This window comes from Scleropages formosus, chromosome 1 (assembly GCF_900964775.1).
Source record: "Scleropages formosus chromosome 1, fSclFor1.1, whole genome shotgun sequence".
NCBI classification, from domain to species: Eukaryota; Metazoa; Chordata; class Actinopteri; order Osteoglossiformes; family Osteoglossidae; genus Scleropages; species Scleropages formosus.
This window is the reverse complement of record NC_041806.1, coordinates 44,944,571-45,015,096: the sequence shown is the minus strand read 5'-3', so window position 1 is coordinate 45,015,096 and position 70,526 is coordinate 44,944,571. Positions and strand designations below refer to the sequence as shown.

Here is a 70,526-nt window from a genome sequence, read left to right as displayed (position 1 = left end):
TGCCGGGTTAGACTCCGGTTCCCCGTGACCTTGTAAGGGGCAAGCGGGTCAGAAAAGGTGTGTGTGTGTGGAGGGCATGGGCACGGGCATGGGCGGGGGCGTGGCGGGCTTGGTCGGGTCCTGGTCTCTGGTGGGTCTGGGGTTTGAGTCCTGGTTGGGGTGCCTGCGATGGACTGGCATCCCGTCCTGGGTGTGTCCCCTCCTCCTCCAGCCCTGCACCCTGTGTTGCCGGGTTAGGCTTCGACTTGCCGCGGCCCTGCTTGGGATAAGCGGTTTCAGCCAGTGTGTGTGTGTGTGTGTGTGAGAGTACAGTATAGTAAATACATAAATAAATAACAGAGGTGTTTACTGTCATTATCAAGTATTATGTACTTTACATAATGGCATGTGCTATATGTTTATATGACTGGCAGCGCAGTAGGTTTGTTTACAGCATCACCACCACGAACACGTGAAAAAAAAATCCTTATCAACTGGCGACATCGTAGCCATCGTGACGTCGTAGCGCAACGTTTCTCAGCTCCATTATAATCTTATGGGACCACCGTTGTATATGTGTTCATTCGTTAAGTGAAACGTCGTTAAGCGGCGCATGACTGTATAAAAATCTTCCGCAAATCCACTCGAATCCCCTTTAGTTGAACAAACAATGCTTAGTGGAAACGGTAAGCGAAAGGGGCGAAACGGGGGTGACTTTCATTATGCAACGCTAGTGCACAGCTTCCTTTCCACAGTCACGTTAAAGGGAAGGCATGCATTTTACTTTGAATCTCTAGGCCTTAAAGACAAAGGGCCAAAGCTGTAGGATGTATAAGCACAGTTGGAACTGTGAAGAATAAAAAAACTGAATCATGGCTAGAAAACTTAATGGAAAATTACACATTCATACAACCAGATTTTCTCTCACCTGCAGGATATACTGGACCGTTGTGCTTTTTTATTTTTTTTTTCTTTGTGAAACGGCAAAACAAGCGTGAAAGGACCTATGAAATCAGACGAAATGGACTACCGCATAACTTTTTATTTGTGAAATACAGTATTGTTCCTGGCTGCTTACAGGCTGAGCATTAGTCCATGAAAAGCCATTTAAGGCTCCAGTGAAAATAAAAGGAGCAATATAATAGAACAGCTATATTTTTGAGTGTTTCGCTGTTCAAAAAACTCATTGCTGGAAAATGCGATGCCTTTGTCCAAATTATATTAAAAAATAAACCCTTCCTTGTGTGTGGATTTACTTGCAATAATGGAAATCTGATGGATCTTCACAAGAGGGGGTGTAGCATGCAGCACGGGGGGTGGGTGGTGAGTATGACAGGGGAGCATCAGTCCTGATTTCTGCAAGTAACTCAATCCCTGAAATGAGCCCTTTTTGGTTTATATAATGATAAATAATATTCACTCATTCTCCCATCCATTATCAGAAATCACTGTTCCAAAGCTGAGTCACAGCGGTTCCAGAGCCCATCCGGAAGCAGGGTATACACTGGATGGGACACCAGTCCATTGCATGGAAATCACACACTCATTCGCTCACACACACACACACAAATTGAGGGCCGTTCAGAGTCATCGGCTGGCCTGAAACCCCCGCAAACACAGGAAAAACATGAAAATCATCAAGTTTATTGCAAAAAATAAAAAGACAAATGGCCCTGTGCAGAATGGAAGTCGGGTCATTTTCGCATGGTGATACAGTGACATCTAGTGGTCGGTTTGTGTAAGTGACAGAGCGGCTCAACTGCGCACGGGGACCCCGTTGCTGTAACGGTGCTGCACTCTGCTCTTACCCTGTTCTCCAGGTACAGTAGTGTACTTCCACTGTATCTCACACAGTTAGTTAGACAGCCTTACATAAGGCGAATGTTTAAATAAGCGACTTTCACACAATAATGTATGTCCAGACCTGAAAAATTAATGACAGTATGAGCAGCAATCTGAATGAAGATTGATTCCAACTAAATAAAATCACAAAATTGTAAAACATAAAAAATTATATTCTAACTATGAGCACTGTATAAATATGCAATTTTTAGAGCTATTTAGTCAGGTCATACAAGAGATTCCTTGTCTGTCCATAGAACATTCTCCCGAAAGACATGGGAATCATCTAGGTGTTTCTTGGTATTAGAGAACTTTTTCACCAAACAAATAAGTTTTTCAGGTGTTATATATTCACTCAAGTGCCTTTTGTCTAATATGAAATTTTGGCTGAAGACCTGAAAGAAAATGCAATAATAGAGGAAATCAGAAAGAGGCAAATACTTTTTCAAAGATACTTTGTGTACTGAATTTTTTCCCCCTAAACATGTAAAAATGCATCAGTATAAACAAAATCTAAGGCTTTCTGGTAACTGGAGTTCCAAGTTCAAGAGTTACTTATGGTGCTCCGAGCCTTGGCATCAATGACAATAATGACTGACAATTAAACTCATCACACCTCAGCAGGGACACCTCGTTCCAGGGTGTTTTCTGGCACCTGGACAAGCACTCCTGTTTACTGTCTCATCAGCATCCCATAATGACACAGCAGATACCTCTGAAAAAAGGAAGTTTTACACCACTTTGCCTGTACGGAGAGTAGTCTGGACCCTGCAAGGTGGATCTCCTGATAAAGAAGCACTAGGTGAAATGCACTCAACGCAGTAAGAGAGCCAGCAGGTGGGGTAGTGGTTTAGGTTGTGCTCAATCAGTCTGGAGATCCTTTACTAGGATCCCCACTCCTGCTGTTGTACCCTTGGTGCTTACCCTGAATTGATACATACAGTAATTGTAAACGTGATTATCTAACACAGCTGCCCGAAACAGAGAACCAAATCAAAATGAGTTATTATTATTATTATTATTATTATTATTATTATTATTGTATAAGGTAGTGAGAGCAGATTTGGGTTCCGATGGGACAATCGGAGAACTATTTACCCGTGGTCGCTGGAATAATAATAATAAATAAGAAGAAGAAGAAGAATTTACTGCAAAAAACGACTCTAACTGAATTTTTCCAGCACTCCAAAAGGCGCGTGTGTGAATTCAGACGATTCTACCTGGGAAGAGACAATCACTCCGTATAATTCCGTCGCAATTCGCAGCAGGAGCGGTGCGGCACAACCGCTGCGGTGACTGCGCTCCGCACAGCGCGTTGCCACGCCGCACCGGCGCGCGGCACAACCCCTTGCAGCGGCAGCAAGTGCATGTTATTCCACGTGAGGAAACTTACGTAAGTGCGCGAGCAGCCAATCGGCGGCCAGGACTGAGGACCGGAAGTTGTATTCTACGTCGCTGTTTTCACTAGTTCTGTCGTTTCTTAGTCGGCCTGCAACGTTTTCTATCAAAAAGCGCGGAAAAGAAAAAAAAAGAAGTAAAACGCGTCGTGTTTAATATCTGTGGAAAAAATGAAGCAGAACTCCAACGTCCCGGCGTTTCTCACCAAGCTCTGGACTCTGGTGGAAGATTCTGACACGAACGAATTCATCTGCTGGAGTCAGGTAATGTGAAGTGTAGTGAGCCCAGCCTGCTAGGCTAGCGAGCTAGCGGTTAGCATCGCTGTTAGCATTAGGTTAGCATTAGGCTAGCATTAAGCTAGCATGGGCTCCACAGCTAGCATGGCTAGCCCAGCTAGGCGAACAAAGAAAGAAAAGATCCTCTGCAAGTGGCCCAGTGCTTGCTAAATTAGCTCCTCGAGTTAGTTGTCTTTCTTTGTTGATAGCACACAGTCGTGGAACAATAATACATCTTATCTTTATCATGATTTTTTGCTGCTCGTGTCGTGTGACGTGATCGTTCATTTTTCCTTTCTTTCGCGTGAAGGCTTTCACTCCGCGTTGTTGTATAAGGTAGCAATGACTGAGGCTACTTGGCGACTTGTCCGCCCTAGTTCGGACGCGGTAAGAGTGTCCGTGTCCCGCAGCACTTCCGCACTCGTCCCGTGACCCGTCGTCGGGAAACAATGATGATGTTGATGGCCTTCAACAAATGGCTTTGTTGCTGAGCCCACCAACGAGTGAGGACATACCAAGCACGTATGAACTGAATACTTTATGAATTATTACACATGATCATGGAAGATATTGAGGTACTGCAGTGCAGAGTCTTTGCTTGGTCATACTGTGCTTTTTCATCCCATGGTGGACATCACATTGCGCTGCTTGTGCTTTTCTGTAGTGTCAGTCGACACAAGATGAACCAAATGAAATCAACACTACAATATCATTATAATCAGAACCACGTGCACCATTTGTTCATTTTTCCCCCCTACTCCTGTGGTGCCCTTGGTCAGGATACTTTACCTGAATTGATACAATGAAAGCACACACAGACTGAAACCGCTTGCCCCAAGCAGGGGTCGTGGTGAGCCGGAGTCTAACCCGGCAACACAGGGTGTAAGACAGGAGGGGGAGGGGACACACCAAGGACGGGACGCCAATCCGTAGCAAGGCACCCCAAGCGGGACTCGAACCCTAGACCCACCAGAGAGCAGGCATAGGCCAAACCCGCTGCGCCACCGCACCTCCCGCAATGAAAATACCTTTCTGGATTGTTATGGGTAAATCATTATAAAGTTCAGTATCTGGCACTGGAAGTCACATCAGACGAAGGTGTCAGACAAAGATTAGTTGTAATAATGCAGTTGTGATGTAAATATGTGCTCTGACTTGCAACTGGTGTTCATTTTCTTCATCACTAAAGGAGGGGAGCAGTTTTCTTGTACTGGATGAGCAACGTTTTGCCAAGGAGATACTTCCTAAATTCTTCAAGCACAATAACATGGCCAGTTTTGTGAGGCAGCTCAACATGTGTAAGTAGTTTTGTTTCTTAACAAAAGTCTCACACATCTTTTGCAGTGGTTCTCAAGACTCATTTGATGCAAATTTTGAATTCTTGTGCAGATGGGTTTCGCAAAGTCATGCACATCGATACTGGCATAGTGAAACAGGAGCGTGATGGACCCGTAGAATTCCAGCATCCTTTCTTCAAGCATGGACAGGATGAATTACTGGAGAACATCAAGAGGAAGGTATGAACCATGGAGGTGCTTGCTGACAGAGGGCTTCCTGAATTCATGAAAAGTATTTCTTGAACTGCCTTTTTTTTTTTTTTTTTAATGTGTGTGTGTTATGCATTGAAATCAACAAGGCCGATATTGGGGTGCACTTCAGTGTCAGGCAGTACAGTTATGTATGCTGATTGTTAACTTTCACACTCTCAGCATCTGGATCATTACATTTAAATTTGTTTATTTAGCAGACACTTTTCTCCAAAGCGACTTCCAATGAACTCTATGTGGTGTTATCAGCCCACACACCTTATTCACCAAGGTGACTTGCACTGCTAAATACACTACTTACAATGGATCGCTCATCCATACATCAGTGGAACACACACTCTCTCTCTGTAACTCACACATTATGGGTGAACCTGAACAGCCTGTCTTTGGACTGTGGGAGGAAACCGGAGACACGGGGAGAACATGTAAACTCCACACAGACTAAGCAGGGATTGAACCCACGTCCTCGCGTACCACCCAGGTGCTATGAGACAACAGCGCTACTCACTGTGCCGCCATGCCGCCCATTATTCTGTCGTTAGGAGCACAGAAATGGAGAATGAGCTGTTGGTGAAACAAAACTACATTATTTTTTATTTTCTAGGTTTCCTCCACCAGACCTGAGGAGAACAAGATTCGACAAGAGGATCTGTCAAAGATCCTAACCAGTGTTCAGAACATCCATGGAAAACAGGAGACCATAGACTCAAGACTTGCAACTCTGAAAAGGTATAGGACTGAAGTCATATTAATGGAGTTTTTACTGGAGTGGTCATGTTTTTGAATACCTAGTGTATATTTTATTTGTGTCAGTAGTAGATTAAATGCCAGTCCAAAGATGAAACATACATGTTAAGATTGGACAAAGGGTCAGAAACATCCTTAGGTTGCAAGCACATTATCAAACTGAGACAGGATTATGCAAATTAAATTTTTTCTTATAAAAAAAGAAAAATCCAAGAGAACTCTTCATGTGGTATTTTGAAAGAAACGGAGAGCAGATGGCAGGCTGTGACTCCACTGATCGCATGACCTTTACGTTGTTTGCCTAGGGAAAATGAAGCACTTTGGCGGGAGATAGCAGATCTGCGGCAAAAACACGTTCACCAGCAGCAAGTTATAAAGAAGGTTCAGTAAAACTTTCATTTCCTTTCTTTTCCCATTTCTTCAGAAATATTCTTTGGATGATACTTCAGAATTGTTGTGTGTTAACACTTCACTTTTGTACATTTACAGCTCATACAGTTCATTATTACACTGGTTCAGAACAACAGCGTTCTGGGCTTGAAGCGCAAAAGGTATGATCGTATCTCCGACGTCACGTTTTACTGTTCGGTGCAAAGAACTAAGAAATGAGTGCAAATCAAAATTGAAATTAACTCTGCCTTCTTTCTCCACTTCTTCAGACCATTATTGCTTAACAGCAATGGAAAGAAGTCTAAATTCATCCATCCGATTTTTGATGACGCTGTGGACCACAGTAAAGTACGTGTTTAAGTCCCATGTAAATACCAGTTAGATATTGTATTTAGTGCAGTTACCACAATTTCTGCTTTCAGTTCCTGTACTGATGTGGCTTCCTGTTGTACCGACTTGTACTTGACAGTGTCACGTTAGACTTTTCTTCCTTAATGCCCAGTACACTATTTTTTTGTGCTTCCTCCTTCCAAAGGGTGTGGTCAATGGCCTCAATGGGTTAAAAAACAACTCTGACATTTCTGACGATGTCATCATCTGTGATTTGACGGACGAGGATGCTGAAGTCGCAGAGGACACTTCAAAAAATTTTGATCAAAGGTAAACCCAGTCTCCATAAGTATACAAATAGTGTACATACATTGATTTACTTCCAAATTTGCTCAGCCTTTGTAGTTTTGCTCAGAAGTTAAAATTGTAGGCTAACATACCAGAGCTACCTGTGGGCTGTCTGAGTTGAATAACAAAAAACCTCTCAAGTTTGGATTATTGGTGTTATTTTGCACGATGACTCTTTTGCATAAATGCAGTGAAAAATTATATACAGCGTGTCCTGTTTATCCAAAGATCATTCCTGAGACCAAGTCACATAATGTTTGCATCAGATAAGGTGTCCATCCACCTGTAGAGTGCCATCATGCCAGTATCGGTGACCACATGCTTTCCTGAATTCTGCTGCACAGTGTTTGTACTCTGTGTTTGTTCTTCTGCAGTGACTATACTGCATTGTTATTAGTGTATTAGTAACAATAATAGAGTAAATAGCCTCACTTCCAACTGTTCTGTCTTAAAAAAAAAAAAAAAAAAAAAAGTATTGTAACTGAACTTAATAGCCTGATCTAAATTGGTCATTTAAGTGGCCTTCTCATAATTACTACTGCAAAAACTTATATGCGAGAAACACAAGAAAAATCCCAAAGGCAGTCATGTTCGCCGAGAGCATTGAAATGCAGTTGTCGGTGCCTTGGGTGGTCCTGACACTGCCTTGCGTGTTTTGGCTGCACTCGGGATATTTCGTACTGTTCTTTGAAAAAGTGAATGTCTTATTTTATTTTTCATGGGAGGTTTGTTGGATAAAAAGCCATGAGATAGAGAATCCACTGTATCTGAGCGATGAGTTTGTGCAAGTCTCCCTGTTAACATTATGAAAATGTGCTACACTGTACTGGTGATTATTGCAGGGATGTGGAAATAGTGGAGGTTCAAATAGAAGATGACACAGCTGCTCTGGTGGAGGCCAGTGCAGAGAGAGAGATTGCTGATGGCCTTGAAACAGCATGTGAGGACATCGCAGAAACCCCCGCCGACATCCCTCAGACCAGCAGCGCCCTGCAAGTGAACAAGCCATCTGGGTTAAGCCTTGAGGACCCCGTCAAGATGATGGACTCCATCCTCAGCGAGAATGAAGCCATCTCACAGAACATCAGCCTCCTGGGCAAGTGAGTGCCACATCCTGGACCACTGCTTTTTTTTCTCCTTCTCCAGAGGCGTGTTCAGATTTGGTGAACTGGAACCCACATGTTACTTATTGATTTAGCTGTCACTTTTCTCCAAGGCAGTTTAAAATGTTGAAGTACTTGTAATTACTAGGTTATATAAAGCTGTGTGTTTTTACTAAAGCAATTCATGGTAAGTACCTTGATCAAGGACGCGACAATGGGAGCAAGGATTCGAACCAGGATACCAGCACCTGCTGCCTTGTATGCAGAAGGACTTATAACAATTTAAAAACCGGACATCTTCGATTGTAATAAAAGATCGCTGAACTCATTTTTTTATGCTGCAGCATCAAAGTAAAACTGTTTGAAGGTAGTTTTGAGCAATGGACAGTTTGGAAGAACTTTAATGCCGTGAACAACAGTGTGCGCACCGTGTTTGTTTTCCAGGGTTGAGCTGATGGACTACCTGGACAGTATCGACTGCAGCTTGGAGGATTTTCAAGCCATGCTGAGTGGAAAGCAGTTCAGCATTGATGCAGACATTGCAGAGGTATGTCTTTCTGTAATATATTAATAATTTATTAGTTTTTGTACATGAGAAGGAACTTTTTGTTCTTTTCACACATTGTTTCTGCAAGGGGCACATTTTTTACCCAGACTTTTAAGATGTGGCATTGTAATTTTGCTGATTCTTATTGTTATTTGCCTTCATGTTCGCTGCTTAGTTGCATTGTGGTAACTTATTTTACTTGATGGCAGAGTTTAATTTATTTTGAGACATCTTTTATATTTTTTTGTTTGTGTGGTTTCTTTAGAGCAATATTTATTCTTTTACAACATTTACGATGACATTATAGTCCTCACTAGTTTTTAAAAAAAAAAAAAAAAAAGTCACTTTGGAAAAGCAAAGAAGAATTCATTAGTTTTTTCCTCCACTTTTAGTCGACATCCCTCAATTAATAATTGCTCTAACTTTCCCCTCCCCCATAGCTTTTCAGTCCAAATAGCACGGGGAACTCAAATGATATCAGCGGCTACACAGCTAAAGTGAGTCTGGTAACCTGCATTTGCGTATAATGAATTTCAGTGAGAGTTGGATTTCGCTATAGTACGTCAGTGGGTTCCAGCTGCCAGCTTGGAGCTCTCATATTGACATATTTAAATAGCAATAGGAGAAGTACTTCTTTTTTCCTCTCTTTTATTCTCTTTTTCTTATATTTTTTTGCACACTTAAACTTGTAGTTTTCACTCTTTTCATATGAAGTCTATCTTCTTTAACTCATAATAGAAAACAACTTGATTTTGTTTTTTTTATGTTATCTTATGTGTAACTTGCAGGAGACAGGCAAGTCAAAAGAAAATGCAGAGTCTTCATCCAAACAAGGCAAACCGGAGGCTGACAACACAGGTAGGTCTTTTAAAAGGAACATTTAGCTGAAGCTTTTTTCCAAAGCGAATGACAACGTTAAGGTGCTTGCAACTACTTACCCATTTGTACAGCTGGGAAATTTTACTGGAGCAATTTAGGGTAAGTACCTTGCTCAAGGGTACTACACGCGGAGATAGGAATCAAACCTACAACCTTTGGGTCCAAAGGCAGTAGGTCTAACAACTATGCTACCAGCTGTCTTATTTATCGGGCAGTATGGTGATACAGCAGGCATTGCTCATGTCTCAGCTTCTGAAGCTGTGGGTTTGGTTGCAGCTGTGTGGAGGTTACATGTTCTCCTTGTGTTCATGTTTACTCCTACAGTCCAGAGACATGTTTTGGGTGAACTGATGACTAAATTGGTAATCGTGTGAGTGATGGCACTGTGATGGACTGGCATGGCAGTTTGTTCCTTGCTTCCAAGGCTTATGCTTGTGTGTTGCTAAGAGACAAAATTGTTTTTTTGCTGCTGAAATAATACTATGCTGCTTGTTTGCCAGACAAACAGCTCATTCAGTATACCTCCTGCCCCCTGCTGGCCTTCCTGGATGGCTGCAGCTCACTTCCCTCAGAACCAGAGGCACCACCCTGTGACCTGGGCGAGAACTTGCTGGAGCGCACCACTGATGACCCCAGTGATCTTCTGGAGCAGAGCTTGGATACCCAGGAACTCCCACGGAGCACGCTGATCCGCCTGGAACCCCTGACAGAAGCAGAGGCTAGCGAGGCTTCCCTCTTCTACTTGTGTGAACTAAACCCCGACGGGCCTGGCCCAGAAGCCCCCCAGCTGGAGGTGTAAAGGACGGATATGTGGATGTGGGCCAGGAGCAGGAAGGACCTTTGTATATATTCATCAAAATGATGATCTATTTATTTGCCAGTATCTTTTGGTACAGTTCTGTCCAGCGTTCACCATGAAACATTCCTTACATAGCAACTGTGGCACTTTGGCCTTCTCCGTGAATGACGATATTTCAAACCCAGAAAGTCCTGGTTGCTTGTTAGCAGTTCATCCCTCCCCCATTTCTTTAATTTTTAAAAAATTTTTTGAATGGTTAAAGAGGAACAGTTTGGAAGTTTTGTTGTACGAGTACAGCAGAATGATCCTTCAAGATTTAGTTGTCTTTGCAGTTAAGATATATAGAAGTGCCTGTACCTGGTCTCCCGATGTTTGGAAAACTTCGGTGTTTAGGACTCCTGTAGCTCGTATTCTTTATTCACAACTTGTGCTGAGACATTTGTGATTTACCTGTGAGCTTATTGAGTTGGCAGTATCAATAAAAATGCACATTATACAGTTTTCTTAATTATCCAGTGGCTTTAAGGCAATCCCGATAGTGGGGAAAATAACTGGCATTCATTACTGTGCAATCGCAGCATAATGTTTCCTCCCCATGAAGACCTGCAATGTTAGGTCTGTACATACTGATAGAGCTAGCTATACAGTATTGTAAAGCAGGGGCAGGATTTTAAATTGGGTCCTTCACGCTCTAACCAATACATCCCTTGCCATCCTTCCATTTACAGTTGCATCTCTCGTACGACATAGAATCACTAATTGAAGTGTTAGATAATGGAATTCTTTAATGGAATTAATGAAGGTAGGTTACATTGCACTTCCATGTCACAGCCAAAAAAAGCAGAACTACCACATTAGCTCTACTAAATTGAATTACTGTACACATAGCACATCAGTCTAAAACACTGGAGGTACAACTGTGAAAATGCTAAATTAAGTTCCACAGTATAAACAAAGGTGTCAAGACCTATTAAAAACTCAGTGCAAAACATCCAACAATACAGAAAAAAAAAAAAAAAAAAAAAAGTACAATACTAAAGGAACAACTTTTGATGTATACTTTGACACCATTCAACATATTACATCTACTACCAAATTAAGTTTTCTGGCTAAGATCACAGCAAATTAAAAGCAGAGTAGGTACAACTCATGGCATGCATGCACTACAGTTTGGTTTCCTACATAATTTAAACCAATGAAAATAAAAGCACAAATCTGTGCATATACATCAATCTAGCTTCCAGAGTGAGGAAAGTACACCTGGCTGTTCACTGCAGAAAAGAAATGGATTTCAAAGCTGTCAGATTCATAAATGCCAAGCTTTCCACTTAAAGCCAATCAAGCATTTTAGGCCATTCCCTTCTTAATAGTCAGCCTTGTTTCCTCTTCAATACAAAGCACTTTCCTTTTCCTGAACTCTTATCTTTAAAGACGGTCTCAAAGACAACTTAAACCCTGTAATTTTCCACTGATGTCACCCTCCTTAAAGACAACTTTCTTGACATCTTTCTGCAATACTCACTGGAACCTGATCTACAATGAACATGCAGTTAAAACAAAAATATGTGGTCAGCCACAAGGAAAATGGTTATTTACAGCGGTGACAAAGCTTGTCACGAAGTACACTGCTGGGTATTCACAATGACAGGCAAGTAGAGATTCACTGAGCCCTTCCTCAGTCAAAGTCGCGGTTTGTGAGCACAAGCGGAGCCACAAGGGTCCACGCGTAAAGAGCAATGCAGATCCAGCTAGATGACATCTTCACCCACACGGAAGGCCACTTGCTTGTCATCATCTCATAGTTGGCATCAGGGCTGTAGTGGTTAAAAGTAGGGGAGACAAGTAAGACTGGGGCAAAAGAATCCCTAGAAACTGATTTTTCTGATTTATTTTCCACCGTTGCTTTTGTAATAGAGAGACATTGTTTTATCCAGAAGCTTGATGAAGATATCAAACCAATTAATTTATTGTGAATCCATTTTAGTAAATGGAACATGACTAACTTACTAATGACGATCAATATTCTGTGGCGATCAAGTCATACAAAACAAATACAACTTCCTTACTGAGCTGTAGTCCCCCCCGTAACAAGACAAAAATCAATTGTCTGCTGGACCATTAGTTTAAAATGTAATTTAATCTGAACAGGAAGAAAGACCATAGGTGAAGTCCAACGCACCTGTACCAGTTGGTCAATGTCATCATGATATACAAGGAGGCAAGGAAAAGCATAAAGTGGAAGAAGGAGTAGCTATAGGTGACACCATCCCGCTCGTTGTCAATGGCACGGCTCACACCGTCACCTTCCTCAAAGTTCTCTGGGTGACTGGGCCCATCCTCGATGAGCGCTGACTCATCGTTGGTCAGAGTCAGCTTGTTCACCTGCGTATTGGACGAGTTTCGGATGCTGGAAAGAATGCAAAATTTAATCAGTTGCGCAAACAATTCATACTTTAACCAGATCCATCCATTTAGCTTTGATCCTGCAGAGACATTAATACTAAATAATTATTGTGTAAATGCTTACTAACAATCAATTTAGTGATTCCTCCCATCCCCCCAACTCACCTGGAATACAGGACACACATCAAGAACAGGATCAGTCCCACAATGCCCTGAGCATCCCACCACTGAACCACGTGGTCACGGCCAGTCGGGCTGGTGGTGTTGTAGCCAATGATTCCGAGCAGGCTTGGGTTGCACTTCCTGTCTGTAAAATGAAAAGCCATAACAGGTGTCAACACACTACGGCAAAGGAACTCAGACGCCAACAAGCCCAGGGCAAGAACTGATCAAAGTTGATCAAGACTGAATAAATATTTTTTCCAAAATGCATAAAAAACTTCATATACTATATATGAATAAAACCAAAGTTAGCATAGAATTATAGATGTGTACAGCCAATGTCGGGATACATGCCATTTCATGCTGAAACAACCTACCAGGCTCATTGGTCATAGCAGACCAGGTCAGATACATGGTGTAGAGTGTCACAATGGAGGACTGCAACAGGCCAGACCTTGGCTGAGATTCCTGGAAGGGATAACCGGACACAGGCACAACCCTAAACATTCGGCACAGTTCACATTCTGCCAGATTCCACCTAGTATTTGGACTTGATACATAACCAGCATTCATGATTACTACTCATCTTGATTGGGACTCCTGCATCAGGCACTGAAATCATTCATCATTCAGCACTTGCCAGAGTAACTGTTCCACGCGTCATTACCTGGATCTTGGGCAGGATCGACATGACGGAGGCTCCTATGCAGAGCAGCATGTTGATACTTATGAAGACCTTGTTCTCTGTGCAGCCCTCAGTGTGGGTGTAGTAGATGTAGAACATGACCAGGGAAATCAAGGACAAGGTGTAGTTGACTGTTGTTGCTGACAGAAGAGCTTCAAAAAGAAGAGAGCAGCTAATTCAACTTCATTTGTCTAATATTCTGCATAATGTGGGCTCTGACAAATTATGTTTATGCTAATTAGCAGTCTCTTAACGCACCCCCAGATATCCTACTTAATAGTGTAAAGGACAAGCATATGCATTTTATTAATCTTGTTTCGTACCTGCATACCAGCAACGGGAGTTGCCCTCCTCCATCTTCTCCACCCAGGATTCATTCCAGGAATGAGCAAAGTCAATAAGCAGCACCAGCTGGATCAGGATGAAGCAGAATGCTCCCGCCATTCCCACATAGAACCACACTTAAGCAAAGAGAGGGGAGGAGATATTGACATCACGGCAATATACCACCATATTTTATACAGAATACATGGACAGAGGAGCAATGTGGCTGTGTTTGATGAACTTGCTGTGCGTTACCTGTTGTAAACGGTCCTTCTGGAATGAAGAACGCACCAACTGTAATGGCAGTGGCAGCAGCAAACTTGAAGAACCAAAATCTGAAGAAGAAGTTAAAGGTTCAAATTGAGTAGAGGAATATTCACTTGGATGGCAGTGAAAAAATCATATCTAATATGATACTGTACATTTAAAATTAGAAAAGCAAAAATTCAGTTAATTTCTTTTATAGAATCTTATCACCTCCCTGTGTAACTTATTAAAATAACACTTTGTAAGACTACTGATCCTAAACAGAGGTTAAAGTCCATACATTTCTCATATTTTTTAGTAGAAAATAGTTAGTTCTAGATCATTACATAAACCATGAAAAGAGAATCTGAAAAGTCAGAGTTGTCTAAAAAGGCGAGTGAACATGAATTTGAAGCTAAAGGGAGGAGCCAAAATTTGATCTCATTTCCTTAGAGCCCAACAGGCTGTGCCAATTTACCCATTATGTACTGAAGCTCTGGGGTCTTGGCTACTCTTTACTTTGATCATGAGGAGTGAGAAGAGCAGAAAGAACATGGCCATGCCAAAACAGACACGGTACACAGCCTTGTAGCCAACAAGAACATCGCAGTTCACATGACCCTGCACGCCAGGAATGGAAGATCCCATCCCTCCTTCACAAAAGCCAGGAATCTGCAATGACAAGCAGTCCTCATCACTCAGGGAACTTCACCCCCCGGTCAAAGCTGAGCTCACCATGTTACAATTTTACATACTGGTACATGAGAGAGAGAGAAAGAAAGAGAGTGACAGAAAATGAGTTTTATTGGCCAAGTGTGCTGACGCACACAAAAAATTTGCTGTGGTTCTTGATGTTTCCAGTATTTACAGACAAACAGCTGACAAAGGATTACAGAATAAATAACATATTTACAGAGCATACAAACATGAGAGTAAAAATAATATAAATACAAAAAAAAAATGTAAGGAAGTAAATTACAAAAGTGATGGGATAATGTTGAACTGACAGGAGACCTATAAGGGAGGTTAACTGTTCATGAGAGTGATGGCCTGAGGAAACAACTGTACAACTATCTTGCATCTGGTCGTACAGAGCTCTATAACACCTGGCAGAGGAGAGAAGTGTAAAGAGTTTGTGGCCGGGGTGTGTGCGATCAGTGACAATTTTGCCTGCCCGCGTCCTCATTCTGGACTTCTACAGGACCCGAAGGGTAGGCAGGGGTGCGCCAATGATCCTCTCAGCCATCTTGACTGTCCTTTGTATGGGCATTTTGGGTTTTTAAAGGCAACTATACAAAGGCCGGTGGGACTTTAACCAACAGCCCATAGGCCTGTGTTTCAAGATTTAAAACTAAAATTACATCTGGCAGTCTTGTATTCCATTTGAACCTACAAAGGTCTAAACATAAGGACAAAAAGGAGCCAATGAATATGAATGAAAGTGAAATTGCAAGTGAACCTTCTTGAGTTGTGCCTCCATCCCAGGCATGAGCATGATGCAGGCCACACCCACGCCCAGCAGCATGAAGGCGGCGTAGATGAGCCGGGTAACTGTTGAGTTGTTCCCACTGGGGCAGCATCGGCATAACAGGCAGGGGGCACTCCCGCACAAGCAGGGTATCTGAGAGGAGTAGACAAATGGTTAGTGCGTACACCCTCGGAGCAATCCTGAACGGTGAGCTAAAGAGGAGAGCTCTGCCCTCTGCTCTTCACACAAATACATGAGACAAGGGAAACAACCCATCCAGGGAAACTACAATCCACCCAGGCAATTAGTTTTCACAATCCAAAAATCTATGAATCGGGAAAAAGTACAGATATGAGGCATTAGCGTTGCTCAGTGTACTTACTTTCTCTCAAAGAACTATTCTCAGAAACATCAGCGCAATTCAGTCCCACAGAAAGAGAACCTCAGTTCTCCACAACTTTCACATAGCTACATACTTCTGTGAAGTGTTTAGCCTGAGGAGGAAGTGAGATCTGTGCCAATGTGCAGTACAGTGAATACAAAATCAAATCAATAAAGAGCTAACAAGTACACACCAGCACCGAGTAGTTTTATGTTTTCATAACATACAAGCTTGTGTACCTGACCCACATTCTGCGATCAACCACATCCCGTTACATGATACCTTAGGGCACGTGGTACCAGCAGGGAGACCCTCCCCAGCCAGTGTGACATGGAGAGACAACTTTTTTATTTTTTAAATCTAAGACACTCCCATTCTGGCTTCAAGCTAACCACAATGATAGAAGACTAACTCCTCAGCATCTGGACAAGTGATCATGTCATGTTACATGACATGTCATTTTTATTACAGCTTCAGGACCCCTCCAAAAAAACAAAACATGATACACCCTACTAGATACTGCAATATTTGCTCTTGTGCTGTATTTACTGGTATCCATATGCATTTGCTTTTTTTTTTTTTGTGTACCGATTCTGTTTATGCATCATCATGCCCCAGTTCCTATAATAGAAAACAGCTGAAATTCTTGACTTTGTTTTTAATAAGATTTCCTGTGTTTAAAGGATTAGGCAGGAATCTTGCAGGCGAGAATATGAAATGCACCATTTAATCCTCCCCCCCCCAAATTGCATTAAAGGTAAGCAAGAGTTAGTTTTACAAGAATTCACCTTTAGTTTATTATAAGCAGATGTTAAACTGATTTTGGCACCTGCTCGTACAACCAAGGACAGCGGGGCCCTGCTGGACGGCGTAGTACCTGAATCCCTGCACGAAATGAAAGCCTGTTCATATATAAAATAATATATATACCTGCTTTAACTGTAAAATTAATGTGCAAGAGAAGAAAAAAAAGGGTGATCACTGATGACGACGATTATAAAAATCGCAAGATCAGTCTGGCCGCCCTCGGAGCCAGACTCAGACGCCCATGAACACCACCGACTCTGCATGTCATCTGTCCCTTTTCCTTTCTCTCTTACATCTTTGTTTCTGTAAACCACAAGAACTGGATAATAATTCCTGCAACTGCGCACGGCGCGTAAAAAAAATCCCCTCAGACTCACAGTCACCACAATATGATATGCGGCATTCTTATTCTATTCGGCTTCGTCATCCTTCAGAAGTTCTAGAACGTCTCCGCCGAAGCGTCGCTTTTTTCTCAGAAAAAAAGAAGAGCGTGCGCTTCTCGAGCAGCACGGCTTTCCGAAAACAATAAATAATATAACCTCACCCAGCTTGCCATAGAGCACAGTCCGAGCACGGCCCCCATGGCGGCGCGTTGTTTCCGAGCTCACTGACGACGTGAAGATGGCTCTCGCCCTTACGCTTCTTGTTTACAGTTTCACTACCACTTCCGCTTTGGCAGCAGCGACGAGCGTTTTGTTATGACGCATTTCCGGTATTTGCGTAGCTTCGTTTCGTGACGAGACTGTCTAGCGGTACGGGAAATGTGATGATAATACTGCTAATAATGCAGTAAATGGAATAACACACACACAGAGTGTTACTGAATTCTTTACTGATGCTTTTATCTAGTCTGAAAGTGAGTCACACTTCGTGTTTCCGCAGTAATGTGCCGAGCATTGCTGCGCTCTGCTCCCCTGCTGATGTGTGCATGTCTGCAAAAGAGCCAGAACAGAAGCAAGCTGAAGCCTAATTTCATACACACAAAATACATAACACAAAATGCGTAACAAAAGTGGAAATTAGGTTCTCAGAGGACATCAATGAATCCAAAAGTAGAAGCATATTTTTGAAAATTCATGCAAATCTGAGCACCAGTCTAATGTGTTCATGTTTCATGATTCCTCTCTCTATGAATTAAGCTTAAGAAAATTACTACAATATAATTTATATATGATGATATCATAAGCACATACAAATGTGTGTATGGACTGGACCGGACAATCAACCCGAGCACCAGAAGCCATAGTTTTTTTAATTTATTTTTTTTTCCCCCCGCATCATCACTTGATTCCCGCAACTGCTGTTTTTCCAGTTTCCAGCCTTTATACATTTACATTTACATTTATTCAATTACATTGTTCTTATTCGTACACTGTTCATGCTGCTTTATGAGTTCATAAATGACTGACAACCTGTTATCAGTCTAACAGCTTTCTCATCCCTACTGACCTCATCACAAACATACTGACACTTCTCCCTACAACTTAACAAAAGGTGCTAACATTTATAGATGGACAGTATAATATGATTGGCTCCACTAGGGTATAAAAATGTTACAAAAGAAAATTTTGTCATTATATTTGTATGTAATGAAATAAATGTAATGCATAATCACAATGCATTCAATTGTAGACAATTTATATGAAAACACCACCATCTGATATCTTTTGGACAGTGGCGTTTTTTCAATAATTTAAAAAAAAATCACCAAGGGAAACAAAAGGTAACACAACGTAACAAAATTGTTATTATGTTATTTTTTTCTAGCATTTTTCATTCAGTTTTGTTAGATTAATCATACTTTTGGCATTAGTTCATACTCTGTGTCTGTTTAAAAAAAAAATTGCATTTTTTGAAATTAGCAGATTTTCACAAATTGCCTTCCAAGCACCGAATATTCCAGTACCTTTTAGGATCTGATACTTTCTACAATGTTAACGTGTCTTCTAGAATCTTCTAACATGCGTTAAAGTTCTAATTTAAAACTGACACTCTAGAAGAACTAATGGTATTATTGTAATAAGTCAACTTTAATCATAAGCAATGCAAAAATCGACATAACTAAGCACGTTTGAAAAAATATTTAGTTACGTTGTGTAATCTTTCTTAGTACTGATTACTTTTAACTTAACCCAATTAAATCTTTTAATGTGACTATCGGTTAAGTAGGAAGTGATGCATTTTCCAGGCTGGTGCTGGAGGATCAAGTGGAATTGCTTATACATGCTGCCCTCTACAATAAAAAGCATGCGATAGTCTACCGTACCTTTACACACATAAAACACACACACACACACACACACACACACACACACACACCAAAATCTGATTCATGCAAAAGAACACAAATTGGAAAGAGGCCATGTACAGCAGGTTTATAAATACACTCCTTCTTACTCCCAAACATATGTCCCTGTGGTTAGTTAATGCATTTCAGTTTGTAAATTGATATTAACTTGACACTAGAGAGGAAAGCAAGAGCAAACAGGTAATGTTTATGCATACGATATATAAACAGAGGATCTGATTTTTTAAACTTTGTAATTCGTGTACTTTGCAGTACCCCTTATTGTGTACAATTAACCAGTACAAGTGTATAATGTTGATAGGCAGTGATAGTAGATTGAACATGTTTACAAAATTTGAAATGATAATGTAAACTTTTTATTGTGGCTTGATAAAACAACAATTGACATTAAATACCGTGTATCTTTGAAAACTGCAATTTTTTTTCTCATTTTGACTTAGTCTGGAATTAAGTCCGTTAATTGCCCAGAGACTGACAATGATGCAAACTAGATGAGCCAAATAAAACCCTGAAAAGGTCTCCATTTTTAGGTGAGGGACACATGGTATATTTAGTATGTAGCCATCTTGCCCTACAGCGGTCCCATGACCGAAATAACTTCACAGAGTTAAGGTGCTAGCTGAGCCTGACACACAAAAGAAAATGCTGGGACCCAACACTGTCTCATGCTAATCAACATTACGTCCATTCTATATTGGAAATGTCCTGCTGTGCACCTGGATGCTCAGTGGAGGACTGCCCAGAGACTTCCTTTCCATCACAAGGTCATTGCTAGGGATCGATTATTTATAGCTGTTGTCAGGGTGAACAGATTCTTGGAATCCCATTTCTTCCAGCATCGAAGGAGCTTGTTCTGTAATAAGGTGGACAAAAGAAGGAATTTAAGCCCAATAAGACTTACACTGCTAATCTTAGAAGGACTAAAAAGCCTTATGAAAAAAAAAATGTACTCACTCTCTGCTTGTTTGCGTGCTATTATATTTTCATTATTTAATCATTTTACATTGAGCTTTATGATCTTGTCACATTGTATTTTAAAATTTGCACAATGACACACAATGTGCGCCATAGTGAATTAATAATCACATTTGGTATTATGCCGAACCCAGGATCAAGGCCATGGTATTGATTATGCATGCTTTTTTCAAGGGCTTTTGCAGTACAGTCATCTGAAGTAAGCAAAACATGCATTACACACCCATTGTTTTGGAAATTTCATGTATATATCAGAATTTCTTTGGAAAGTTCATTCCAGACTAAATAAAATTCTGCAGAAATCAAAGAAGCAAAAGTATTCTCTCTCACCTTGTCCTAAAACTCAGTGTCTGATTTCACCTAACATTTAAGTTATGAACATTCCAGGTCCAGTGACCTACATTTAATTGAACCAAATTTGGATCATCACGGGCTTTGTGCTATAAATATTAGCACTATGATCTGCCAGAGTACGGTCTTTTAATTTTCACTGATTATGCATTATACTATAAGGCTGCATTGCTGCAGGGTATGTGTAAAGTGGAAATTATCTTTAAGCAATGTGAATAAACTGGGGAGTCACAGTAAAAACAAATGTATCAATGCATGACAACATTGGGGATATGCTATAAGGCGAACCTTTTTGTAAATTGCAAACCACAAGTTCCTTAGCATCCACAACTATCCAGCTGATAATATAAATTTGAATTTGCCACATGACAATACGACCTGGACCAGCATTATGTTTCCTTGATGGAAGCCGAGCACCATAGTAACTGCAAAGGCTGTGGCATCACGAAAAGTTTACTATGGTGAGTTCAGCTGAAAAACTTCAAATGGTTCTAGTTTTTGCAGAGACTGCTGGTTATGCAAACATGACACCAATTTTACTAATGGGTATCAGATCAGATTAGGGACACTGTAGCCTAATTCTTCCAAGGAGCTTCATGTATCATACTTTCTTTAGAAATTCAAGACACGAATATCTTGGCACCCTTCTGAAAGTTATTAGAAAGTGCTAAAAAAAAATAAATTTGAAACACTGCAGAGACATTTATACCATTGCTGCGATTTCACAAATAAATTTGCACCTGTTGATGCTTTACAAGCCAAAAAGTGACAGTGTCACTGTAGAAAAATTAAATGTTGTACTGTACTGATTATACGTAACATTTACCGGTTTGCAAATGGAAGATAAAAGTGATAGCTGTGTGGTTATTTTCCTTGAACAGAAACAGAATTATTTCCCTCTACCCATTATTATCCATAATTCAGGCATGCAAAGCAATTTACAGTGTTAGATAATCAGCTCTACAATAATTTACTTATTTATGCAGCAGAGCCTACTTACTGGAGAAAGTACCTTGCTCGAGGGTATACCACAGCTGGAGCATGGATTTGAAGTGGGGACCTTCGGAGTGCAAAGTGGCCTTGTTAACCATTATGTTACCTGCTACCCGTACCTGAAGTGCACACTTACTGTGAATTCCAAGGATATACAGTATTTTGAAAACCAAGAGTTCACCTTGAAGAGGAAGAAGCTGCAGATCAGTGTAAAGGTACAACCCCTTGGAGAGAAGAACTACAGGCCTCTGCTGACAGCAAAGGTTGCGGGTGCAATATTCTTCCTCCATACTGTTTAACAAACAGGGCTTCTTCAAGGTTCTTCAAGGAATGTGTTAGTTTGAAAAAGTGTGGGATGATAACCAGCACCAACATGGAGACTTGGTAAGCTTTAGTTGGCCTGGACAGATACCGAACTTAACGCAAGTCCCCTCTGTCATCACAATACAATGATATCATGACATTTCGAGGAGACCCTTATTCCCCCGAGGCTCGGCAAAAAAAAAGTTTATAGTTTATTATACGATTCCTAGGACTTTGTTCCAGCCGCACCCACAAGCACGTGCTACGTCCTCTACGAAGAGCAACAGGACTAAAAATAGCAACATATGTCCTCTAGAGTGGACAAAAATTAATGGCTGGGTCTCCGAAGGATTTATTTTTAATTATGGGTTGCTTATTTAAGGAGTGATGAATTGAGGGAATTGCAAACCTGTTGACCACAGTGCTGTAGACCTGTGTCACTTCACATGAGTAAAACTGTGACATGTCTACAAGTACAACGCTTGTGTTTCTGTACTCATACATCGTCACCAGAATGAGCACCTACATTTATTCATTTAGCCGACACTTTTCTCCAAGCGACTTAGAATGTTAAGTTACTTACCCATTTATTCAGCTAAGCAAATTTACTAGCAGAATTCAGGATAAGTACCTTGCTCAAGGGTATCACAGGTGGAGGTGGGATTCGAACCTGTGACCTTTGTGTCCAAAGCCAACAGTGCTGATGACTACACTACTAGCTGCCACTGCCCATAGATAATAGCATGTAGATGCTGTAAATAGATAAATTTCATTGCACACAGTCAGAAAATGTATTTAATGCAGGGTTGATAGCAAGTGAGTCTATTCGTTGTCTGACTGTGTCCCCCGAAGCCTTCAGTGCTTGCTTTATTTTTGGCAACATGTTGACCATGACATTATTCTCCTTGACTTTCCATCTTGCACAGCTGACAGTCAGCCGTCTCCTTGCCCTGGATTAATTTGATAGCGTTGAAGGGAGTAATGTCCATTTTAATAGGGGTGGGGGGCTGTAAATCAAGACATTCAGTAATATGGGTCTGAAAATAAACTGCAGGAAACAGTCTTTGTGTAACACCGTTGTATTTTTCATGTAGCTGAAATGTTTGCCCAAAGTGACTCAAAATTTTAGATGAAATAAGCTACTTATAATGGTTTACCTGTTTACACTGCAGGGTAATTTATACTGAAGAAATCTGGAGAAAGTTCCCTCATAACAGGTCCTACAGCAGCAGCTGTGAACCAAAAACAGGTCCATCAGTTATGCAGCGGTTCAAACCATTATTGCTTTCTTTCTTAATGAGAAACTCTTCTAATGGTAAGTTTCTATTACCCAGAAACAGAAAAACCATAATATTACTGATCTGGTAAATCCAGTTCAGCATCACATCATATGTGTCCAAAAAATACCATTTGGTTTCCTTTACTGCTTTTTCCAATCGAAGATCTAAATAACATGGGAAGCAACCAGAGCCAACAGTTCCCCTGAAACACCTGTCTTTGGACTGTGGGAGGAAACCAGAGCACCTAGACGAAACCCATGCAAATATGGAGAGAACGCACAAACTCCATACAGAAACCGATGTCCGAACCCACCGCCCAGGGGCTGTGAGGCACCACACTACCCCTACTGTTAGTTACTCAAGAGCAAATCTGGAATGATGGATGGTTTCTCTTCACCAAAACTAACACACAACACATAAAACTCTCGAACCCTTTCCTGTCCTCTTTTGGCCTGTTATGTAAAAAAGATTACCACCACCGTGTTGCCATCTCCTTTATCCCAGGTCTGGCACTGTCAAAACCTGAATGACTGGGAGTGGCAGACGGGCCTTCAGCTTCACCTGAGAAAACATCCCACTCGTGCAAAGAGGCCTGACCTCAGAGCACCCTAAAGCTTCTCAAAGAGGCTTACCGTGGTCCTCGGCAGCATGGGCAGGACGCAGCGAGGTACATCTGCTTACGACACCGCAGACAGCGTGTTACACTACGATGCACCTGTTTAAGACCAGACCGGTCATGAGCGAGGACACGGGAACTTGCTCCCCCGAATCTTTTCCATGAAGATATTTACAATTCTTATACTTGTTACACTGAAAATTTCTTTTCTTATTTTTAAATAAATCTTAATGGAACAAAGAGGTGCTTTTGGGGATCCGTCGTACCCACAGCCATTCGCCTCTACAACCCACGCCAGAAGCTTTTCGTGTAAACACTAACATTGAAAGTGGTCTAGGACAAAGGTGTCACACAAGAAAAAAAAAATAAAAAGTGAATATTTGCATACTGTAAATAGAGGCCACTGAGTTATTATCAAAATCAGAATCAGCTTTATTGGCCAAGTATACCTGAGCATACAAGGAATTTGTTTCCGGTTTAGAGCAAACCTACAGTGCACATTCACACATGCAGGCTACATGCACACTCATTATTATAACCACTCATTTGCTCATCTTACATTTACATTTATTCATTTAGCAGATGCTTTTCTCCAAAGCGACATACATCTCATAGAAAATACAACGTGCATTAGATTAGGGGAAAGAGACATAGCTGCAGATGTGCGACTCTTAATTACAGTTAGTTTCCTTCCTTCACCATATGTACCGACGTTCATCACACCAGTAGCTGCATGAAACTTCACAAGAATAATCTTTCATGAAGCTCACGAAATGTAACACGAAGGCTGTTTCAAGGTAAAAGGAGTCTGGGCCAGCAGGTGGCATAGTAGCTAAGGCTTTTATCTTATAATCTGAAAGGCCTGGGATCAAATGTAGTACCCTTGATCTTGACCCTTGGCCGTTAGCCCCAGTTGGTAGAAGTAATAATTATCCCAACAGTGTAAGTTGCCTTGAACAAGAAATCAGATAAACAAGGTTAATAAAAAGTCGGAGACAGAAGCCGGTCCGCAATAACTGCCCTTAAATGTCAGTCTGTGAAGTGGAGCAGAGATAACGTGATGGCTTTTTATGGCTGTTATCGTCATTTCCCTTCATACACATGATGTGGACACTTTTAATCTGTGTGAGTACAACAACTGAAACACACACACAGTGAGAGAGAGAGAGAGAGAGAGAGAGAGAGAGAGAGAGCGAGAGAGAGAACCAGCGTATCGGCCCTCGGGTCACGTTCCTTACACCGCCGCCGAGCGCGCGCGCGTGCGTGCGTGATGTCAGCGGACTGTGCACGCGCTGGAGTCGGCGCGCGGGTGCGCCTGGTTCGCAGCGAAAGGCTTCGCCGACGGTCGAAGTACCCGAGGCGCGCGGAGCCTTTTCGGGATCAGCTGCGGGATTTGTGGATTCTTGTGGTCGCAACCTGTTCCGTGTGACAGGTGAGTAAGTGACACACACACACACACTTACACTTGTGCGGTGACGCGAGGACTGTCACCTGCTTGTTACCGAACTGTGAAGCGCAGGGAGGTCCAGGGACGTGCGCGGGAAATGAACGCTCAACGAAAGTGATACAGGAGCAGTTATTTGTTCGTTTACTCGCTGGCTGCTTTTTTTTCCGCGTCGCCCTGCCTCAGTCAGTCAGTCTGTCAGTCAGTGCCTGTCGGAGGAAGACGAGGAACCCGCCGTGTGTTCCCGAGCCGCCCCTTCCTTCCTTCGCTTCGGCAGCGCCGCCGCCGCCGCCGTTCTTTGGAAATAATAATAATATGCGGCTTTCGTGTTGCACGGCTCTCGCCTCGCTAACACAGTCACACAGTGTTCGGTTCCACGCTGCGCTTCATAACGGGTTTGTCTTCGCCTTCGGGCGGCGCGCGGACAGGTGCGTACAGGTGAGTGTGTACGCAGGTGAGGTGCAGAGAGCGTCGAACCTCACACCTTCTCGCAGCCCAAATATACTGTACTCCTCGACACACAAGAACTGCAAGCAGGGTCGGGCAAATGCAAGTTATATTCACAGTGAATGATCAATTAAGGACAGACTTTTATTGCGGCTGTCATTTAAGAAGAACTCGTTTCCCCTTCTGGATAGAGTTCAGACACAGTGGGTATCCCATGTTTTCATATTATATTTTAAAGAGAGACAGACATGTTGCAAGGGATGAGGCTCTAATCATACACACATACATATGAGTTAGAGCCTAATCTAGAGCCTAAATACATTTATAACACTAACAAATTAATTGCCAGAATTGTTTTTTTTTTTCTTTTCTAAAAATAAATGTCATTTGTCTTAACTTAGTCAGTTATAATCTCATTGGGTAATTCAAATATATTGGGAAAAACACATGCTGCGTAGGGTTGATTTGTGGAATAGAGATCAGCGTTATTTGGTTATTGAGTGTATGTGTGTATATATACTCATACTGTATGTACACACACACACACACACACACACACACACACTGAACAGTGGGGCGGTAGGAGAGGAGTGAGACCATGTGGACCCTTATATTGGCCTGTGGTCTTTGAGTCTTTGAACATTTAAGTTTTACTGTTGAATGAGTTTGCATCAATCCCATGTTTTGCAGCAACGTTATGAAAGAAATGATGGCAGTCATGCTTATAGCAGGGAACTTGTTTCTAACTGGGCATTGTTGCGAAAATTTGTGTTATTTCTTCTCTGTCATTTAGGATGATTGCTGATAAGAACTGTTTGTGGGCAGTAATGTTGGCGCAGTAACTTGGTGCATTTATTTTGTGTTCTACTGTGTTCTTGACACATTCGCTAAGATCAGTATGTTTTGAAAAAATATCATGCATTTTTCGTATGGTTGTAAGAATAAACGCTGAAGAAAAAGCATCAGATTTGGACACGCTCATATTTGAAAGGTTGCCTATAATCCTGCGACTGTGTATCAATCTGGTCAAAATGGATAATTCGGTCACGTGTTATAGAGACATTATTCCCAGCATATATATATATGGTAGTTTTTGTGTCCAATCAAATGCAAGCATGACTCTGTGCTAGGATCTCCGGCATAGGATATGATTACAATTGGAAATTAGATGCAAAGCGTCCTCCTTTTATTTCCCTTGGAAATAAGACAAGCACAACAAACCCATTTTATTGCAGTCTCAGGTCCAGCCCAATTATTTAATATTTTAGATGTAGTTCTGGCTTTGTCAAGTGCCTAGGCACTGGAAGATGTACTTCCTTAATTTACGTGCTCGTCCTTGTTACGCTACCCAAAAAAAGATGGTTTTAATTTAATTTCTGCGTGAGATCTTTGAATTATTTCGGCTGCCTGAAGAACATCAGTGTTTTATGCATTCAAACCAGGTGTTTTATTTCATGTATTCATGTGTTAAGCGGGAGATGGTACTATACTATAAGGTTGCAGCAGTAGTATACATTGAATATAGAAAAAAGATTTTTTTAAACACTGTTCTGGAAGGACACTTTGCTAGTAGCAAAATGCAGCCAGTGGAAGCTTGATGCATGACTACGTGGTGCCGATGACATCAAGCCATCTGTTGGGGTATTTTAAATGCCTGCTGGATTTTTCAGCTCTTTCTTATTAACATATTGGACCCCTTTATTGACATTGGGATCTGGTGTGGGTCGTGATCTCTTCGGTGGAAGGTGAAAGCTACTGTCAGGCTCTGCACCTCGAGATGAATTAATGTGGTGGCTGTGATTTCAAATTCTTGTTTTCAATGACACCAACTCACTGGTGTGATTGCGTTGTCTTCTTTTAGACTTACGGGTACAGGAAATAGTCAACATGTGGTTGAAACACAATTGCTGGAGATATCACCTTGCAATCAGAAGCTCTTTGGTTCTAATCCCTGCTCCTGCTGTAGTATTCTTGATTAAAAAGTACCTACCCTTTGTTGGTAGAGTAAAAATTGTACCAGTGGGTAAATAATAGTAAGTAGCTTAAGATACAAACCTGACTTTGTAAATCAGCTTGGAAAAAAAGTGATTGGTCCAGACTAAATGCAAGATAATAATGAATAAACTGGGCTTTGAACCAAGGGAAGACCTTTAACCAGAATCAATTCTTTAAAAACAATCTGGGACTTAAAATTGGAAAAGTTTCTGCAGATTTAAAAATTTCAGCTTCAAAAAGTTTACAACAAAGTATACATAGGCCTAGCGGTGGTGCGGAGGGCTTGGCCGGGTCCTGTTGTTCGGCGGGTCTGGGGTTTGAGTCCTGCTTGGGGTGCCTTGCGATGGACTGGCGTTCCGTCCTGGTTGTGTCCCCTACCCCTCCAGCCTTGCGCCCCGTGTTGCTGGGTTGTGCTCCGGTTCGCTGCGACCCTGCTCGGGACCAGCGGTGTCAGACAGTTGGTGTGTGTGTGTGTGTGTGTGTGTGTATATATACATAGGCCTACTCAGAGTTGTGACTATATTCATTATAAAAGTAATACGTTTCAGCCTCAGGCCCTCTCCAGTGAGTACGAACGTTAATGAAAGACGTGGATAACCTAGAGTTTTATGTGACAAGAAAGATCATTGGACAGAGAACAGTGTACATTGATACTTTATTGAACAAAGGATGACCTGCGTCAAAACAAGTGGTCATGAGGTTTCATTACCAGTTTACAGCTTTGTACTGTAAGTTGCTGCTGTTTAGAACATTTAAGCAACTACTTTATATGTCTTCGTACTTGTTATCGTGGGAGGCCAACAGAAGACCACACACACTGTCTGAAACCGCTTGTCCACTCGGTCAAACCCACTGCGCCCCACTCGGAAAAGACCAATCTTTCGCAAAAAAATGCAGAGCTTTGATCTGAAGAACCATGAGAGAACATACTGTATGTGTGTGATACACAGGTTGTCAAACTGAACTTGGTGAAGAACGTAGTTTTGTGGGTCCTGACTGATTCTGTATGGTTGACACCACTCCTCATGACTGCGTAATACTAAATATGTTGAGTTTTCTGCATTTCAAAAGGATCCTTTGATTTCTGAGGAGTTTGTGATTGAAAAACATAAAAAATACAGGCAATATTCTTGTAGACAGAGTTTGCAATCAGTGCTTCTTCAAAATGTTACATTTACATACAGAGAGAGCTGGCAGTGTAGTGGTAAGAGCTACTGCCTTTGGACCCTTGAGCAAGGTACTTACCCCAAATTGCTCCAGTAAAAATGATCCAGCTGTATAAATGGGTAAATAATGGTAGTACCTTAACATTGTAACATTACATTTATTCATTTAGCTGACGCTTTTCTCCAAAGCAACTTACGGTGTTAAGCGACTTCACAATTATTTCCCCATTAATACAGCCGTCCAGTTGTCCTCACAAAATTGGCATTTAATTAAAGTACATTTATTGTCCTGTCTGCATTGGTTTGTGAAGCGTAATTGCCATTATAAATTTTAAGGTAACTTTTTATTGTTACTAACACTCCCAGGGTTGGGGTATTTTCCATTGAATCGTGTATAATATTTTCAGGCCATTTTTTTTCTTCTTTAATGGCTGGTCTGACACCAGTGTTTAATCTCAGTGTCGAGCACCTGTGCTATTTTTAGCAGATTAATTCTGGGTTGGGCCAGCGGGCTAATCGCTGGTAAGGACCCTGCGTTTGATCATTTTAATTAGCAGCTGCATTTTCTGGCCCTTAAAAATGAATCCAGGAGCTGGGCCGCATGCTGCAGGCACAGGAACTGGAAGGCTTCTCGCTTGAAAATGTGACTCGTGGCGCGTGGACGCGTTGGTCCCCTTTGCAGGAATCCGGTGCCGATCGCGGCCGGAGCTGACCGGCGGCGCGGTCCGAGGGCTCCTGGGAAATGTGCGGCAAGTGAAGGAAAGGAAATGAAGAACCGGTGGCGTGCGAGGAATCGGGGTGGTGCATAGTCTGGCCGTGCCCTGTGGGTTCAGGGGAAGTGCTCAAGGATACAGGCAGGTGGACGGAAATAAAGACAAATCCAAATGCTGAGAATACCGCTTTGAAACGGTGCCCATTAGGGTGCTCAGGAAAGATCATGGTGATGGGTTTTAGAATTATAATTTTTTTTCGTAAGTTTTATTTTTGTTCAGATACTGCATGTACACATGTACAAAAATGCAAATATCTCGCAAGTATACCAGAGGATTCCTTTATGCAGGACATTTCTAAAAAACACTAACTGTGACATGAGTGTGGATTTGCTAAGTAGACTATCGTTATTCATGACAATATAGTGTATCCTCAACATATGACATGCTTCAGCAACTATTAAAAATTGTTAAAATTTGGCTCAGATCTCTTATATACCAAAAGGAAGGGGTGAGACTTTGAAAAGCATTTTGAAAATTTTTCATAGGTGCCTAGAGGCTGCGCCGGAGGACTCTGTCGTACCCTTTCGAAAAGCCAACGATGGACTTTGACTCATTCAAGACTGAATGTTTTTGCTGGTGGGGGGTGGGGTGGGGTTGACATTCTGCTGTGCTGTGGTTTTGGAATGGAACTGAACCAGCTTCTTGACCCGTCTCTCCTGTGTTTGTGTGCAGAGCGATCACGTTCAGTCGAGGATGTCCCACCATGGTCGTGTCTCTCGGTATCGACAGTCCAGCTCCTTCTAAGGGTTGCCTGTTGATGTTTCGACGAAGTCCCTGTGAGGCACCTCAAATTAGATTTTTCTGAACTGTATGATTAGGGTGACATTATTAAACCATGACTCCCAAATAGGTGTTGTGCCCTGTGAGATCCCAAAACAGAGAGGGTGATCGTCAACAGAGAGGCTGAAGTGGCCTCAGCGGATGCACTACGACTGCTGCAAAGTGATCCGGCAGCGGGACTCGTGCCAGGAGCTGTTGCGTCCAACTGCACACGGAGGCGGACAGGCGGTGACATTTCATGCGGTTTATTTTGCCTGTGGTCAGCAGGGATTTACATTTCCAGTGCGTGGTTTCCCCGCTGCCGAGAAAAACACGCTGTGGTGGATGGGGCTCAAAGGAAAACGCCGGCCAGCGTTGGGGGGTGCAATACGGGTTTGCGTGCGTTGGACCACGGCATCAGAGCCTAGCCGCACCTGGGGGTCGGTAAATGTGTCGGGGGACTCGGGGGATGACAATGAAGGCGCGAGCTATCCTGCTCAACCAGTTTACTTCCTCTTCACACTAGCTGGGAGCCTATTTGAAGGACATTTCGGTGCTCGGGGGATGTTCCTCCTCTTCCTCCCCTTCCTCCTCATATACCACATATGTATTTTCACATTCCTGTTTTTGCTCTGGTTCTTTCCCAGGTGTGGCTCTCACTTATCCAAACAGTGGGGGTCAGCGAGCGGCAGGCAAACCACACACTTTGGATGACTTTACCTTCCTGGTTTATCAACATTCTTTCCACTATTTATTATTCTACTGAGTTTATACCCATCTTTAGAGAACTTGACTTTTTGTAAATGTTAAGGTTTCGGTCCAGTTATCCAAGGCCAGCTGTTGGATAGTGATTAGAGCTACTCCCTTTGGACCCGAAGGACGTAGGTTTGATTCCCACCTCCAGCTGTAGTACCCTTGAGCAAGGTACTTACCTTGAATTGCTCCAGTAAAATTAGCCAGCTGTATAAATGGGTAAACAATTCTAAGTTGCTTTGGAGGAAAGCATCAGCTCAATGAATAAATGTAAATGTAATCCTCTTCCAGTTATGAGAGACCATTGGGCTTGAAACAAGCAAATCTGTGTGTTCCATCCGGACCCCCTGTGATTCCAGTTCTCCATGTCGATTGGTTGTTTGGACCACGAAGGGACCTTTTGCTTTCACCCGCTCAGCGCCACTGGTTGTGTTTAAATGTACCTCCTTTCACAGGGTGCTTGGGGAGAGAAACGAAGCAGGAAATGACTCTTAATCGTCATTGCCTACGCTGCCTCCTTCAAACCCCTCCCGCAAGACCACCCACCTGTCTTTGCCCTGTTTTCATCAGCGGAGTTCACTTATACGGCTTGGGTGACCTTCCCAAGGAGACGGCAGAACAAAAAGTGTAGGAAGCGGATTAGGGGAGAACTGTGTAATGCTAATGGGGCCCGCTCGGCCCTTTTGTGTTTTACAGAATGTGCACTTTCAAATATGGGCGCGAAACAATGTGATGACCTTAGCCTGGCGCATTCCCTTTCCAGCATTCGCACGGGATAACGTACGGTTATAAACCGGTCACTCGAGCAAAGGGCAAACAGTAGCGGTGTGATGTACTGGGCAAAAGGGCCCTTTTTAATGCCCTGCAGGGTGGTGGTAACTCAGTGGAACCCATTCCATGTTATCATAATCGCAGAAGCCGAAAACAGAAACGTGCTAATAGGACTGCGGTTCGTACCAAATAACACACTAAGTTCGAACGATAGTCCCCCCCCCATACTACAGTATTAACTATTTTCATATTCTAATATCAGCAGCTGTGGAATGATTGAGTGCCTTGAGTGTGATCTTTCAGTTTGTTTACACAAAGCATCATGCCTTCCTGTGCTGATCTACATCCTGAATGTATGAAAAGGTACAAAATGGTTAAGGATGCAGTGGGTAATATTTACAAGAAAAAAAAGCAGTGACATTATCAAAGGCTCTGGCCCAGTAGGGAATGCTCTTGGCGCATGAAGGAATGAATTATTTATTAGGCCTTAGGAAAGAATTGTGTATGAATCGCATAAATCATCCTCAGGCCTTGTAGAATGACGCTATACGCGCAGTGCTGAAGAGCGTATTGAAGGTAGGAGTGGTGAATGCCGTGCGGGCTGATCGACTTCGCTGCGCACCTGCGCTTGGAAAGCAGGTGAGCAACGCGGGGGGGTCTAGTGCTGAGCCGTTCTCTCCTTTCTGAGCTCGGAAAGCAAGTCGGGATCGAAGCTGCGGTCTCGATTAACGGATGACGACGGATTGGCGGAGACTGGAGAACAACGAGATGGAACTCGGTCGTTGTGCGAACAGCAGTGACACAATTTGTCTTTATATTACTTTTATTTTTCCGACGCCCTTCTCCAAGGCCATCTGCGGTGTTACTTTTATTTGCTGAGTTTTTTGCAATCATTTACCCTTTTGTACCGTGTTACTTTTCTGTACGTACTGTGATTAAGGGTACTACAGCAGGAGCGGGGGATCAAACTTATAACCCATGACTGTGATCGCTCTAACAAGTAGGCTACTTGCTGCACCAGCGTCTCATTTTAGTGCCTCACCGCGCCGTTTCGTTTCTTTCCCTTGGCTTGATAAATCAAGCGTTTGCATTACAACTTGTTATCAAATGACTCGCGTTAGGAATTAAAGATGGAATCTGGAAAGACGGATTATTCTTTAACGGTTCCGTTGAAGAAGCGTACATCGATTTTGGTTATTTGTCACGGTGCCGCGACAGCATTTCGCACGCTGTCCCTTCAGGGCCGCGGCCGTCGCTCAGCCCGCGCCCTCCTGGCGCTCCCACGTTATCGACGGCGTTCCCCTCGTCCGCGTCTCTGGAGCTGGCGCGTAAATCTTCCCGAGCGCAATCGCGATGTCGGGTTCGCGGCCGCTTCCGAACCTGGCGCGGCACCTCGGATCCCGGCGTCGGGCCCGTGGACGGCGGAGTCCGTTTGAGGTGCGTGCTGAGGGTGCGGCGTACGCTGGGTCCTCAAGCTGCAAAAACAGAAGTGAAGAACGCTCAGTTACTTTTCCCATTTGTTTTCAACTGCACTTTTTTCATTTTAATTATATAATCATAATATCACTTGCATGTTCTCGCTTTTATTTCCTAAAATTCACCGTTTGCAGTGAATGCGAACGCAACGTGTGTCGAAGCACCAACCTCGTAGATGGCAACAACGAGCACCCCAGCAGAACGGAAGTGTACGACCGACCGCCTTAATTCAACTCACGTCCACTGTGTTTACTGCTCACGTCTAGTGCTGCTCTCTGTTAGTGACCGGTAACAAAAATGATGGATTTTGTACACGTTTATGCGTTGTGCTCATCAGCAATAGCTTTCCAATAGGAATCAGCGGCAATATTTTGATTTTCGTTAATTTCAATACAACTTTACGTTTCTGTAGAACCTTGTCTGTGCACAAAAATCAAGGGATGTCTGCTTTATGAAGCTTGTGTTGATCGGGAGCTTGAGGTAAAACTGACTTTACAAACAGACTCTGTCTCACTTGTGTTAAGGAGCCGATGGGGTGAATATGGTGCTGCAGTTGTGATCGACCGGCCGTACTTCTAAGGATGATCCAAACTGCACGCGAAAGATGCTGTACATTTCATAAATGCTCAGCGGACCTGCCGCGTGTGTGTAGTTTTTGTTTGGTTTTGTAAATTGAGGCCTTTACCGTTTTATCCCACGTACCAGTGCAAATTCCAATCGATGATGCCTGGTGAAGTTTTTAAACTACGGTGAGAAAGGACTGCGACACATCCTTCATCAGTGCCTTCGAGGACACAAACTAGTTCACGCGCATCATTGTAGAGCGAGTTACAAGGAGGCTGGGGTGGAAGCAAGACCGATAAAGTGTCTGCAGGCTCCACACTTCACTCTTGCGTGCAGCGGCGTGGAAGTCGCAGGAAATAACGTGGTAAAATTAGCATTCGTGCCTTTCTTTGCATCTTGTCCGCGTTACATTTGTAAAATGCTGATGAAGCATTAGACTTGCTTCTACCCATCACATGGTTTGTTTTTCTAAACCTCTTTTTCGAGTCACTGGTGTTTCTTATTGGTTTTTATGTTAATAGCAGTTGTTCATTTGCTTGTTTTGGGGGCGTGGCCAGGTCCTGCTCTCCGGTGGGTCTGGGGTTCGAGTCCCGTTTGGGGTGCCTTGCGACGGACTGACGTCTCGTCCAGGGTGTGTCCCCTCCCCCTCCAGCCCTATGCCCTGTGTTGCCGGGTTAGGCTCCGGTTCGCCGTGACCCCACTCGGGACAAGCAGCTTTGGACTCTCTGTGTGTGTGTGTGTGTGTGTGTGTGTGTGTGTGTGTGTTTGCTTGTTTACGTATTTATGTACTGATTTATGTAATACTTGTGTCACAGTCTAAAATAAGCACATGGCAGTGCTGGTTGTCTCCTCCGTAGGATTATCAAGCCTTGGTTTAATAAGGAGCGCTTCGCTGGTTTTGCTAATAATGAATACCAATATCAGACTTGCAGTTCTAATAATATTTCTTCATTTAGGTGATGCCTTTCTCTGAGGGAACTCACAAAGTTAGACTTGTGCACTAAGCTGCTTACAGTAATTTAAGCGCTTATTCAGATGGGAAATTTGTACTGCATCAATTCAGGGTTACTAGCCAGGGCAAGGGCTCTAACCGCTGCGCCACCTGCTGTCCCTAACAGAGCTCTTCCAATGAATTGCCCTCACTCTGTGTCTCCTCGCCGTCCAGCAGAATCACGGATTCGAAGCTGTTCCATTTCTTTTGTTTGCAGATATTTTTGGGCCACATTAAATCCCCTCTTAGCGTTAGGCAGCATGAAGCGCAGCTTGTCACCCTGATGTGTGTGTGTGTGTGTGTCCGGATCAGGGATGCCAAATGCGAGTTCACGGGTGACAACATACGCGACGATCTCGGCCCCGGGTCCAAGACCAGCAGATCAAAGCCTTTTTTGTTTTGTTTTGTTTCCTTTCGTTTGTTGACAGTGGGAGACGGGAATGGCAGCCTTCCCCGGGCGCCCTCTCGCCGGATTCGTCCAGTCCCCTCGTTCTGCCAAGCGCTGCTATAAATAGCCCGGGATTAAAAGCGCTTTCATGCGTCCAACCTGCAGCACCCCTCCGATTTTCCCCCGCTGGGCTCATTTGCGTGGCCCTCTAATCTGAACACGGCTAAAGATCGGTTTCATCCCACCTTGTGCTTAACAAAGCGGCGCTCGCTGCGTGATGCCGAGCGTTTCCCAACACCCCGATGGCCTTTCGGGGATTCTCACGGTATAACCGTTTCGGTCTCGTCTCTCGTCTGCGGTTGTGAGCGATCAAACCTGTCGAAGCTGGGCTCCTCACGTTAACCCTTTCGGGTTTGATTGACGGGAACGTGCTTCGGAGGCGCTCTTGTTGCCTAAAAAGGGCCCAGTTTGAATGCATGCGTCTCCTTCGTGCTCCATTTCATCATACGTCTACATTGCAGTTTGCCACTTTGGTAGTTATTAATTCACAATCTGATCCTTTTTTCCAAAGCAAATTGCAATGTTAGGTCTCTATATTGTGCTACTTAAAATTATTTACAAAGTTTATGCAGCAAGGTAATTTCTACTATAACAGTTTAGAGTAAACGGGCAGCAGATGGCGTAGTGGTTAGAGCTGCCACCTTTGGACGCAAAGTAGCGAGGTTTGGTTCTCGCCTCCTGCTACAGTACCCTTGATCAAGGTACTCACTCCAGACTGTTCCAGTTGAAATTACTCAGCTGTGTAAATGGGTACATTGTTGTAAGTGGCTCTGGAGGCGAGCGTCAACTAAACGAATAAACGTAAACACTTTGACCGAGCGTACCGCGGTTGGAGCGGTAATTTACACCCGGGCCCTTCAATTGCGAGGCAGCGGTTCTAACCGCCGTGCCACCTGCTTTTAGCCGTCGTGCAGAATCGAAATTCCTCGCGAAAGGTGCAAAACACTAAGCTTTTCCCTGAAGCTAAAGACATTATTTCACATTACTATATTATGTGACGCATCATATCCACCGAACAGGTCATGTCTGGTAAGCTGTAACAGGATTATAATGAAAAACAGTGTCAGAATCCTGCATAATATCGCTGGACATATTCCACGAGGTAATTATGTACTGTATATTTAAATTTAATGACTGCTGCCTAATACTGTATTTGCACTTTATTAATTTGCCGTGCAACATTACTACACATCATACAATGTGATGGTGCTTTCATACCACACACGCATTTTAATACGAGTCTCTGTGTATTCAGGTTGCTCTCTTTCCTGTAGAGCGGGAAGCTGTAGACTCACCAGAACCTTACGTGACCTTCAGGACCCCAGCGTTGGGAGAACCTGTGGGCGGCGATCGTGCTGATCTGGAACAGACCCGGATCCAGTCACCGAGTCCGCCGCCCTTGGTGGAAACGGTCATGCTGCCGAAACAACATTTTGCTTGTGTGGCATTAATGTGCGATATTGTACAAGGCAAATACAGTTTTGGACTGCAAATGGTTTTTAGTCCATGTCTGTAGTAAGATGTTGTCTGCAATACCTTGCTGAGCAGTACTATGGCAGGGCCCTTCCTGCATTTGAACCAGCAACCTACAGGTGCAAATTCTGTTCTAGGCTTGCTGCTGCTGCCCCTGTGTCATTGGAGTCGCACCAGACCCTTTGCTGGAATTTGGATGCGAGCCGGAGAAGGGTTTGAGCTGGGACGATGGAGGTTAAATGCAAGGTGTTGTGGCCTTGGTGCTGGACGCTGTTGTCGCTGTGTGCAGTTTTACATTTATATTTATTTGTTTAGCAGACGGGGGCGCGGTGGGTTTGACCGGGTCCTGCTCTCCGGTGGGTCTGGGGTTCGAGTCCCACTTGGGGTGCCTCGTGACGGACTGGCGTCCCGTCCTGGGTGTGTCCCCTCCCCCTCCGGCCTTGCGCCCTGTGTTGCCGGGTTAAGTTCCGGCTCCCCGCGACCCTGTATGGGACAAGTGGTTTCAGCTGGTGTGTGTGCGTGCGTTTAGCAGACGCTTTTCTCCAAAGCAACGTACATCTCAGACGATACAATTTGTGCATTATATCAGGAGAAAGACATAGTTGCAGACGTGTGATTCTTAAATAAAGTTAGTTTCTTTCCAGTATACGCGCCAACGTTCATCACACGAGTAGCTGCATAAAAGTCAGAATAGACAATTCTTGATCACCTTCCCACAATTCTTTTTTTTTTTTCCCCCCAAACAGATACACAAACATTTACGTACAATCCAGGAGTAGCGGCTATGTAAAGGCTTATCTGGGTATAATCATAAAGTTACGGTGCATGAACATTTACACCATACATGAACTTAAGAGATTGTGGGCGAAGTGAGTCTGGAAAAGGTGAGTTTTCAGACCCTTTTTAAATGCGGACAGAGATTCGGCAGTTCTGAGTGAGAGGAGGATGTCGTTAAACCGCAACGGAGCCAGAACCGAGAACCTCCGTGCTTTACATTTCATGCATGGGACCACCAAGCGGGCAGAAGCAGAAGAGCGAAGCAGTCTGGTTGGGGTGTAGCGGTTGATCAAATCTTGTAAATAGCTAGGAGCAATTCTGTTGATGCAATTTCACATAGTCTACTAAACACCTGTATGAATGGAGACGAAATGAAAAATGACCGTGGTCACGAGGGCCGGATGGACTCTGGAGCTCCGAGTTGCATTTACTGGGTTCTCAGATGCTGTCCATGTTATGTCATGTGCTTTTGTAAGTGCCATAACATCTGTGCTGCACTCAGTGTACACTGCTGGGGTTTTGCCGGGTTATAGTAACACTCTTCTCGAGTCCATTCTGGGCAATCTAATTCATACTCATCATTTAAAAAAATGAAAAAAAGAAAAGAAAAACAGAAACATGCCGAATGACGTTCGCATGCAGTGCTGAATATATTTGATAACTTCAGTATGTGTCTCTTGTTTGCATTTTATGTCTTGCTGGCAGATGCATCTACGAAATAACCATTTAAGGAATATGAACTTATTACAGCTGCAGGTGATGTGTTCATAACAAGAAGCACACATATCATATGTAAGATTAGAGCTGTTCGGGAGAACCGAGAGTATTTAATCATTGAGATGACGGTGTCGATGTAGATTTTACTTGAAACACACTTGCAGTCTTACACAAAGCTCATCTGTTTAATCGTTTAATCTTAAGAACAGATGAGGACAATGACCTTATGTAAGCAGATGTGTATCGTGCCAGCCTATCATTTGGAGATGAGCTTTCATACTCAGCAGTTCTTTTTTTATTATCATCAGTTCCGTCACTTTTATTAAGTTTATTATTATTGCAGTATTACGCATGTGACGATTTTGTCAATTGTAGCCTACTGTTTGTATGCTACGCTACTTCCAGAAATTTACCCATTTGTACAGGTATTTTTTTTTTTTGGTAGTATTCATAGTAAATGTCTGGCTCAAGGGTACTATAGCGTGAGTCAGGATTTGAACCCTAGTCCTCCTACATAACCGATAATGGAGTATTCCATTTGGCATACAGGTGGTCCCCCGACTTACGATGGTCGGATGTTGAAAATATCGTAAGTCGAAAATGCATTTAATACACCTAATACACAGCTCCGCGTAACAGACTGAGACATGCGGATCGCTGTCGCTGCCCAGCATCGCGAGAGAGTATCGCTCCACGTATCGCTTGCCGGGGAAAAATTCAAACCGTGAAATATGGCTTCTGCTGAATGTCTGTCTCTAGCTCACCATCGTAATGTTGAAAAAATTGGAAGTCGAACCACCGTAAATCAGGGACCACCTGTATACGTAAATTATTAGCTACAAAATCACACTTTTTCCCCCCAAATGTCCTTATTTACATTTCTATAAGAACTCCTTTTGTTCTTCCCTCATCTGACGTCTTATTTATTTATATGTTTGTGGGCCGTTTTAAACCGTTTATCAGTTTATTGCTAAGTGAGGATTTTCTCAATTTGTGGATGCAGCAGCGGTGGGGATGCATTGCTGACGTACAGCCGTTACACCCAGCCGACTTCTCCTCCAGCTGCTTCGGGGCCCAGTGATTTCTTTAATTCCTTGAAAAGCTGCTGGTGGATGGCCAGCTGTTCCAGAAACTGGCTTTCTTGATCGGTCAGCAGCGAATGTAAACAGCTTGATGCACTTGAGCAGAAAGACGTCTGAGAAGATCCTGTTTTTTTTCTTTTTTTTTTTTTTTTTTTTCCTTCCCCCCATATGGCTTTTTGTAGGTATTTGAGCAAATTGTTCCTCGTTGTGGAACATGAACTTTCTGTTCGTTTGTGCTGGAACGTGATGCGGACCTCCAATCTTACCTGTCCCTGTCTTCCAATGTAGGAGGGATGTTTCCTTCTAGACATTTCTACTGGAGCTCCTTTTGACCTTTAACCTGTAACCGGAGAACAGCACTCGCTGTAAGGCCAAAAGTCAAATATTGTTTTATATATTAATCCCAAGGGTTAAAATGCACATCAAACAGCGTTTAGAGCCACTAAAGCACATGCATATTAATGGAGTTCCAAGCCAGCCTTATCATATTACCATATATTGAACTGACATTATTAATTTTTTTCCCCCAAAGTAGTTTAAGGGCATTTAGGCCTTGTGGCATTTTTATCAGCTTCTGCTAACTGATAGCAGAATAATCTGGATATTATGAGAAAATTAAGCGAATTACAGTGTCCCAGTTGCTCGAAATGTGTCCTTGTTTGAAATTCTATTAAAAAAAAAAAAAAAAAAAAAAACTCTTCACTCTTCGATGTACCCTAGGATATTTTTGGTTCTTTTAATAAAAGTTTGAGATATACTGTACCTTCATCTGTTGAACGTAAACATCAGAAACTGAAAGTTGTTACAATCCGATGGGATCCATTTCAAAACAGCTGCAGTCCAGTTCTGCATATATTAATTAGCCACATAATTGCTAGGCCTTAAAATTTATTGTGGAAAGTAGCTGTAAAACCTGATTTCCTCCGTTACTGAGGTGAATGGCGATGTTTGAACTCTGACCGCCGCTGCGTTGCAAAAAAAAAAAAAAAAAAAAAGGGCAAAGTTGAAATGGTGAAATCTAACAAGAAAATCGGTCTCAGCTTTGGGTTCTAAGTTCGGTAAATGTATAAGGTATAATGACGGAGTATAATTTAGGGGACAGCTGGTAGAATAATGGCTAGACCTGCTATTTTGCCATCTGAAGGTCCTGCGTTCAAATCCCATTCCTGCTGTATTACCCTCGATCAACGTACTTACCCTGAATCGATAACAGTTAAAATTACACTTCTGCATAAGTGGGAACAGTTAGAACAGTTGGTGAGACCCACAGTTGGTCCATTACTCGATTCCAAAGTCAAACGCGGTACGGGGTGGGCCGGGGGCTCCCCATCAATTCCGTACGCAGCCATTCAAGTAATGTGCGCTGCGAGAAATTGAGTTATTTGACTAGGTGACTACTTTTGACAGTCGGGTGTCTGCATTTGTGTCTCTGATGGTGATATGAACTTTTGTTTACTGAGTTATAGTTCACTTTGGACAACACACTCTCACACACACACACACACACACACACACACACACACACACACACACACTGTCTGAGACTGCTTGTCCCGAGAGGGGTCGCGGCGAACCAGAGCCTAACTCGACAACACAGGGCGCAAGGCTGGAGGGGGAGGGGACGCACCCAGGACGGGACACCAGTCCGTCGCAAGGCACCCCAAGCGGGACTCGAACCCCAGACCCGCCGGAGAGCAGGACCCGGCCAAGCCCGCTGCGACTTTGGAGAATAACGTCCGCTAAATACTTCCCGTCCCGGGTATGTCTCTAACCCCCTTCGGCCTTGCGCGCTGTGTTGCCGGGTTAGGCTCCGGCTCGCCGCAACACTTCTCGGGTCAAGTGGCTGTTACTGATGCATGGATGTCTGCTAAATAAACAAATAAATGTACATGTCAACCACCTGGACAGGGAGGTTAGTCCACCCGTCTCTTCTTATCCCACCGAGCAGATAGTGGGCAGTGAGGGGGTAGACGGCCCTTTCCTCTGTTGCATTTGGGTGCCTTGTTCACGCACCTGGGTGGAGTTCACCCCTGGCAGGAGTATTTACGACACAGTGTAAATGAAAAAGGCCACCTGTGGCTCCTTGCTCACCTTCTTTTTACTCTGCACGTCACGCAACATTCACTTAAACCCAATACGAAGCAATAAAAGCATAATTCAGGAACTTGAACAGGGAACCGAAAGTATTCCCTAACAAACCGCTCCCACCAAGTTGTCGTCACGCCTAGTGCCAGCCTGCCCCTGGGTTCCACGTCCTGGGCCCATTCCTGGGCTCAGGTTCCATTTCCAGCGTCTTAAGGGCAGAGCCCGCACCTCTCCGGATGCCTTCCGGCGGTTCAGAGGAAACCCCGTCCTGCCGAGGGACTGGGACACCTTGAATGAGACCCAGATAGCTACACTGGACATGGTGTTCGCATAAAGACACAATGTCGTCTTTGTTAAAGAACAATGAAAATATTAGCATTCGGACAGAGCCGGAACATGGCTTATAAGCTCTTTCCAAAGCCGTATTGTTGTTGCATAAAGCCTCCGGACACGGTTGAATTAATAACTCCTCTGGCAGCTTTTAATTCGACAGCGTGTAGATATGCGAGGAATGAAAACATGGGAAATCACGCCGAAGCGCATTAGAAGTAATGCTTGCACACCCCAACCCCGCCCCGCAGAGCCTGCGGTTAGAGCACTTTAAGATGAGCGCTCAGATTCGGGCCCACGTGTTCACACGTAATCTGCAGTCTTTGTAGGTTTTCCTTTTGAAACTTTAATTAGGTTCTTGACGGTGATGAAGCCCACTGGTCCCATAATAAAATCCTTCCCGCTCGCTTTCGTTAACTGCTCGTCCCTGTCGGGGTCGAGGCTGTCCGGAGCCTATCCCAGCTCACTGGGTGCAGGCGCAGGAGGGGTGAACCTTGGATGGGACACCAGTCTATTGCAGCATGCTCATAACGATAAGGATCATTTCACTGATCGTGTGACTTCATGTCAAAGTGCCATGTAATGGCATTTTACAATAAGGAAATTATAACGGTGATGTGTGAGAAATATTGCGAACTTCTCTTGCAGGAAGTACCGGTGTCAGAACAACGTGTCCAGAAAACAGCTTTACACGTAGTAAAATGTCAAAGGAACATGTAACACTTACATCTGCTTTTAATCCTGGGTTTCTCAGGCGGATCAGATGGAATGTAATGGTTACATCTGTCGTCATGCAGTTGAAGGACTTGGGTTTAAATCCCATTTCTGATGCCGTACCCCTGATTAATGTACTTTGTCTGGATTGATAGAGTAAGAATTACCCAGCTGTGTACCTGGGTATACCAGCTTACGCCAGGGAGCGCTTTTCTGACAGTGATAAACCTTCTTGTCGCCTACTTATAATCCATGGGAAAAGGTATTTGCACACGACTGCTGTCGGGTGTTTCGGGGGGGGGGGGGGGGTTTGAATTTGTACGTTAGTTGTTCGGCGGTTTTTTATCTTCGCTTGAATAAAGTCAGTCTAGTTTTTGATCATCTGTCCTGCTGTACCTGAAACCGTTCACTGCTGTGGATGTTTTATCACTTTGCTGATACGTCGCACTTTCCTCTTCCTGGAAAGGTTGTTCCCTGCGCTGCCTGATAAGGGAACAAATTGCTCCAGATTGTAATGTGACAGCTGGGCCCGGAAATTAAATTGTGTGCAAGATTGCATTTTTTTTTTATTTTTTTTATTTTACTGGGCCTTGTGCGTGTTTTACAGTGATCGCTAAACAGTCAGAGTAAACTAAACTATCTGGAGGGAAGGTGTGAAATTACACCCTGGGAGAGATGGGTTCTGACATCTTTTTATCTTTAAAAAAATAAATAAATAAATAAAATCCCAACGCTAAGTAATGAACCCAGGTTCAATGACCAGTTGTATGTTCTCCTGCAAGAAGAACTTTCAAATTTATACCTTCAGCAGCATTTTCACTGCTAATAGAACATTCCTCGGCTGGTTAGATTATCTACTGTGCACGAACTTTGCAAGTAAAAAGGAAAAATTGTTTACCCATCTATACAGCAGGGTATTCTTACTGTATCAATTCAGGGTTAAGTACCTTGATTAAGAGCACTACAGAAAGAGTGGGATTTGAACCCAAGAACTTGACTGCAAAAGCAAGGATTGTGTTTTCCCTCGAAATTAGAAGAGATTTACAGCTAAATAACCGTTGAAATGTAGTTATAAATTATGTAAATGTATTTCACTTTATACCTCTCAATGAATGGAATGTATGTCTGAGGGATTTGTAAAGTAACGTGAAAAGAAAGGCCATTTTGTGCACACACGTGTCGGTCTACTGGAGGCATCCCAGGTCATCTTGACGATGATGCTCTCTTCTGGGTTTTGCGTCGACTCGGACGCTAGAATGCTGGCATTGAGGAGACGAGTTCTCTTTCAGATGAGGCTATGAGGACGAGCCCCAGCGATGACTGATGTGGAGCCCGTTGCGACGGATTTCGCATCGACGGGGAGGACCGGCCGGCGAAACGCCCTGCCGGACATCCTGGGCTCCTCTGCGGGGGCCGGAGCCTCTGACCTTCCGCAGAAGCTGGCAGAACTGTCAGTCGGCGGTAAGGACCGCCCATTGGTGGGTGGAGCCATGAGCGTGGGCCCCATTTATTCCCTTGTACTACGTTGCTGTAAGAAAATAAAAGGGTGCAACTAAACAGGATATACAGATGTGCGGGCGTGACAGTTGTGGAATTGATGAAGCAAAATGAGGGGCCATTTAATTGAACTGAACTGTCCTTTGTTTCTCTCTCTACATGTTTTCTCTCCATACCTGGAAAATGTTTTTCGTTGTTTGGTGGCCTGACTGAAGACCCCCAGCACAGGTTGCCATGCCCCCATGCCCAGTGCCCCCGAACTAGATGGCTCAGCAAGTCAGAAAGGGGGCTGGGAAGAGCATAATAAATTCATAACAAAAACCACACCTTTTGGGAGAAAAATATTGAAAGCACATCCTCCATCCATTTAGAGTAACCACAAACAAATGCAAGAGCAATTTTCTCTCCTTCTTTTAACATCCTTCTATTATGGCTGGTTTTCTTGAAACCATAACAAACAATGTGGCACAGCAAGTAACGCTGCTGTCTTGCAGCGCTTGGGTGGTGCGAAAGAACGTGGGTTTCGTCCCTGCTCAGTCTGTGTGGAGTGTGCATGTTCTGCCTGTGTGAGTTTCCTCTGGGTGCTCTGGTTTCTTCCCGCAGTCTAAAGATATGCTGTTCAGGTTTCCCATAGTGTGTGAGTGACAGAGAGAATGTGTTCTACTGATGTATGGATGAGTGACCCAGTGTAAGTCACCACAGTGAATAAGGTGTGTGAGCTGATAGCACTACATAGTATCTGCTGTAAATTGCTTTAGAGGAAAAGTGTCTGTTAAATAAATAGGGGACAGCTGGTAGTGTAGTGGTTAGAGCTACTGCCTTTGGACCCAAAGGTTGCAGGTTCAAGCCTTCCCTCCAGCTGTAGTATCCTTGAGGAAGGTACTTACCCTAAATTGCTTCAGTAAAATTACCCTGCTGTATAAATGGGTAAATAATTATTACCTTAACATTGTAAGTTGCTTTGGAGAAAAGCATCAGCTGAATGAATAAATGTAAATAAAATGCAGTGTACAGGTGGTCCCTCATTTACGATGGTTCGACCTATGATTTTTTTCGACTTTACGATTGTGAGCTGGTGATAGACATTCAGTAGAAACTGTTTTTTGAATTTGAAATTTTCCCGGAAAAGCGATACGCAGAGCAATACTCTCTTGCAATGCTGGGCATCGACAGTGATCCGCATCTCCCAGTCTGTCGCACACAAGTGTGTATTGAATGCATTTTCGACTTATGATATTTTCAACTTACGACGGGTTTCACGGAACGTAACCCCATCGTACATCGGGGACCACCTGTACTAATAAATGTAACTATGACCTTTATGTGGCATGGTCTCAGAAGTGTGTTTGTGTATGTGCGCAGATGACGGAGATGCACCTGGGGAGGGCTCCTCCTTGTCAGACACCCCGAAGGGATCTCCAGAGGGTGAGGAGAAGGCGGGGGACACGTAGCAGCCCAGAGGCACCTAGAGAGCCGCACCTCCGGGGAGACCTCGGGAAAGGACTCGAGGGGACCGTCCCCCCCCGGAAGCATCGACCGCAAAACTGTAGCCTTGCTGTTCGGCTCTATGCAACATCGCCGCACCCGTAATGGAAGAGGAGTTCTGGGTAACAGCAGGGTGCCGTCATCCAGAGAAGCACTCTATATCTACAAAGTGGTTGCGGTTACCCATAATTCAGTCACGTGCGGGCACTAGGCCCTCTCTCCCACCTGCTCTTCAGCGCACATGATAAACTGGTTCAGAGTTTCGACCATCCCGTGAAATATGCAGCTTTTTTTTTTTTTTTTTTTTTTCTTTTTTTAAATTTGGACAAAAATTTTTCTGTCTTTCTTTTCGGGTGTAACACAATTAGCTTTTTCACAAAATGTCTACATTTAGTTGTAGCTGTGTATATTTCCGAGAAAATCCGTTCCATTTGGTGATGTGAGTACCGCTTGTCGGATTTTTGTGGTTAGTGCGCTACGGTAAGCCTATATTCTGTGCGTTTGGTACCGTTCTGTGTATATGATAAACTGATCAATCGCAGGTGGACAGTGATACAGGGTACTCTTTATGTAAAAAGTGTCATAGTTGTCCACTGTTTTGTGGAAGGAAGCAGTTTAGCCACCTTTGCTGCCAATGAAGATTTCTCCCTGTGTTCTGCTTTATCTTCTCTGGTTGTCACGTGTCCATTCAGTTACTGGGTCCATGTCATCTTGTCGAAGTCCTCTGTGAGAATGGACACAAACCACTCACAGTACAGTATATGTTTAAAAGAAATGTAAAAAAAAAGATTTCCTGAGATTATTTTCTAATGATCTGCTGATGCTCCTGTTCGTTAAACATGCTTATTCTGTAATTAGAGATAATCTCTTGTAAATCACCAATGAAAAGCCGTTAAGATATACAAAAAAAACCCCACAAACTGCTCAGTTTCTGTATTTTTTTTCCTGCCTTTTTTAGTCAGTGTATTTGGCCAGCAGGTGGCAGTGTGTAAAGACAAACATACATTCTTCCTATATGAAATTTATTTGAAATTACATTTATAATTAATATAATCCAATCAATACAATTAGATATTAAGTGTTACTATAATGAAACAAAAACTTAATTATAATACAACTGCTGACCTTTAGGAAATCATAGTGCTGCAGTGCTCAAAACTGCACACTAGGGGGCAGCAGATAGCAGTGTGCGTGAATACTATGAACACCACGTGTGGTTTAAATGTGTAAATTTACTTGGTATATTTATTTTGAATCTCCATTCGACTGAATTTAAACATTCTGCCATATGCTAAATGTGAACAAGTTTTAATATACATTTGGGACAGCCAAATAAAGGCAAATTATTGCAGGAAGATCCTTTTAATCCCATTACACCCTCAGCTTGATGATACTTTTCTTTCCACACTTGGACTGCATTTCCCACACAACTACACAGCAGACATTTTTCGGAGGGCCCAAGGAGTTTATTAAACTTTTTAAAAATTATTTCCTTTTGATATGGTGGTAACAGGGTCATGGAGGGGTGCACTGCATGATCAGTTTGCTTTGGTCATTCCGTTTCCCTGCTGTGGCTTTCCTTACAATGAACATGTGAGTGGAACCCTGGTAGATCCAACCCAGCTATGGATAACACACCCCGTCTCATGGTCTTGAATGCACAGTGCACCCACACAGCAGATGAGTTCTCGCAATTCTGCTAATTTTCCTTATCGAAGATTTATTAGCTAAACCGTGCTGGTATTATGATGACCTATAATGATAATAAACCAGCTGCTGGATTCAGTGTTTGCACCAGAGTCTGAATTGGGTGTAAATTGAGAACCACTAAGGTCTGGCTCTGAATTGAATGTGGTGCACTGATTTGTATCAAGACTCAGGGGTAAAATGAGCAGAAAGAAATCCATTCTGTGGGGCACATTTGAACCTGTGCAGAAGAAATAAATTGTCAACCATTTTCCTGGACAGTATTTTTGTCTGCTGATCTCCAGTCGAGTCAAGGGATTTACACTGCAGGGTGTTTTCTTTCTGCTCTAGGCATTTTTTACATTTATTCACTTAGCAGACACTTCTCTCCAAAGTGACTTGCAATGGATACTACGTAGTGTTACTAGCCTACACACCCTATTCACCAAGGTGATTTACACTTCTAGATACACTACTTACACTGGGTCACTCATCCATACACCAGTAGAACACACTCTCTCTGTCACTCACACACTATGGGGAACCTAAACAGTATGTCTTTGGACTGTGGGAGGAAACCAGAGCACGCAGAGGAAACCCATACAGATATGGGGAGAACATGCAAACTCCACACAAACCAAGCAGGGATCGAACCCATTCTCTCACACCATCCAGGTGCTGTGAGACAGCAGCGCTACTCGCTGTGCCACCGTGCTATAATTGCAGCACCTGATGTGGGGCAGACAGCAGGTGGCGCAGTGATTAGGACTACTGTCCTACACCCTGAAGTCCCTCGGGTTGTAGGTCCTGGGTTTGAATGCTGCACCTACTGATCAAGGTATTTACCTTGAATTGAGACACTAGAAATACTCCGCTGAATAAAAAGGTGACTCGCTGAAAAGTTTATCTAATACTGTAAGTCACCTTGGACAGAGGTGTCCAGTTAATTCATGGGCAGTTGGTAGCGTAGTGGTTAGAGCTGCTGCCTTCTGACTCAAAGGTCACAGGGTTAAATCCCACCTCCAGCTGTAGTACCCTTGAGCAAGGTATTTACACTAAATTGCCCCACTGAAATTACCCTGCTGTATACATGGGTAAATAGGTTAACATTGTAAGTTGCGCTGCGGAAAAGTCTCGGCTAAATGAAGTGTAATTGAAATTTAATAAGTCATAGTTGCAGAGAACAAAATGAGACTTTGACATGGATGGGAGATGTTCTAGATGGAGCATAACCCACAGACCTGCATTCCCAGAACATGAGAAAGGGAATCCTTTTACTTATACCTCATGGTATGTCTCATACCTTTTGCACCTGCACGCACGCACACCCACACATTTTCTGAACCGCTTGGCCCATACGGGGTCGCGGGGAACCGGTGCCTACCCGGCAACTCGGGGCGTAAGGCTGGAGGGGGAAGGGACACACCCAGGACGGGACGCCAGTCCGCCGCAAGGCACCCCAAGCGGGAATCGAATCCCAGACCCACGGGAGAGCAGGACCCGGTCCAACCCACTGCGCCACTGCACCCCCCCCCCCCCCCCCCCATTACACGACCATTGCTGTTAAATTTGTAATGCTCCACATCATGTCGCACTAGTCACGTCGCACCGACAGGAAGCGCCGCCACTGCGCAGCGCGCGCACGAGACGCACCACGAAAACAGCACGTGCTGCGTTGGCTTCCGAGCGCCCTGTTCGGCACGGACCCGGAGTTGCAGACTAACTCAGGACGTTGCTTGGGGGGGAGCTGAAAGCAGCAGAGACACCGCAGACTGAACCCCAGAACCGAGCGACGCGTAATCCGTGCCTTGGGGCGGTGGGTCGGGACAAATCGCGCGCACCAATGAGAGCGCGTGCACTGGGACCCGCGTCGGCCGCCGCCCCCCCGCCCCCCGGACCGGGGTATTAATGGGTCCCCCCGCAGGTGCCCGGTGCATCACTGTGGGATCCGTCTCTCTGTCTGTCTGTCTCTGTGTCGGAGCTGCGATCGAGGCGCGCAGTGACAGGTCACCATGGTGGAGGCGTTCTGTGCCACATGGAAGCTCGTGGAGAGCGAGAACTTCGACGAGTACATGAAGGCGCTGGGTGAGTCCGGGGGGGGGGGGCAAATGCTGGGGCAAATGCTGGGGCAGCTGCGGGGGGGGAATCACCTCCCCGTGGGGGTGTGGAAGATCCGCAAGGGACCATCTGCAGGACTTCAGCAGCAAAAACGTGTCCGCAAAAGTGGTTAAAGACACTTCTGGCTCCCCTCCGCTCCCCTCCCTCTTTCTCCTGGATCGGAACTTTGAACTCATTAGAATATAATAATATAAAGTATATAAACTGCATATTTTTCTATTCACATTTTCCCGGAAACATATTTGATTATTAGGAGGCAGTTTCTCCATTTACAAGTTCATTTGACATCAACAGTGCACTGGATACACTGTAACATTTTACTCTATTTTTATATCACTTTTTACACATCCTATCTCGTCTGGACTGATTTTTAGATCACCCGGCGTACATTGTAACTTTTGTGTATCTATTTTTGTATCACCCACAGTTACATACATTGTACCTTTTTAAATCATGTATCTCAGCTTTTCAGTTTTTATTTTGAAAACTTTGTAACCTTTCTGTGTTTATTTTTATCATCTTGTGCACAATGTAACATTTGTGTGTTTATTTTGTTTCACCTTGTATCTCGCCTTTTCAGTGCTCATTTTGTAAAACTTTGTCAACCTCGTAATCTTTCCATGTTTGTTATTTCAACACCTCGTATACATTGTAACATTCCTGTTTTGTTATTCATTAAATCTTGTACACATCTCGTAACTTTTCTGTATCGTTTTAACAGGAGTAGGTTTTGCCACAAGACAAGTGGGCAATGTGACTAAACCCACGGTGATCATCAGCCAGGATGGAGACAAGGTGACGGTGAAAACGCTGAGCACCTTCAAGAACACAGAGATCTCCTTCAAACTGGGAGAGGAGTTCGACGAGACCACAGCGGATGACAGGAACTGCAAAGTAAGACCACCCAAGGCTGGTGACACCTTTGAAGTTGATTCAGACTCTATGGTTTTTGGTCATATTTAATATTTTCATTGGAAAAGATGGACTCTTTGACCGCGGCATCACGTGCACTTGTAGCCGTATATTTTCCCTTGTTGAAATCAATGGGTGAAAATAAGTCCGCCAAAAATCACTAGTGTGGTGCCATAACGACCAGTAAACACAGCAGTGTATTGTTTATTCATTTGGCACAAGTTTTTGTCCAAGAGTATGGTTGGTTCCTTTGAAGAAATGGGATTGGTAGCACAGCGTTCAACAAGAATATCAGATTTGTTATAGGGCTCGTTATTAAGAGGCGTTAAAGTTAATTCAGCACTTTTGCTCCAAACACAGTCCACTGTGTCCCTGGAAGGAGACAAGCTGGTGCACGTGCAGAAGTGGGACGGCAAAGAGACCAAGTTCGTCCGCGAGATCAAGGATGGCAAAATGATCATGGTGAGAGGTCAACCGTTCTGCGTTCTGGTTTAGATGTGAAAACTCTAAATTAAAGAGTCTAAAACAACTCTGGGGAAATACACAGTACAGAACAAGATCACAGGGATGCTGGTGGGATGACCTTCTGCAGATATTTTTGTAGTGATGAAGAGCTTAATTGACAAGGAAACATTGCTGACACAAACATCCTCTAAAACCAAATTCATACATTAACAGAATGATAGTATTTTTATTAAATTGCACCCAGTTGTCGTACAACACAAGTTACACTACGTAAACATGTTTTAAAGGCCCCTTTTAATTTTCCAGCAGCACTTACAGTGGAATAAACTGAAATTATTAGCATCAATTTTGTAAATGTTGTAGCTATTGGGAAACACCTAATCGATAACTTTTATTTTGTTATTGTGTTTTTTTTTTCTTTTTTTTTTTTACAGAAACTTACTTTTGAAGACGTGCTGGCTGTGCGCACATATGAAAAGGCATAAGTTCTTTCTTTCCAGTGACTCATCGAATCAATCCAGTCCTGTTTATTGGACTACAGACAAGTGTTTTTTTTTTTTTTCTACTGTATGTATAGACTTATGGGTCACCTGCCAAAATGTTGAATCTTTTTTTTTTTTGTAAGTGGACTTTTATAAATGACTTAAATTCTTAAATACTAAATCATTTGTTAAACGTTGGCAAGCGGATTGAAATAAATGACATACAACACTGGTTCCTTTACCTCGTTTGCTTTCTGATGCAGTAAATACCACAAGTTCTGCAAAAAGGGAACTCAAGTGATAAATCTGATTTCATGAGTAGCCAAAATGTGTTACAATCCCTTATGCACCTTCGTCCGAGGTGACTTTATAATAGATAATCAATTTGACAATGAATTTATACTGCAGGATATTCTTACTCTATCCATTTAGGGTATCTCCATCAAGGATACTACAGTGAGAGCAGGGATTTGAACCAAGGACCTTCAGCCTTAAATACTCAGCCACTTTCTGCCCCACACACACACACACACACACACACACACATATATTTTCTAACCCGCTTGTCCCATACGGGGTCGCGGGGAACCGGAGCCTAACCCGGCAACACAGGGCGCAGGGCCGGAGGGGGAGGGGACACACCCAGGACGGGACACCAGTCCGTCGCAAGGCACCCGAAGCGGGACTTGAACCCCAGACCCACCGGAGAGCAGGACCCGGTCCAACCCACCGTGTCCCCCCACTTTCTACTATCACGTTTTAAATACTCAAACCCAGGTCTCAGAGTGTTTCAGTTCATACACTTTTCATACGTGTCCAGGAATGTATGAGTTGAAAAAAAAAGAAAAAAAAAACAGGTTAGTGTGCAGAATAATAAAGCATCTGCACAATAAAATATAGTACCCTCTACTGTGACGTACTATGCTTGCTTAAGTTAAAGTGTAGAGAGGGCTTAAAACTGGCAACCTAAAGTGAGGTAAAGTGGACTTACCATGCAGCGTAATTTACCTTGCTAAGGGGTGCTGTAATTTAAAGTACTGGGCTCGAATCAACAAATTGAAGGTAGGCTGCGCATACGCTCGATGCAAAGTGAAGAAATAAAAAGTACAGTCACGTCACAAAAGTGTCAAGGTTGTTGGATCCAGCCCCGCTAGTGCTGTGAGCCGTTCGTTCGCAGCAAAAGAGGACAGAGCGCGTGAGCGCGTGAGCGCGCGCCCTGCAGCGGCCAAGCGACCCCCCGCAATGAAACGCTGGCGCGCGTCCAGCAAGATCACAATGTAGTCACATGACCGCGCGCGTGCACTACTTCCTGTTTGCGTCGCGAGACTCGGTGCCGCGGCACGTCCAGTAGCGCGCTGTGGGAAAACAAAAAACCGACACCTTTGCGACGTCGCGGTTCCACGAGAGCCATGGATCGCCGGCTCTGTGTCCACCTGTGCTGCCTGCTGAGCGCATGCGCGCTCGCGGCCGTGTCAGGCGCACCGATCCAGAGCGCACCCGTGACAGGTGAGACGATGACATCACTCGGAGCGGGTTGGTGTGGAGTTGGCGGCGGACAGGAGCTTCACCGAGCCCGTCGTTGATAATATAATAATATACCGTAATCTTATTCGCGTTGTTTCCACACAGGCAGGCGATAAGACGTAAGTGCGCTGGCGTCACGAGGGAGCGCGTGCTCTCACGCCTTGTTGAGTGGATGGGTGGGTGCGGTCGGTCGGCGCTGCTGAAGCGCTTGCGACAAGAATAATAATAATAATAATAATAATAATAATAAATAGAAATACAGCTATGTTCTTATTGTTACTATCATCATAATTATTATTATTTTTAATGATAATAACAACAACAATAATAATAATAATAATAATATAAATACAACAGTTTTCTTATTTGTAATTATTGTCATCAGGATTATTATTAGTGATGATAATAATAATAATAATAATAATAATAATAACATTGGACAGCACTGTGGTATAGTGAGTAGTGCTGCTGTTTCACAGTGCCTGGATGGTCCAAGAGGACATGGGTTCGATCCCCACTCAGTCTGTGTGGAGTTTGCATGTTCTCCCTGTATCTGTGTGGGTTTCCTCAGGGTGCTCTGGTTTCTTCCCACAGTCCAAAGACATACTGTTCAGGTTCCCCCGTAGTGTGTGAGTGACAGAGAGAGTGTGTTCCACTGATGTATGGATGAGTGACCCATTGTAAGTAGTGTATCTAGCAGTGTAAGTCACCGTGGTGAATAAGGTGTGTGGGCTCATAACACTACATAGAGTTCATTGGAAGTTGATTTTGCAGAAAAGTGTCTGGTAAATAAATAAATGTAATAATATTATTACCTTGTTTGTGATCTCTCCTAACTCTTGTATTAACTTAAAGTTGTATAACTGTGCTTTACTGTCTACTTAACTGTACTTAATTGGAAATTCACTGTCGTTAAGTTCCTGAGGGAAATGGTCTCATATTGGAGGGTTTATCTTTGAACCGTTTGTTCACAAGTCTACTTTTACTGCTTTAAAAAACCTTAGTCTTTATAATTAATTTATTTAAGTCACGCTACATCATTTTACACTGAACTTATTATGGTAAGCCTGGTTTGGAGTAGCCTAAGTAGGTGTGGAACCTGAGCTGTGTGTCAGTTATGAACGCATAATGTTGTCATATGTGGGGATTTTGGTATTTTTGCAGACCTCAAAGGGGGATGCGGTGGTGCAGTGGCGCAGTGGGTTGGACCACAGTCCTGCTCTCTGGTGGGTCTGGGGTTCGAGTCCCACTTGGGGTGCCTTGCGACGGACTGGTGTCCTGTCCTGGGTGTGTCCCCTCCCCCTCCGGCCTTACGCCCTGTGTTGCTGGGTTTGGCTCCGGTTCCTCGCTACCCTGTATGGGACAAGTGGTTCTGAAAATGTGTGTGTGCAGACCTCAAATGCTGTCCCAGTCTGTGACTGCTGTATTAATGCAGTCTGTGATTGAACTGAGTAGAAAAAAGAAACATAAAAAAAACATCCAATATTGTCATTCATTCATTATCATTAAAGGCTTTTCCAGTTCGGGTTCGTGGTGGTCTGGAGCCTATCCCAGAAACTGGGCACAAGACACAGTACATGGGATTTACTTTGGAGTGGAAGCTAGTCAATCACAGTCCGTTCCAGGATGCAAAAAGCATATATGTCGATTTATTATGTGTCGATTATAGAAATTTACAGATTGATTTTTGTTGACCTCATGATTAACACTATTCTTTTTATTCCTGTGGTTTTTGTGCAGGTAAATTCTGGCACATTTCAGATCTGCATTTGGACGCCACTTATCACGTGTCAGAGGACCACAGCCAGGTGTGCTTATCCTCCAAGGGTCATGAAGCGTTGAACCCTGGCGAATTCGGGGACTATATGTGTGACTCGCCGTACGAGCTCATCCTGTCGGCCTTTGACTTCATGAAGCGGTCGGGGCAGCTCACGGACTTCATCATATGGACGGGGTTTGTATCTTGGTGGAGCACTGAAACTCTCACCCACTTATCCAGTATCAGTCAACATTAGATGCCAAAAGCCCCACAGTTTGTATCTGTTGCAGATGAGGAATTATTGTCATTTATGCTTCCTGACTGTTCATGAATAAAATAGTTACCAAACCAATTCATCTCCAACTCTGCCAAGGACTGCTGTTTTGATTTTTTTTTTTTTTTTATTTAATCCAGTTTTATTCCGGTTATGAGGATTTTTGTAACCGATTTTGCATTTTTGCACCATATAAACAAGCAACTTTTGGGCTTAAATTACAACAGCGCTATGGATGGAGAGCTTCTCTTTACATTCCTTGAAATAAGGAGAGGCGTAAAATATATCATGTCCTCTTACTAGCATTTCATGTTGACCAGTGACTTAGCTCTTTATGCGTGTTCAGAAAAAGTACTGGCCACGTGGTGTGCCAAGATCCAAAGCCATAGTCTTTATGTCTGAATTATGATAAACAGTACATCACTCACTCACACACACATATTGTCTGAAACCACTTGTCCCAAGTGGGGCCGCGGCAAGAACCTAACCTGGCAACACAGGGTACAAGGCTGGAGGGGGAGGGGACACACCCAGGATGGACACCAGTCCATCACAAGGCACCCCAAGCGGGACTCGAACCTCAGACCCACCGGAGAGCAGGACTGCGGTCCAACCCACTGTGCCACCGCACCCCCATAAACAGTACATTTAATTGTTAATTGGCAAATAATAGAGGCAGAAGGTGATGTAGACATTGCCTTGCAATTGAAAGACTTGGGTTTAAATCCCATCTTCTTCTGTTGCACCCTTGAGCAACATACTTACCCTGAATTGACACAGTAAAAATGACCCAATGGCATAATGAATATAATAGTAAATGACTTAATGTATAAATGAAAAAAAAAAGCTGTAAGTAATTTAGTGTAGAGATTTAACATTGCAAGTTGTCTTGGAGAAAAGTGTCTAAAGGTATAAGTTTAAATTTATTTTTAAGAAGTGTCTAAATAAATAAACTTAAATTTAATTTATTTTAATTAAGTTGAGGCAAATGTGGCGAGTTTATAAATCACTAGTGAGACTTTTGCTTGTTAAGCAGAACTGAAGCGGTGAGATTTGTTCTTTCCCGTGAATTAGCAGGTGGCAGCCGACTGGTTTATGGGCTTAACGTGGTGGATTATTCATCTTTATTCATGTTCGTTCATCCTTCAGTGCCTCTGTGTGAATGACTTGCTCGAACCCGTATGTGTTCCCCAGAGACAGTCCTCCTCACTTTCTGGTGGAAAAGCTGTCGACTGACATTGTGGTCCAGATCCTCAGCAACATGACCAGCACTATCAGGAAGTACTTTCCGGAGCTGATGGTGTACCCAGCTCTTGGCAATCATGACTACTGGCCTCAGGTATCTTTCCTCAATTAGATGAAACCTTCAATGGCCCTATTTTCATACAGAATTAGATGAAAATAGTACTGTCGCATTATTACCGTTACTATCATGAGTTAATAAGTAGAAATGAGAGCAGCAGTCTATTGACATGATGTAATTTCATTTGATGTGCTTTTTCAGAGAAAATTGGGAGCAGCAGGTAGCACGGTGGTTAGTGGATCCTTGTAATCAGAAGGTCCCAGGTTCGAATCCCCATATCTACTGTAGTGCCCTTAATCAAGGTACTTATGTGTAATGATGCAGCTTGAATACCCTGCCGGATAAAAATGTAAATCACTGTAAAGTTATTTAACAATGTAAGTCTCATTGGACAAGTTAATTACCAAATGGAATAATATCTAAAATTCATATGAAATACCTGTTTTTTTAATAAGTGCTTGGCAATTAACAGATGAAGACCATTCATCCTACAGATGGACCAGTGTCTCGATAGATGTTTTTGACTGCTGACCCCAGAACAGTTGCACAATTGCTCTGTGCTATCTGTGCTGCCAGTTTCTCTGCTTTCAATACACTGTGATGCTCCCTCATCAGTAAAGCGAATTCTGGGACAAAAATAATCAATGTGCTGCCGTCCACCTGGATGGCCAAAGGCCCAGGCTCTTTGTTTCAGTGTTAAGCCTCCTTTTGCAGGATCAGTTTCCCAACTCCACTAACAAGATTTACCAAGCAGCAGCAGACCTCTGGGAGCCTTGGTTAAAGACGGAAGCAATCAAAACGCTAAGAGCAGGTAAACCGTTGGTAGCCTGGATAAAGGGCTCATGGGTGAATTGGGGGGACAAAAGTGCTGAACTGCTGTTATTGGCAGTTCTGCTCAGCCTTTTTCTTCAGATGTGATTTATTCCTTGCCTGTGAGGTTCAAGAATACACTCATCAGTCACTTTGTAGTTATACTAAGTAAAACTTGGTCTTAACTTTGGTCCGTATTTCAACAACGAGACACTTTTGTATTGATTTTGCTGTGTACTGTAGTACACTGGATTTGAAATGAAATGATGACGATGGGGCTGAAGTGCAGAAATACATGCCCGAGTCATGATGCTACCTTCACAATGTTTCCCAGATGAGCTGGTATGCTTTAAATCATGACCAGTTTCTTTTTCCTCCACACTTTTCTCTTCCCATCACTCTGGTACAGGTCAATTTTCTTCGGTCCATAAGACGTTCCTTCAGGACTCCGCGGGCTTGTTAATATATTTTTAGTGACCTGTAGCTCGGCCTTTCTGTTCTCAAGGCTTGTCAGTGGTTTGCCTCTTGTGGTGGACAAGTTGAGGTTATACTCGTGTATTCTTGGTAGTCTTTGACACATCTTGGTCTACATTCTGGAGAGGGTTCTTGGTCTGTTGAACAATTGAAAAGTGGTTTTTCTTCAAGACTGAAGGGCTCACATTGCCTTCTTGGTTCTTAAACTGAAGGGCTCACATTGCCTTCTTGGTTCTTAACAATAGACCAAACAGCTTATTTTGTCCCACCAGATGTTTTAGCTATATCCTCGATCGACTGCCATTCCCATTTTTCAGCCTTATTACGGCCGCTGTACTGGCATTGGCACTTCTTCCGTCCTTGTGTTGAGAGACAGCAGCAACAGACTCCAAATGCAAATACAACTTCTAAAATGCAGTATGGACCTTGTTTTTTAACTTTCTTTCGCACAAACTAACAATGCAGTGACACACAGCTGGCCAAGGAACAACTGAGCACTCACTTGTCCAAGTACTTTTAGTTCCTTGAAATGGGGGTCTATGTATAAAAATTGCTGTAGTTCCTACATGGTTCACCTGATATATAGATATAAATGCCCTCAAATTAAAGTCTGCACTTTAACCTCATAATCATTGGTTTGTTTCAAATCCAAAGTGCTGGATTGCAGAGCCAAAAATCAGTGTCTAACTGTCCAAATACTAATGCAGTTAGTACTGGGTTCAACCTCTTTTTGCCTCCAAAACAGCATGAATTGAATAACACATTCCATGGGTTTCTTGGTCCATGCTGGCCCCATAGCTTCGCAAAATTCCCACAGATTTTTTTGGCGGCGCATTAATTCTGCTAACAACGAGTTTCACCTCATCCCAAAGGTGCTCTATTGGTTGAAAGGTGGGGACTGTGCAGGCCAATGGAGTACAGTAAAGGCACTGTCATGTTTGTAGATCCATCCTGAGAAGATGTGTGCTGTGTGACATCCCACATTATCCTGGAGGAATGATCAGTCTGAGAAAGGCTAGAGTGGCCATGAACTGATGCACCTGGTGTGCAACAATGTTTTGACATCTTCTGGCCTTGCCGTCAGCAACAGAAACTGAGATTTGACAAACCGGGCAACATTTCACGACTCCTCAGTTATCTGTTTTTGGGTTACTGTCTATCTGCTGGAACCTCATCTTTTTGTTTTAAGCTTACAGGAGATGAACCCTGCATGGTCTTCTGCCGCTGTGGTTCATCTGGCTTGACAAGTTGTCCTGAGCTATTATTTTTGCACTTGTGGCCTTCATGTGAGCTTTATTGACTCTGGCAATTCTCCTCTGACCTTTCTCATTAACATTTGGTCTTTGCCCACCAAGGTGCCACTGAGCTGAGGTTTTTTTGTTTATTGCACTTCTCTGTAAGCTTTAGACACTGCAGTGTGGCTGTTTCCGAGATACCGGAACCACCACGTCTAGCACCACCAATCAGATCACATTCAAAATCGCTTAAATCAAGGGTCTTGCCCATTCTGGTACTTAGTCCAACAGTAACTGAACCTCTTGACCCTGTTTGCATGCTTTATGTACTAACCTGCAGCTACGCAATTTGCTGTTTGGAGGAACAGGGTACTTCAATGAGAAGGTGTACCTAATAAAGTGGCCGGTGAGTGTATGTGCAGGTGTAAAAACACACTGGTATGTGAAGAAAGATAATGTTAGAAGCGTGAAATATGCTAATATTTGTACAGTACTGTGCCAAAGTTTTAGGCACTTGGTTGGGGAAAAAAAGCTGTGAAGTGAGAATGCTTCCAAAAATAATGGTCTTAATTAATAAATTTCCTACAAAGCTTAGTAACCATCCATTGTCGACAACCGCTTGTCCCGAGCGGGGTCACGGCGGGCTTGGTCTGGTCCCGCTTGGCGGGTCTGGGGTTTGAGTCCCGCTTGGGGTGCCTTGCGATGGACTGGCGTCCTGTTCGGGGTGTGTCCCCTCCCCCACCAGCCTTGTACCCTGTGTTGCTGGGTTAGGCTCTAGTTCGCTACGACCCCACTCAGGGTAAGCGGTCTCAGACAGTGTGTGTGTGTGTGTGTGTGTGTGTGTGTGTGTGTGTGCGCACTTTCTTTCTTTAACAACATACAAAACCCTTACTGTAATACTGTAACTTTTTGCAAAAGGAATGCTTGGAAATCTAAAATATGCTCTTTCCCATTGACACTAATGCAGAAGACATTAAATAACCATCTAAAACAAATGTTTTTGTGAAACATCTAGGTGCCTAAGACTGTTGCATAGTACTACTATATGGTCTTATTTCTTATTTCTTTCAAAGGCGGGTTTTACTCCCAGCTGGTGCAGCCCGGTCTCCGTGTGGTCAGTCTTAACACCAACTTGTACTACAGTCCGAACAAAGTGACCACAAACATGACGGACCCAGCGGGTCAGTTCCGGTGGTTGATGGAAACTCTGGAATCGTCGCGGCAGAACGCTGAGAAAGTAAGCAAGACCGATGAGACTGAGTGATCTGATCCCTCACTGGGACAACAGCAGAATATCGAGTGAATATTTAGCACAGAAAGCATCCTCAGGGCTTGAAAAGCAGCCTTTAATGATTGGTGTGATGATATTTCGTAGAAATTTAATTCAGGTACGCCGATGAAGACCGTTGTGAACGCTTATACCGTGATCGCATCATATCGGAGTTAATAAGAGATTAAAAATGTACAAGAAACTCACATGTTGCCTGTCTGAGTGTGTGTGTGTGTGTGTGTTTCTGTAGGTTTACATCATTGCCCATGTTCCGATCGGCTACCTGCCCCAGTGTAATAGTACAACCGCCATGCGTGAAGTCCATAACGAACGGCTGGTGCAGATCTTCCGGAAGTACGGCGACGTCATAGCTGGCCAGTTCTACGGTCACACGCATCGAGACAGCGTTATGGTGCTCCTGGATGACCAAGGTAGTGTAGCCCGCAGTTTAAATGATCAGTTCCATTGGGCGGGAAACAAAGCCAAACTTGGCGACTCGTCCTCTGACTGCGATTTCCTGCTGGACGCCCCTTTTTGCTTTCTTGCTCTCAAGGAAAACCTGTTAGTTCCGTGTTCGTCACACCGGCCGTCACTCCGATCAAGGACGCAAGTGAACCTTACTCCAACAACCCGGGAGTCCGCCTGTACAAGTACGACCCCCGGAGCTTTGGCATGTTGGTGAGTACGGATGTGGCATCTAGGAAAATTGGCGGAGGAACTGGAGTCAAGATGAAAAAGCCAAAAGACTAAAATTTAAATATGGGATATACTTTATCTGAATTGTGTGTAATAATGATAATAATAATCATAATCATAATATTTAGCTGTATAGAGGATGAAAGTCATTTTGGTTGAAATGAACCAAGTAATATGATGCTCATGCTCTACAGTCTTGTCCACATTCTATGAGCAGAATTATCATTTTTGCTCATGCTGATGAGTCATTCATTTCAGTGACGCTAAAGAATATACATTTTTTAGTATAATTGGTGTAGTATAGTATATTTAGTATATTTTGTAGTATAGTTCTTTGCTGCATGTTAGAATAACCCACATGGTTATTGTATTTCTATAATAAATGTACATATAATATAGGGAATATTTTAATTGCAGATTGCCAGCAGGTGATGTAGTTATCAGAGCTGGTGCCTTACACTTGAAGGCCAGAGGTTCAGAAGCCACCTTCTGCTGTAGGACCTTTGAGCAAGGTGCTTTACCCTCAGTTGCTCCAGTAAAAATTACCCAGTTGTGTGTGGGTAAGCCATAGTAAGTAGCTTAACGCTGTAAGTCTCTTTGGAGAAAATAAGTAAAATAAATATAAATGTAAAGAGATTTCACACGAGCCACGTGGAATCAACGGCTCCCATTTTTCGTTTTCCGGAATTCTTCCGTAACTGCACGGTACGAATATTAATAGTTCAGCGAGCGAGGACGGTAACGGAACCGTGCTGAACTCTTGTTCCAGCTTGGAGGTGGCAGCCTGAGAAGTCCTTTAGTCGACGATGATGTCATTGTGTACTTTAGAATCGAGCTGAACCCCGTTCCTTCTCTTCCCTGAAAAAACGGTTTTTCCACCGAGTGACTTTAATATGCAAAACACCTCTGCTCTTTTTCTCCTTTTTCCCCCTTCCTTTCTTTTCTTTTATTTCCACTTGGACGGTGGCCATGTGGCTTTGTGTCGATGTTAGACTCTCACACATAAGCTGAGGTCAGCCTCCTCCCTCCCACCCACCCACCCACCCCACTGGGGAACCTGACAGCGGGTTTTGTCACCAGGCCTGACCGAGCGCTCAGCCTGCATCCGAAACAGAAGGCTGTGTAACTGCAGGAGAACATTTCCCACTCTATGTACTCCTCGAGGCAGCAGGGGGCGTAGTGGTTATAGCAGTCACCTTGCAATTAGATTCAACCTGGACATAAATCCCTCCTCAAAGTGACAAAGGTGTCTGATTAATGATTAATACATAGTGTATTTTATTTTCGCTTATTATTTTTAAGATTACTCTGATTCACCCATTTATGTAGGTGGGTAAGTTTTACTATATCAGCTCAGGGTTACTGTATCGATCAAGGGTACAACAGAAGGTGGGATTTGAATTTGGCTCACAGGACCTAGCTTACTAGTGGGGTCGTTCAGTTGTGAGCCAGCAGCTCTAACCTCTACGCTCCCTGCTGCCCCTAATGCCGTGTGACTCGGAGATATGTCAAGTTATTGGTTATTGGTTATTGATTATGTGTGTTCAGGGTCGAACGATAAGGCCCCTCTATGCAATGTCTTCCATGTGTTTTAGTGCATCAGCATTTGAAGTCAGTGCTTTCTTATCCCTCAAGGATGTTGTGCAGTACTTTTTGAACCTCACGGAAGCCAACGAAGAGCGGAAGGCCGACTGGAAGCTGGAATACGTGATGACGGAGGCTTTCGACATAAACGATGTTGAGCCGCAGAGCTTGCAGAAACTCGCCAGGAGTTTTGCAGGGTGCCGCAGCGAAGCTTTTCAGAAGTACTTTAATCACTTCATGGTGAGCTACGACGACACCATTGTTTGCCAAGGGCTCTGTAAGACTCGTCAGGTCTGCGCGGTGCAGTTCCTGGACAGCGCTACCTACAGCCAGTGCGTGGAAGGGCGGCTGAGGTCACAAGGACTAGATCATAACTTCTTTTGATGACGTGTGCAGTACCTGTGGAAAATGACAGCGCTGATGCCAGTGCTGCAAATTTTAAATTTTAAAGTGTAATTTTTTAAAACAGAGCTAAAAAAAAAATGCACTTTATATTTTTAACATTCAGATTGAATTTGAGATTATAATTATGGATATGGGGGCTCAGTGTATCTTGCATACAGTCCTTGATTATAATAAATAGTCAATGTAAAGGGATTCAGATATAAGGTGCTAAACACTAAGAAATAAAATGTAATTTCTGCAGTGGCAAATAACTGCATTTCATTTGACTTTGATTCCTTTAAAGGTCCATGTGATGTTTTGTACTGGAAAAAAGTACTAGTGTGCACTCTGGATCAGTAATACTCGTTTTGTAGTTTGGACTGAATCTTAAATGGGGTCGGTGGCTGTTTCAGCATCTCTGTGTTTAAGCATTTAATCACCCAGGGTAGCATGTGGTACGTAATGCTTTGCAATAAGAAATTGTCAGGTTTGAATCCCAGTCTTGCAGTTTTACGCTTGATACTTACCCTGAATTGAGAAAGTAAAAATTACCCAGTTGTTCAAAATTGTAAAAAAACATGGTGAGTAGCTTATAATACGATTCTAATATATTGCTTTGGAGGTTTCAGTTTAATACATAAATAAAAATGACCTGTTCTTGTCTGGTGTACGTGGGTGGCGCACTGGGTTTGACTGGGTTCTGCTCCCTGGTGGGTTTGGGGTTTGAGTCCCGCTGGGGGTGCCTTGTGACAAACTGGCATCCTGCCCTGGGTGTGTCCCCTTCCCCTCCAGCCTTATGCCCTGTGTTGCCGGGTTAGGCTCTGACTCTCTGTGTCCCTGCATGGGACAAGTGGGTTCAGATGGTGTGTGTCTGGTGTACTAAATGATCTAATTAAATGTGACAATGCAATGACTGTGAATGAACATGAATGGCCCAATATTTACATTTATTCGTTCAGCTAACGCTTTTCTCCGCAGTGACTTACGACGTTAAGATTTTTTTTAGTGCAATTATTTACTCATTTATACAGCTGGGTAAATTTTATTGGAAGAATTCAGGGTAAGTACCTTCTTCAAGGGTACTACAGCCAGCGGGAGATTCAAACCTGTGACCTTTGGGTCCAGAGGCATCAGCTGTAACTGCTACACTCTGGTGTACAAAGTTCTGGGGACCCTGATCACTTTCTGGATCCTGTTTCATTCAGTACATAACTTAATTTCTGAAGAAGTAAACTTAACAGTTCCTTATGGGTAACTTACATTTTTTTATTTATCAGACACTTTTCTCCAAAGTGACTTCTAATGAACTCTATGCAGTGTTATCAGTGTTACACTGCTAGATACACTATTTACAATTGGTCACTCATCCATGAAACACACTCTCTCTGTGTCACTCGCACACTATAGGAGAACCTGAACAGTATGTTTTTTGACTGTGAGAAGAAACCAGAGCACCCTGATGAAACCCACACAGACACAGGAAGAACATGAAAACATCACACAGACTGAGCAGGGATTGAACCCGCATCCTCACACACCACCCGGGTGCTGTAAGACACCGTGATACTCGCTGTGCCACTGTGCCACCCTATGCCACTCTAAGAGAAAATAAGAGCTTTCTTGCCCGTGTTTCTGATCTGTATGTACAAGTCATCTTGTCCCCCATTCTCTTCTCCCGGAGGCCCACAGCTGAACCATTTACAGTGCTATACGTACACCTCCCTGTGTCTGGTTCCCACCGGGGCTTGCTATGAAAAGGCTTTCAGATGGACTCTTTTTTGTCTCCTCCCTACGGCCCCCCGCCCCGGCCACAGTGTAACAGTTTTTTTCTCCGGCTGCTCTGTCCCATTGAAGAACTGTGAGAGAGGTCGGCTCGTGACCCCTGTGGAAAAAAAAAGCGGTTTGCCAAAATTCTTCCGTGGAGTAGAGCTCCTCGCCGCAGGCGGTGGCGTGAACACTCAGACAGCTCCTACCCTCAAACTCGCACCCTCCCCCCAAACCAACACCCCGACCCCTACAGCAGAGGCCCTGCATCTGTGTCTCAGGGCAACTGTCTACTGCTAAACACACCAATGCTTTATATTTTAGAGGAAATGTCTTAAACTCACAATAACCCCCTAGCCCCCCCGTCCCAAAATGTACTCCCTGTCACTGGGGTATTCTCCATTATTAGTGTCGGAAAGGAGATAAAAGAGGAAAGAAAATAGGCTTTCAGTGAGAGCTCTGAATAGCATCACATTCCTCACGTGTAGTTAAAGTCCAAGTAAATAAGGTGAAACACACGTCTTTGTAGTTGCCCACTTGTACGGCACCAGCGAAAAGTGTAAATGCGCTTGCTGTCAACTACTGTTTTTCCACAACGCATTCAGGTTTACGTTACTTCATTTTGCAGACACTTTTCTCCAAAGCGACTTCCAGTGAACTCAGTATAGTGCTTTCAGCCCACACACCTTATTCACCGTGGTGACTTACACTGCTAGATACACTACTTACCCTGGGTCACTTCTCCAGACATCAGCGGAACACACACGCTCTCTCTCTGTCACTCACACACTATGGGGGAACCTGAGCAACATGTATTTGGACTGTGGGAGGAAACCAGAGCACCCAGAGGAAACCAATATAGACATGGGGTAGAACATGCAATCTCCATAAAGACTGAGCAGGGATTGAACCCCTGTCCTCTCGCACCACATAGGAGCTGTGAAACAACAGTGCTACTTATTATTATGTTCTTAAATGTTCATGATAGGCTCTGTAGCCCTTGGGCAAGCACCGCATAGGGGTCCAGATCACTTAGTGATGTTGAACCCCCAATACCACGGTAACACGTTAACACGGCAGGGCGATTTACGCTCATGGCACTCCACCTGCTTTGGCTGGTTACCTAGACTCTGGCTCTGTGAAAGAGAACATCACAATCATCTTTGATATTCAGGCAACATCAGCAAAAGTTTAACTTTACTGCAGTTAAATATTCCTGTAATATCTGTGCAAAAAAATGCAGCTAAAAAAGTTTGCCAAAAAGCAGCAATAAGAAAAGTATATACATGTGTCGCACCTCATGTCTTTCTGGGAGGCCAATGTGCTTCTTCTGGTTTGGTCTTTGTTGGTATGTCAGAAAACCCCTTGCACTGTGGGGATCGAATCCATGTCCTTTCGCAACACCCCAGATGAGTAGATTGGTCTGGAATCCAATCAACATGCCTTCACAGCTCTTCTTCAAGAGTTTCCGGATGAATACAACACTTCTGTTCTGTTGCTTTGCTTTGTTTTCTCTCTTTTATGCAGTTTGTCCCCACACAGGTGTTGCCCACCTTGCCAAGGCATACTAAGTTCACCATTATTCTCATTATACTGTAAAAGTAAAACAGACTTCCAGGAAATTCACACTTTTCACTGGGGCGGTAGATTCCAAAGAACATTTCTCATGTGATGCAAGTGTGTGAAATATAGAGACACAGCCATATACATGCTACTGTAATAAAGCAACAGATGCAGCTTTGATTTTGGCTCATGGCTTTGGCCTGGTTACCAAGATCCATAGTTGTCGACTGTTTTTTTTTTTTTTTCCCCTCAATCTGGCTTTTGTGTTTCTGTCTTGAGAAATGAACTCTTCACAAAGCTTGTTCTAGGGGCGCTGATGGATTCCTGTTTGTGCCTGTCGTTCTGTAGAAAGAGCCAAATGCCTGGATCCTGTAACACACTGGCTGGCTTTGTTAGGAGCATGATGGGCAGATATGTCAGGAGGTGTAGTTAACCAGCACAGACGTGGTGAGACTTGCCGTCTCCCACCCCCTGCTGTTTCCCACCGGACCGTTCGCTTTTGCTCCGCAGCTCCTCGTCGACGTGGCTGTTCGTTAATCCGAACAGCCTTGCCTGCGGGTTTCTTCTTTGACTTTCGCTACACAGAGACCGCAGATGTTTCAGGGAGTCGAAAGGACATTTGGATCCTGTACGTGACCAGAGATGCTGAGGAGCAGGTGACGTCATGGTTAGAACCATGGGCCAAGATTCACCTATAAATCCCACCTCTTGCCGTTGTACCCTTGATCAATGTACTTATTATCAATTAATACACTAAAAATTCCCTAGTTTCATGAATGGGTAAATTATTGTAAATAACAGCGTACAAAGCAAGGATTGTAAGACTGGACAAAGGTGTAGGCTGAATGAATAAAAAGAAATATAAACAATCCAGGGCTGTGAAATAAGAAGCAAAAAAGTCAGACGGATGGTAAACTCCGCAATTTGCAAAGGCACCTTTTGCAAAGTGGTGACATGTTTGACAGGTAACAGTCATCATAGCACCGACCATATAAGCACAGTGTTTTTATTGAACTCGGTCTCCTTTAAACTAAGCATTTTCATAACCCTGCACAGCTCAGATCATGCACAGCGATTTTAAAGGTGCAAGTGCTTCTACAGTTGCTCAAACCTATTTTGATGGAATATGTGACACCCACTTAGAAGTTGAGTTTTACATAACAGAGAGGTCAACACGAAGGGCTTGATCCCATCAGGACTTTATTAATTACGGGGTCTCATTATGCCTGACCGGCCTCTCATCAGCCACTGTTTTGCAGAACTCTTTTAGTTCTGATGGCTGCGCTCATCCATCAGAGTTTAATCCGTGGATTACTGTCAAGATTGAGCAACTGCGCTCCCCATCCCCCCAGGGCAAATGGAGCCTTTTGAACACATTTCTTCATTTTTCTGAATGGGGGTGTGGCAAAGGAGCGGGGGTGCGATTGGAGAACGCATGCAGAAACAAAAGCATTACTGAACTCGGCTTTGGCGAGGGCTTTTTACATCAACGCAGCCGGAGCTTGAACTATAACATGTCGAGCTATGATATAATATTGGATAAGAGAGGGTCATTCATCCACTGGGCATACTGCTGTTTGCTGATTGATTGCTTTATTAATATATAGTGATCTGTTCTTTTCTCGTCTGGCGGAAAACATTATCTTAGTGCAATGTTTGGAACAAATGTCAAAAACCAATGATTTTAGTAATCTGAAAATTGCAGATTGTATTCTTAGGTATTTCCTCGTGGAATTTCACATTTATTTATTTGGCACCATTGTTCAAGGCAATTTATAATGGTAGTTTTGTACACTGAAGTACTTACAATTATTTACCTATCTGGGTAATTTTTCCCTGTATTATTTCAGGCTAAGCACCTTACTCAAGGGTACTACAGCAGGAGGGAGTTTCAGACAGAGGCCTTTTGATTTCGAAGTGATGGCTATAATCACTATCCCTGTTTTTTGGCAGTGGCAGCAATGCTGTGAGATTAAGCACACAGGACTGGTGATGAATAAACATATGCTCCTCTCTGGGCCTATGGGCTATGAGTCTCTCCCTGGTAGATGGGTGAAAAACAAAGAAAAACCCTCAATCCAATAAACCTGGTGGCCCTGAGTCTCTGACAGCACTGTTGGGGTCTGCTGACAAATGAATCGAATGGTTCATTTTACTTTTCCATCAAATGAAACGAGATGTGGGATGAGGGAATGTTGGGATCAAGAAGAGGTGGGGGTCAGGTTGGGTTCTGTGCAGATTCAGCAACACTGCTGAAAACATAAAAACAAAAAAAGTGTTTTATTTCAGTCCAACATAAGACCAAGTGGCTTCCTGTACACCTTGGCAATTACCTCATAGGGCAATCTGTTGAAGCCACTAGGGGATTATGGGTTGCAGCTCACCATTGTGTCCTTATTGCATTAATCTAGGCCATGTCTGTGAGACACTGCAGGGTTGCCGTGGTAAAGAGGAATGACCTGAGGTAACCCCTCAGAGACGTTCGCCAGACACGGTGGGGAGTGTGCCTCCCATTTGTCTGACTTCCTGGTTGGCGCTCCTATTTTCCCTCTCGTGGTATTACGTAATGGTATCGTTCGATGGTCCGAGCCAGTCCCATTCCAGCTCTATTTCTCTAAAGTTCAAGCCCATTTTGTGGGGGTGATTGGGATGGCTAAGAGTCTTTGTGGATTACGTTGTGGATTAGACTTTTATTTCCAATAAAGCTTTTGCATTTAAAACCAAAATTCCAACTTCTGTAGCACCCTTTCTTGTCATTTTTCTGTTGTCTTCATCAGAACTTGACGGGGAAGTCAAAAGCAGTACTCGAGTAAAAGTGGTGTCACTTAAAATAAATTACAAAAAGCAGTCATTGAAAAATTTGCTGTATTAATTTGATTTGTACAAGACAAATCACAGTGTCAGGTTTGTAAACTAAGCTGTTTACAATGATTTATCCATTTATACAGCTGGGCAAAATTTACGGGAGCAATTCAGGATAAGTACCTTCCTAAAGGGTGTTACAGCAGGAATGGGGATATAAACCCACCTGGCTTGGATTTAAAGGAGCAATTCTAACCACTCTGCCACCTGCTGCCCCATAAATAGAGCTATTACGCTCTTGATTGATATGATCATGACTGGAGATGTGTTTTTGTATTCCTGTTTTTTAGTACATTTCATTTATAAAACAAAAGTACTAGCTGAGCCACTGTGGATGTGTTCAGCTTTTTTCCATAACACGGTGACTCGTTTCTTACCAAGTTCTACTATTTCTGGCCGATTTCCATGTGCTGCTCTCCATGGGCTCCTTGTCCCATTGAAGGAATCCTTTGTGCAAGGGTTCGTCTCACAAACGTATCTTTTAAACTCTATCAGAGGCACACTTGCTAAAACTGTAACAGAGTAAAGGGCTCCCTGGGATGGCGAAGGATTCTGCACAAATGAAATGTCATGGCATCTGTAAATCTTGTGCTCCTGTGTGAAACGCTCTTTGGGCCCAGGTACAACATTTCACACACTCTGCCTAATTAAGTTTTGATATATCAATCATCCTGTTGGTACGGGAGATGAGGATATCGCATTGTCTAACAGAATCTCCTACTGCTTACGTTTTCCCTGGGTGAGGAGCACATTTTTAACAGCTAGCCTCCGACTGGGGATCCAAGTGACCTTTGATATGGTTTGCTGGTATGCATTCACTTCAGTCAGCATGGTGATCCACTGCTAGTCCTATAGAGTCAGTCTGAACAGATCTCTGCTATAATGCCCAATGGATGACCATGAGCACCATTATTCTAGCTACTTATTGCAGAATGCAGGAACACAGAGCATGCACACATATACGATATGCACAGTACAATAGGCACGCATGTACAGAACTCATGAACATCCCGACTTGGAGAACACGCTACCATTACCACATATGAGATGCTAGGTACACACGCTAAGAAGCAAATGCTTCCATGGCAACCTTGGTACCAAACAGTTCATAGTTAGGACCCAGCATTCCTGAATGTACCTCAAAGTCCTCCCAGGTACCTACTGAGAAAAGGTTGTCCTCAGATCAACAGGAGGATGTACAGAAGTTGCAAACTTAGTTTGCAGATGTCTTCTCACCTCTCCCTTACCGCACCCACATCAGAATACACCACATAGAGCAGTAGTACAAATTCACCCTGTGAGTCTTCCTGTCCACAAACAAAAGCTTATGAAAGAAGAAATAGACAAAATGATAGAGATGAGCGTAATATATATGTTGACAAAGAAATGGAACAGCCTGATACTACTCATGCCTAAAATGGATGGCTCAATACACTCCTGCATAGAATAGAAAAAGGTTTGCTGTTATCGAATTCAATGTATACCTGTTGCCCTTAGTGGACAAACTCCTAGACCATCTGCATGTTGGTTGCTTTTATTTGACCCTGGATCTAACAAAAGGCTTTTGCCAAACCCCAGATCCAGAGAGATTTCAGTCTCTTTGACTCTGTTTGGGTTGCATCAGTTTCTTACCCTTCCGTTTGGGCTTCATGGGGCCCCTGCTACATTGCGACTTACGGCAAAATTCTTAGCCTGCAAAACTCATCTGGAAAACATTACCATTACCATACACGGAATATCACGCACACACGCGAACACTGAATACACGAAAACACACGTTTACCATGTAGGTCACCACGGTACCACAAGACATACACCTCGTTGTCTTTAAGAAATGCCTCATAGTTATCACTCCCATAATTAAGCCCCTGGTCAACAGGGAGACGGTACTGAGAAACAGAGAAGAACCACAGATCAAGATTGTAATGCTCTCCTTTTCCTGGACACCTTGTCCAGCCTCATAGTTTCAGAATGAAGCTTATTGAAATCCAGAAATCCTTGAGTCACTGTCCTCTTGTCTGTCAAACTTAGCTGTTTGTAACACCTCTGTATACCTTAGCAGTAAAGAAAAAAACATTAAACCTTCAAGATCCAAGAATCTATTAACCAGAGTCAAGTGAGGGATCC

The 70,526-nt window shown here is 43.5% G+C and overlaps 5 protein-coding genes across 7 annotated transcripts; 4 read left to right on the top strand and 1 right to left on the bottom strand.

Moving 5' to 3' along the window:
* Positions 1-3,255: 3,255 nt before the first annotated feature.
* hsf2 (heat shock transcription factor 2) lies at positions 3,256-11,210 on the top strand. 2 transcript variants are annotated; one of them, XM_018742522.2, is made up of 13 exons: positions 3,256-3,482; positions 4,684-4,792; positions 4,884-5,011; positions 5,646-5,770; positions 6,094-6,169; positions 6,278-6,339; positions 6,448-6,526; positions 6,714-6,838; positions 7,699-7,956; positions 8,404-8,506; positions 8,947-9,003; positions 9,295-9,364; positions 9,886-11,210. In XM_018742522.2, exons 1-13 carry the CDS (start codon positions 3,390-3,392, stop codon positions 10,182-10,184), a joined length of 1,584 nt encoding a protein of 527 aa, XP_018598038.1. In that variant the 5' UTR covers positions 3,256-3,389; the 3' UTR covers positions 10,185-11,210. The 2 variants fall into 2 exon arrangements, with proteins under 2 accessions (XP_018598038.1, XP_018598040.1); XM_018742524.2 differs by lacking the exon at positions 8,947-9,003.
* Positions 10,950-17,332, bottom strand: serinc1 (serine incorporator 1). Its single transcript, XM_018742525.2, has 10 exons — positions 17,206-17,332; positions 15,464-15,625; positions 14,483-14,676; positions 14,014-14,093; positions 13,758-13,895; positions 13,417-13,586; positions 13,127-13,217; positions 12,753-12,894; positions 12,364-12,591; positions 10,950-11,998 (listed from the first exon to the last, which is right to left on the bottom strand). Exons 1-10 carry the CDS (start codon positions 17,242-17,244, stop codon positions 11,860-11,862), a joined length of 1,383 nt encoding a protein of 460 aa, XP_018598041.1. The 5' UTR covers positions 17,245-17,332; the 3' UTR covers positions 10,950-11,859.
* Positions 17,333-24,739: 7,407 nt separating this feature from the next.
* pkib (protein kinase (cAMP-dependent, catalytic) inhibitor beta) lies at positions 24,740-46,021 on the top strand. Of its 2 annotated transcripts, none has more exons than XM_018742438.2 (3): positions 24,740-24,919; positions 43,542-43,713; positions 45,112-46,021. In XM_018742438.2, exons 2-3 carry the CDS (start codon positions 43,569-43,571, stop codon positions 45,198-45,200), a joined length of 234 nt encoding a protein of 77 aa, XP_018597954.1. In that variant the 5' UTR covers positions 24,740-24,919; positions 43,542-43,568; the 3' UTR covers positions 45,201-46,021. The 2 variants fall into 2 exon arrangements, with proteins under 2 accessions (XP_018597954.1, XP_018597955.1); XM_018742439.2 differs by lacking the exon at positions 24,740-24,919 and adding an exon at positions 25,333-25,369.
* A 2,823-nt stretch (positions 46,022-48,844) lies between these two features.
* On the top strand, positions 48,845-51,129 carry fabp7b (fatty acid binding protein 7, brain, b). The gene is made up of 4 exons (XM_018742416.2): positions 48,845-49,005; positions 49,760-49,932; positions 50,311-50,412; positions 50,850-51,129. Exons 1-4 carry the CDS (start codon positions 48,933-48,935, stop codon positions 50,898-50,900), a joined length of 399 nt encoding a protein of 132 aa, XP_018597932.1. The 5' UTR covers positions 48,845-48,932; the 3' UTR covers positions 50,901-51,129.
* A 1,084-nt stretch (positions 51,130-52,213) lies between these two features.
* Positions 52,214-62,892, top strand: smpdl3a (sphingomyelin phosphodiesterase acid like 3A). The gene is made up of 8 exons (XM_018742529.2): positions 52,214-52,403; positions 54,162-54,375; positions 55,649-55,793; positions 56,472-56,568; positions 59,350-59,513; positions 59,797-59,977; positions 60,100-60,224; positions 61,878-62,892. The coding sequence occupies exons 1-8, from the start codon at positions 52,307-52,309 to the stop codon at positions 62,208-62,210; spliced, it is 1,356 nt and encodes a 451-aa protein (XP_018598045.1). The 5' UTR covers positions 52,214-52,306; the 3' UTR covers positions 62,211-62,892.
* The last annotated feature ends 7,634 nt before the right edge of the window (positions 62,893-70,526 follow it).

Excerpts from the sequence above, each read along its gene's own strand:
- hsf2 (XM_018742522.2), top strand. The coding sequence starts at position 3,390 with ATGAAGCAGAACTCCAACGTCCCGGCGTTTCTCACCAAGCTCTGGACT. Across the intron at positions 3,483-4,683 it reads AATTCATCTGCTGGAGTCAG|GAGGGGAGCAGTTTTCTTGT; the intron begins GTAATGTGAAGT and ends TCATCACTAAAG. Across the intron at positions 6,839-7,698 it reads TCAAAAAATTTTGATCAAAG|GGATGTGGAAATAGTGGAGG; the intron begins GTAAACCCAGTC and ends TGATTATTGCAG.
- serinc1 (XM_018742525.2), bottom strand. The coding sequence starts at position 17,244 with ATGGGGGCCGTGCTCGGACTGTGCTCTATGGCAAGCTGG. Across the intron at positions 13,218-13,416 it reads CGATCCTGCCCAAGATCCAG|GAATCTCAGCCAAGGTCTGG; the intron begins GTAATGACGCGT and ends TATCCCTTCCAG. Across the intron at positions 12,895-13,126 it reads TGCTATGACCAATGAGCCTG|ACAGGAAGTGCAACCCAAGC; the intron begins GTAGGTTGTTTC and ends TTCATTTTACAG.
- pkib (XM_018742438.2), top strand. The coding sequence starts at position 43,569 with ATGACTGATGTGGAGCCCGTTGCGACGGATTTCGCATCGACGGGGAGG. Across the intron at positions 43,714-45,111 it reads GGCAGAACTGTCAGTCGGCG|ATGACGGAGATGCACCTGGG; the intron begins GTAAGGACCGCC and ends GTATGTGCGCAG.
- fabp7b (XM_018742416.2), top strand. The coding sequence starts at position 48,933 with ATGGTGGAGGCGTTCTGTGCCACATGGAAGCTCGTGGAGAGCGAGAAC. Across the intron at positions 49,006-49,759 it reads CGAGTACATGAAGGCGCTGG|GAGTAGGTTTTGCCACAAGA; the intron begins GTGAGTCCGGGG and ends TCGTTTTAACAG. Across the intron at positions 50,413-50,849 it reads AGGATGGCAAAATGATCATG|AAACTTACTTTTGAAGACGT; the intron begins GTGAGAGGTCAA and ends TTTTTTTTACAG.
- smpdl3a (XM_018742529.2), top strand. The coding sequence starts at position 52,307 with ATGGATCGCCGGCTCTGTGTCCACCTGTGCTGCCTGCTGAGCGCATGC. Across the intron at positions 54,376-55,648 it reads GACTTCATCATATGGACGGG|AGACAGTCCTCCTCACTTTC; the intron begins GTTTGTATCTTG and ends TGTGTTCCCCAG. Across the intron at positions 59,978-60,099 it reads GGTGCTCCTGGATGACCAAG|GAAAACCTGTTAGTTCCGTG; the intron begins GTAGTGTAGCCC and ends CTTGCTCTCAAG.